Source organism: Thermobia domestica, chromosome 11, assembly GCF_964235325.1.
Source record: "Thermobia domestica chromosome 11, izTheDome1.hap1.1, whole genome shotgun sequence".
Lineage (NCBI taxonomy): Eukaryota > Metazoa > Arthropoda > Insecta > Zygentoma > Lepismatidae > Thermobia > Thermobia domestica.
This window is the reverse complement of record NC_137464.1, coordinates 205,962,607-206,034,695: the sequence shown is the minus strand read 5'-3', so window position 1 is coordinate 206,034,695 and position 72,089 is coordinate 205,962,607. Positions and strand designations below refer to the sequence as shown.

Here is a 72,089-nt window from a genome sequence, read left to right as displayed (position 1 = left end):
TTCTAGATACTACGCATAAAAATTTACCTTCAAACATGTGGTTTTGTTCAGCTCAATGCATTATATTGATGCATACATATAACTAGTTAGGTATATCTCATTTTATGCAATGGTACACTAAAACATATTTTTAAACATTAATAATCATTTTGGTATATATTTTGGAGAGAGAGTAGAAGGGGGTAATTGGGCGGAAAACTTTTTAATAATTTATATAAATATTTTGCATTTCAGTATATTTCTATGGAATTTAATGACACAAATTTTGGGTAGGTAGATGTTGATTAGAAAAAAAAAAAGCTTAGGTGAATTTTGAGAGGGTGTAATAATGACAAAAAACCAAAAACTGATTTGTTGAGAAATGACATATTTGGAACCGAGTTTCAAGTGTGTATGTGTTTTGGTTTGAGTTACAATAAATCGCTCATCTATTAATGTTTTGAGCCAGAATTTTTCCTGCTGCTTAAAAACTTCCTAAGGATGGTGCCGTGAAGAGCAGCAATCTTGAATCCTCACTGTGAGGCAGTATAAATTTTGTTAAAATTTGTTCCTTCCAAATACCTCCACGGGGTTAATTGGGCGCATGGTGCGGGGGTAAATGGGAGGAATGCCTTAAGTGAACATTTTTTTGCTTAGAATTCATTTAAATGCTGTGCTATCTTTGTCTTTTATGGTGTACACTTTTGTTTCATAGTGCATTGTGTTTATTAAGCTATTTTGTTCAACTTAAGTCTCTAGTGGCCGTTGCGTATGCCAATAGTGCTGATGCTGTAAATAGGATCTGTTTATCTATCCAGAGTTCCAACACTTGTTCTATTGCAATAGTTTATAGTTATTTAGTGTTAGTCTTATTACCTTCTCCTATGTTTGTTTGAATATCAGGGCCTGATCTCTTGGCTTTTCTATTTATTTTATTTTATTTTATTTTTTTACATTTTCGGCTAAAGTTTTGACCGCTTATAGTTTTTTCGTATGTGATACATTTTGGATTAAATTCACAGGACAATCTGCTATGCTATAAACAATAACGAGAAGGCTTGAAAAGGCATTCAAATATCATTGAGATTTAGAAATAAGTTACTTCTTATTTCGCGTAAACAAAGGTATATTTTTTTCTAAGCCACATAAAACTGTTAGTTTTTAAGTGGAATACAAGTTATTTACACCAAAGGAAAGCTTTAGTTTTCTTTATTTACATCCAATCACCCCCATGGTATATATTTACTGTTTACGGACCACCGCACTGAACTTTTTCGCTCTGATTTCTTAAACAAAAATATGCTACCGGTATTATTGAAACATTTGTGAAAAATTCTTTCTTTCTTTCCTGACATTTCTTTCTTTCCTTTTCTTTCTTTCTTTTCTTTATCAAAACTTTGTTCGAAGAAAACAGCCTCAAATCAGACTACCGTATGTAGACTTTGTAATTACAAATGATTAGCAAGTAGTAGAGTTATTTATGGAATTTGTTAATGTAATGTCAGTAAAATCGCATGAGTCATATTTGACGATATAGTAAATATTAACAATAAATAGGAACCCTGTTAAACATTTTCCTAACGAGTGATTAGTACAACATTGTAGAGTTATAAATGCCATATAAACAAAATCTTAGTTGTTTTACGATCACCATACTTTCTTTTCTCCTATCGACACTTGTAAGTAAAAATGGAGAAAAATCGAAGAAAAGGATAAGATCACTCTCGTATAGTTATGCGATAGTAAACTGTCGGCATCACTTAAAAAGAAGGTGGGTGTTTATTTTTCTTTAAAAATAATATTATTATTTAGATCTAGTTTAACTTCATTGTTAGTGAATTAAGAGGTGGCGAACTGTGATCTAGAAAGCCACAAATAATGGCGCCTGGGAACCGATGCACTGTCACTACTTACCCAGTTGAATGTGAACCATGTGGCTAGTCATAGTCTTTCATGGCTGTAGCGTCAGGAAGTTTAATTTATTATTTACCAAAGTTCATCAGTATTTCAACACTGTGTAACTACAGAAAACTGGAAACAATTTAACTTTTCTGTTATCTGTCTTATCTGCAAATCGCCTCACCTCTATATGATGAAATACAATACTAAAATTCGTGTCACAAAAGCCCATGAAGCACTCTGGCTGACCATATGTCCCACATTTCAACCGATAGCGTCACATAATGTTTGCTATATGTGTACGTGTGCGTGTGTGTGTGTGTAAGCGTTTTTTTTTTCGTTATGCAATAATTAGTACTTTCTTTGGTATAGTATATTTATGGCTATGCCACTGATCAGTATTGTACTAATTATTGAATTTGGGAAATTCATAATTGTTATGAGTTGACGTTGTTTTGATGTTTTTCCTTCAGATCAATATTATTAAATACGATAGTATAAGTAATTCACTCATTAACATAAAGGAATACTTATAGGTAGAAACAAAATTTGGACACGTGACTCCATCACGAAAACAAACCATAAGAAGGCATTTTTAAAAATATGTATATAAGGGGTTCAAATCTTTTTCAAAGAATGAAGAATCTGACATTAGGAAAAACAAAACCTGGCATTTGAGCTCTCCATTAAAATTAACTGAAGTTGAATTTCCGTTCTTTCAGAAAATTCCGCTCTGAAATAGCGAAAGTAGGGTAAATTCTATTTTACGAACTTCGACTCTTTATTGTGAAACTGCTAAATGTGAGATAGAGGAGAGGGATTAGATATTTAAACTTTTAATCAAAAATAGGAGAATACATGTTTCGAGTGTTCAGGTTACATTGGGAAAAGGGAATAATTTCTATAATATTCAAATTTCCAATTTTTTATTAATAAAGCTTTATGTGAGTATTTGTTAAGTTAGAGGTAAGAAGTCTGGTACATAAGCTTTTAATTGAAATTAATCAAAAACGTATTACAGCACTTCCAAAACTTTGGCAGTTTCTATAGTGGGCCAGTGTCTATAACATTCAAATTTCCACTTTTATGTTCGTTTAAACCTTATTCTTCCCATGTGAAGAATTGGCACTTCTATTTGTTCTATTATATGCATTATTTTGCTTTAATAAACATGTTGAAGTAAAGATCTAACAGTCGAACTTCATTTGGGAAACAGGAAATCATGTGGGAAGTCGAGCCCCAATTTGTCCCCGTGGGTGTATCCCTGCCCTCAACTAAAGGTTTATGGGTAACGAAAAATGTCAAATTTTAAGTCTGGTTCGTAAATAGATGTAGATAAATACCCACATGAGGTCTAGACGGGACGTTATAGGCCCGTTTCGACCTCTTTTCCAAGGCAGTCAAATACCATGAGGTCTATAGAGAACTGGAGGTATTTTTTACATTTATTTTTTAAAAAATAGCATAATTGGACTCAGCATCATGAAATTAGTTTTCAAAAACATAATTAGAAATTTTTCCAAACATGGGTATTTTACACTATTGACATGATCGTTATTTCTTTAATGCCCACTTTCTGGGGTGAACCATATATGTCAATTTTTAATTGAACGCTTTCGGTCCACATGATAAATGGATTGTTTTCCTACGTGTTTGAGAATGTACCTGCAGATATTATATTTCTCTATTCGTAATATCAAGAGTTCTACATATTTTTTGACTTCTTGGGCCTGAAAGCTTTAGTTTGATACCAGACTGCGCAATTACGTATATGGTTGCATTATATGTGCGTAAACTTCCTTAAAAAACTAACGTTTATTTACACTTTATAAATCACTTTTCGTTTCACTATCTTGTACAGCTTATAATTACTCGCATAACATCAGGAGGTAAAAGTTTTTCTCTCGCTTCATGTATACACACACACACACACATATATATATATATATATATATATATATATATATATATATATATACTCGTGCTCATAAATTAAGGATACATGGTGAAACAACGCTCTGGTGGGCGGTTTTCGGTTGGATATCAAATCGGGGTATGACCATGCCGTGCATTTGACCATTCGATGTGGTGCATGCGGTGCGGTCGTCGCACGGTGGCGCTGGCAGCAGTCCAAATACTCAGAGGTGTGTTGGTGCACTTCAGAGTACGGTGCAGCGTGTAAGTTTGCAGATGTTGTCAGACGTGCTAATGGTGACTGTGTGTTGAAAATGGCTCAAAGAACACATATTAATGACGTTATGAGGGGTAGAGTAATAGGGCGACTGGAAGCTGGTCATACACAGCAGGTCGTAGCACTGGCCCTCCGTGTACCACAAAGTGTGATGTCAAGATTATGGCAACGATTCCGGTAGACAGGAAACGTGTCGAGACGCTACAATATGGGACGCCCACAGTGTACAACACAACAAGAAGACCGATATGTCACCATCAGTGCCCGCAGACGGCCACGGAGTACAGCAGATAGCCTTGTTCGGAACCTTGCCACAGCCACTGAAACAGTTGTCTCCCGTCACATAGTCTACAGACGACTGAACAGAAATGGTTTATTCGCCCGGAAACCTGCAAGGTGCATTCCACTGGCCCCTGTTCACAGGAGAGCCCGTAAAGCCTGGTGTCAAGAACACAGAACATGGTCAATGGAACAGTGGTCCCAGGTTATTTTCACGGACGAGTCCAGGTATAGTCTGAGCAGTGATTCTCGCCGTGTTATCATCTGGCGTGAACCACGAACCAGATACCAACCCCATAATGTCGTTGAAAGGGACCTGTATGAAGGTAATGGTTTGATGGTGTGGGGTGGGATTATGATTGGTTCACGTACACCCTGCATGTCTTTGAGAGAGAAACTGTAAGAGGTCAGGTGTATCGGGACGTCATTTTGCATCAGCATGTTCGCCTTTTCAGGAGTGCAGTGGGTCCCACCTTCCTCCTGATGGATGATAACGCACGGCCAGGGTGAGAATTACTGGAGAACGAGAGAGATATTCCCCCTCAAGCCCATTTGAATGATCTCCAAAGAAACTAACTGAAACATCCCTTGTGGGAATGTTTGCTTTCTTCTCGCCTCAAACCGTGTTTGGTGGTTTCAAGTTCGAAAAAATTCCACTGGATTTTTTTTTAATATATAATTTTAATCTGATAGTTGTATTTCAGAACGGAATATGTAAACTTTTGACTTCTAATTTTAACTCAAAACTAACTACAATTTATTATATTTTCTTTTCTTTTTTTTCTTTTTTTTTATCGTTGCCCACTTGAAGTATTGTATAGTCCCTATAGTTGTAACTGTGTTCTTAAATCCTTCAGTTTGTCATCGTAAGTGAATTTGTATGACGATGTTATATTAACTCTTTTAACGAAGTCATTTATGGATTTGAAGATGTCTGACATTGTACATATCTTGTTAGACACATTCAATACTTTACTCGAATGTTCGGAAAGATTACTTGTAGGTATCCCACAAAATATGTCATTAATTTAGTTGTTGTCAAAATTATTAATTTAAAAGTTTTATTTTCACGACTGTTACCAGAGCGGGAGAGGTTAAGAAAACGATGTATCATTTTGAATAATTGCATCTTTAGAAGTCTGTCTCATGTTGAGCGTTATTTTACTTACCCGCAATGTCGATAAACGAATTCAAACATTGTATATAACAACGAACGAGCTCCCTTGTGGTACATAGTTAGCATACGCGTCTTTGGGACGGAAAAGCCCCGGCGAAAGCTCTTGAGGTTCAGAGTCTACGTTAAACGGTAGGTCTCCGTCTCAAACAGGCTCGCTGTTGAATAGGATGCTCAACTTCAGTCGTTGAGCAAAAATAGTGATGTCTCCTAAGTATTATTTTGAAGTTCTTTTTCTTCTTTCTGGCTTGAACGTCCCATACAAGTCTAAAGGAGACAGTAGTGACGAGACCGAACAAACTTGTGAAATGAAGAAATTAGCAGAAAACGGAAGAATACCGAGAAAACTCATACACAAAACTTTCCCTCCACAATTCCCACTTGGGTAGGAGCTAGGATCGAACTTGGAATCTCATACACCGGAAGTGAGCGCTCTACCACCTACCATTAAGGGCCTCGTTACTAACTTTGGTTGAATATACAAAATTTTAGGTTTGTGCTGGAACACTCAGTTACGTATGTGTTAACACCTTTTAACTTGTATCTTCATGCAAATAGGGTTTCTCACGAGACGGGACGATACAGAGTATTCGTGACGTGATAAGAGACGAGACAGCACTCCTCCAAATGGAAATAGTACATTTTCCGAAACAAGACATCCTTTCCACAACACCTTCTACAGACGAGACAGCTTTAACTCTTATCACGCAGTCAACTCTAAAATAAAAACAAGTTACAAGGAACGGTAAAAGAAAGATACATTAATTTAAAAAAAATGCACGACTTTACAAGAATAGATAATATATTCTCCAAGTGTTGGTTTCATCTGTCTCTTCCTACATTTCATTTTGATCTTGAAGCCTATACTACATGAAAATACAAGAAAGTTTTTGCAGTTTGTATTAAATGTGTTTGTGACTTGTAACTTTTTTTCTAACATCGATGTTTTGGAAGAACTGGATCGAATGCTGGTTTCAACCAATAATTGAAATGTTTATTTTGTTTACGACGTAGAAAATGAAGTTGATGGAAAATTACGAATTGCGGTATCGTTTCATTAATGCGCTAAAACTATTAAATGAAGGGAATTCATGTTCAAAGTACAGTATTGTACGATATTATATCAAACATGTTTTATTTCTTATAGCCGCTTTGGAAAATACTACGTTCAATCAAATATTTTTTAAATGGATATAAAGATCATAATGTAGTATAGAGCAATTTGATATCTCATATTGTTCCGGAGATGTGATAAATAATGGAGATAAGCTTGCAACAATGCTAAGAGTTATGTAATTCCGAAAATTTTCTGTAGTTCCTTTTAACCAATTCGTGTTATAATAATAATAATAATAATAATAATAATAATAATAATAATAATAATAATAATAATAATAATAGTCGAAGCCTTATAGCCAAGTACACTTTATCACTAAGATTGTTATGATGTAATTGCTTATAATATGAGATACAATAGCTACAACATAAACTGTTAACAAAATTGCCTGGACATGAATCCGAATAGCTTGGTCTTAAGTTTAAAATAAGAAATTGTGGTAAATAAACTTTGCCGATGACGCCAGATAAATTGAATTTTTTCTAAATAACATAAAGATCATACCAAAGTAAAAAGAATCTAAAATTGAAATAGTTAGTAGAAACTATAAAAATCTTTAAAAACTATGAGTTTTTTAAGCTCGTGTACTAATCTGGCGACCATCATCTTCTTGCTCAATTTGTTATAAATACAATTTTCAAAAACAATCGATATAATGTCATGGAAGCAAAGGAAACCAACAATGTTTTAAAAGGTTCCTACAGATACGCCATTTTATGCAATACAACAATCTTTAACAACGTTCTTTCATATGTAAGTACGGATTGATTTATCAAATTAATGTGAACGGCATTATAATCTTTGTGTCTATTGAAAACTATTATGCACTTGGTTGTTATAGTTAGTACCTTTTTCAAAATAAAGAATTTGATGTATCATTGTTTCCATTTCTTCGTATTGTCATCGCAGTATTCGACACTAAGGTACTTCCAATATGCATTTTCCCTTGCAATTCACTTGCCATATTATTGTAGTAGAGACCTTTGAAATTTGAATGTTTTCGATACTGCAACGCCTTCGGTTTGCAGCATTAAACAATAAAGGCAGTAAGTTTTCGTTTAACATGCAAATTTGAAATATAGAAAAACATTGCTTAGTGTTATTTGAAAAATCTTGTTATTGGGATGGCAACACTGTTAATTTTGTTGCACTAAATAATACATCAAACAATATCTCCCTGTTAATATTTCCATGGTACGAAATTTCAGCGATTTTTGTTTGTGTAAAATGCAAAATAATTTAATATGTTGCATTTTACACAATATCTTTATTTTGATTCTTGAAGTTGTTTTAAAGTATGTTGGCAGCCCTGAAGTCATATTTAGACCTCAAAGGACCTACTTAGACCTCACGAGGACCGAAATAGACCAGTGAAGTTCGGCATAGACCTCATAGGTATTTGAGTGCTTGGAAAAACCGGTCTTAGCAGGACCTTTTTGGCATGAATAAACCTCATGCATCTATCTATCTATCTATCTATCTATCTATCTATCTATCTATCTATCTATCTATCTATCTATCTATCTATCTATCTATCTATCTATATCTATATCTATATATCTATATATCTATCTATATCTATCTATCTATCTATCTATCTATCTATATATATATATATATATATATATATATATATATATATATATATATATATATATATATATATATATATATATAATAACCAGGGACGTGCTCATGGGTGGATTCAAGGGGTTCGGAAACCCGAAATCCCGAGTTTTCTTTAAATTTATTCTAGTTTTGGGGACGATTTTACAAATTCTATTATAGTTTATCCTCATATTAAATATGGATCTCCCAAGAAACTTTGCTCTACGAAATAAATTCCTGCGTACGTGCCTCGTCATAACGAATAAAGATATTTATTACATATTTTATCATTCCAGTCTATTCCTTTCTTCATCTCAATTATAAGTAAGTTAGATGCACCGTATGCTATAATCGAGTGCAAGTTATGAAGAGCGTGGGCTACTGTTAAGTGAGCTTCAAAGAACCACGATCGAAGCTTGAATCACTACAATTGGTGGATGAACAAACTATGATGTAGATCAACTGTCTCAGTGCAGGCCATTCCCCACTACGTTATTCCTCCTTCAAGAGAGCTAGATTACAAAAGCACGTCATTACAAGAAACTAATAATACGTTCACATATACAGTAATTGTAGAGCATACCGGTACTAGCTGGTTGTTACATATCAAAATGTTTTCTTGACTTATCTTTGTGTGATGTGTAAAGTTGAGCACAGTTACGCAAATTTTCAAAGCGGGTTAAATATTCTCTACAGTAAAAGTACTTTATAAGTTCATGTTTATTGATGTATCCTATAGGTGAAAGCCAATGAGTCATTGATTGATCTGTATTTATGTCCCCTTGTCAAGAACAAAATAGTTTAAAGTGAAATCTAGAACAATGTATAGGACCGGTAATCTACCAGGAATCGAACACACATAGTCCATCAAAGATATTATACCAGAGTGAAACCAACTCAGCAGGTATCAGTTGTTGGGATTTGATAGTTAGCGTCAGAGGCGGATCCAGGATGTTCTGACGGGAGGTGCACCAATAACTACCACTACATTTGAACTTTTTAAAATGCCTTTAGGCATCTGTAGTGTGAATGTGGAATTGCCCTGGAAATGCTAAATGTCTGCTTTCGGTGAATCCTTTTCCTTCAAAATTCAGAAAATTGACTTAAACTATTGGTTTTGCAAAACTCCACTTTCTTCTAAGCCCAAACGGAAACATGACAGCAGAAATTTTCGGAAAATGTTATTTCCACTGCTATCTTCTCGTTTTAGGTAGTGTATATTTACAACAAAGGGGGGGGGGTGCACGTGCACCTTTGCACCCCCCTAAATCCGGCCCTGGTTAGCGTGTTAATAGTAAGAGCCCCAATGGAGTTGTGATAGTTAACGATGGATTTAATCCTCAACGACTTTCGTATTCATTTAGTTGAAGTTCTTATTAACAGTATACGAGTATGATATCTTATAGCCTATATACTAACTGGCACATTCAATATGTTCTGTTTGTGTAATCGTAGGATATCTGTATCCAAAATAGGGATTACATAGCATTCATTCTATATTTTCTCATTGCGTATGCGTAGATTTTTAATAGTTTATTGATCACCAATTTTCGGCCATACTAAAACCAACAATAATCATGAATCTCTTTACCAACATTGTGTTCAGAGCACCCTCTGGTTCTGACATTAGTACGTATATATTACGATCGAAACTGCAATATTATGGAGACAATATTGATAGATTAGGATTAGGATTTAGATTTCTGGGTTTTCGGCATCTAAGGCCATTTAGTTCGTCACGTTTTTGAGGGATGACGTCCGTCGGCGAGTACACTATCCGGGGAAAGGGAGGGAAGAAAGGATTGGGGAAGGAAGGAAGCGGCCTGGGACTTATGAATTAGGTACCCAGGAAAATCTCATGCAGGATGGCTGGTCCGAAAAAGCTTCTTACAGTTTCTCGACCGAGTGCCCCCAACGGGAATCGAACCCGGAACCGCTCGCACCTAAGGCGAGAGCGTTAGCGACTACGCTACGCGGGGCCACACAATATTGATAGACGAAGATTAACAAGCTGGGATTCAAGTTAGATACATAAAAAACTATTGTGTTCTATTTTTTCTCTGAACCCTAAATTACATCATTGGGTTGCATTGTTAACCGTGTATGAGAAATCCGTTCCTTTAATACCTAAATTAGATCCTCAATTTTCATACTAACTTGTTTAAAAAGTAACGCATTCACAACTTTTCTTTATTAAAAGGAAGAAAGGAAGACGTTTTACGTGAAAAATAAAAACAAATAACTTCAAACATGCCAGAAAAACGTAAAATTTACCTTGTAAATGTAAAATCTGACAACTCTAGTCGTAGATCAGAAACATTATAACGACTTACCGAGGGTAGTCGTCAACCTGGTTCGGCGAAATATGATATACAAATCTCGAGTGGTAGTAATCTTTAATAATTATATACTATCGTTCTCACCTTTTATATAAGAATGATAACGTCGATAAACAGTGCTAAAAATGGTTTATTAGTTGATATACTTTATAATATATTTTCCTTAACACTGTCAAGCACACAAACTTGCTGACTCGGTATCCATAAACATGTACATAGCAACAACTATCCCATAATAATATCTTACATATCTTAAAAACATTCTTCTTCTGTTATTATTAAATTAACATTCTATGAAGTATAGTGCATATGTATGAGCACTTTCTGCCCAAGGTACAGGTAATTATTACCCTATCCAAAGTATTTTGTTATATAAAATGTCGCCCGACAAATGGACTGAATATAAAAGTCATGAGTGAGCTTGGCTTTTATCTTCAAGAACCACTGGTCCGTTTACAATAGTGTGCTTAACTTACATATGTTCTTTATATTTTGATCACACCTCATATATATCTTCATTACATTTCACATATATATATAGATACATTTATAACAAATCTTATGCTTCATCAATACTTATCTTTTATTACATTAATTATATTTATTTCATTATTATCAAAAACATCGTCGCTTATTAATATAATTAACGAGGGTGAAACACGAATTACTATGATTAATAGTTTTGATCATTATTAAAACAGTGATGTTACAAATAATGTTTGATGTTTTAGGGCGCATTAAATAACAAATAAGTTAGATGTTGCATTTTAATGTATACATCGTAGCACTAAGATGTCATAGTAAAGAAGAATCTTGTTCGGATAATATATAGGATAGCTCATAAAAACAGTCGTCGAATAATTAGTTTTATAGAATAGATCTTCTTTTTAACATAATCTTTGACAGTTAAGTTTTCAACACAAATCAATCTAATATAAATAACCTTTGCTTTTAATCATTTATGAATCAAATTATAATTCCTCATATTGCTTATATAGCGAAGTTATAAGAATTGTTTTCATTATTGATATTAACACGTAAACTTAAAAATAAAAATTCACAAGAATCTATAACTGATATGAATTTAACCTAATTTCATTAACGGTAATCAGGTTACATTCGTACTTGCATACGATTCTAATAAAGTACATTGTACTGCACAATCATGATTATGTCCCGTATTATTGTTCTGTACAGAAATTACTTCAATACCTGGATCTTGATGCGAAGTGCCATCTCTTGTCCTCCCATTACGTCTATCCACGTAGTTCACTGTATTCCTGGAATTTCGCCATACATTTCGTCTATTTTTAAACCTATTTTGATTATATGGTCTAACATATGGATTACTACGATTAATTAGGTTAGGCGGATTCCCTACATAACTTTGCCTATTTTGCTCATTTTGACTGCTAGAATTTACTCGGCTTAGGTTATGTTCCGTATTGTTCACACTTCGAATATTCAAATTCCGAACAGGCACAAAATGATCTGAATTATTCTTATTTTTACCCATTCCTGCTTGTTGATTCATAGCATGGTATTGAGTTTCATAGCATTGGACAAGCATTAATAAATGGTTGAAACTCATACACTGTGTGGAAAATAAGATCTGTTGTAACTTAAATGGAAGCAAATTTCGAATTGATGCTATTATTCTCGATTCCGATTGCAATGGATTAACGACCTTTAATTCGTTGTATGTATTTACAACAAACTCTACAACAGATTTATGCAATCGAGGATTGAAGTGTTGATTTCTAATGGTGGCATCTCTATTTGCCAGCAAAAAGTCATTTTCATAATTCGCGATCAATGCCGCTTTGAATTCATCATATGTACTGATGTGATCACGTACTGCTTTAAACCATAGTGAACAAGGTGGGAGTAATACATGAGGGATTAATTTCATATATTGTGATCTATCTATACACATTATATTACACTCATCCTGGAATTTCTCTAAGAAAGAAGTAGCATTCCCGTTACACTTACCACTGAATTTACTCATGGCTCGTATTTCACTCATCTTAACACTTAATTTTACCTTCCTTTTATCATTCCATGTACCCATTGGGTGACAGTTCCTATTCATGACGTGATGTGTCGTTACACCATCTATGTTTCGTCCATCTGTACTCTTCGGATGACTTTCTTCTAAAATGATATCCTCATCAGATACTGGCGAAGGTGGGTTCATCTCTGGCGAGTGTGGAAACTCCAAGCGACCATCACACAGGTTATTGTGGTATGTGTGGTCCTTAACCTGTAGCATTCTAATTTCTTCCTGTAACGTAGCTAACAATTGCGTATTTGTACGTATGTTGTTAGCATTACTGATGACCTGGATCTTTTGTTGTTGAACAGAAGATTCGGTTACTTCTAAATCCTTTTTTATATTACTGATTTCTTGGCTCAGGTGGTTGTGATTACTCTGGCATTGCTCCGATATTCCTTTTAATTTTTCCTCGAACTGCGAGGTGATATCGCTCATCGTCTGGATAATTAATTGTTTTGTTTCATCCGACTTCTGTTCCATTCGTTTGCTTAATTCCTCGTATTGTTTGTTAGATTCATCAGACTTCTGTTCTATTCGTCTACTTAATTCTTCAGAGTTATGCTTCATCGTCTGCTTTAACTCAGTAGACATCTGCATCAATTGCTGCTGTAATACTAGCAAGATTCGATCTTCTGATGATGTCATTTCTGGTGCTACATTATGTTCACCATTGTCACTATTATGGGATTCCTTTTCCATTGTTTCATTGTCCATTTTTCTTATAATTGTTCTACCACTTCGTAATATGGTCAAATTTGTATTCATTAACTATATGACAAAAAGAAAATTCAACCTTACTCTGCTTCGGGATGTGAATTTGCGGTATGGTCCCGGGTGAGGTAAACCAAAATTTTTATAACGACTTACCGCGGGTAGTCGTCAACCTGGTTCGGCGAAATATGATATACAAATCTCGAGTGGTAGTAATCTTTAATAATTATATACTATCGTTCTCACCTTTTATATAAGAATGATAACGTTGATAAACAGTGCTAAAAATGGTTTATTAGTTGATATACTTTATAATATATTTTCCTTAACACTGTCAAGCACACAAACTTGCTGACTCGGTATCCATAAACATGTACATAGCAACAACTATCCCATAATAATATCTTACATATCTTAAAAACATTCTTCTTCTGTTATTATTAAATTAACATTCTATGAAGTATAGTGCATATGTATGAGCACTTTCTGCCCAAGGTACAGGTAATTATTACCCTATCCAAAGTATTTTGTTATAACATCAAGAGACAGAATACATTAGCAGAACGTAGGTAATCAACCTCAGAAAATTTAACGTATAGGCCTATATATTTTTCCTTTTTCCGACTTTTATATTCTCCCTTAACATTACCACTCATTGTTCTTACTAATTTTTAAACCGGAGGTAGCCGGATGAGATTATAAACATTGTTTTTTAAAACACGTGATTTCATATCATTAGAAAGAAATACAAATGGGGAAGGAACAAATCTCACAGAACCTCATTCAGCAGATACCGGTTAAATCACGGAATCTAAGGTACGTCAAATGAAAAGTATTAGATGAGAGGATTTTGATCCAGTTCAAAAAACCGATTCAGGTTAGGTATTTACTTCGGGTAAAACACTTGTAGTATAAGGCCAAAAAAAAAAAAAAAAAAAAAAAAAGCCATGAAGAATTTTAAACAAGTCACAGAAAATCCTTGAGTCACAAGAGTGTATGTCTAATGAGGATCTTGATTAGAAGATAGAAACGTAACATGTAAAGTCCAGGTAAGTTATTTAGTTTTATGGATAATATAGTCTTGTTCAGCAGTGCAGTGTTTTATTTCAAGAAATCCTTTCACATAGTTTCAGAAGAAACTAATGACTAATTTTTTAATCATTACCAATTTTTAACGACTATCAATTAAAAATTAATTCCTATAAATTTTAATTACTTAAATAAAAAAATTAATGAAAACTTTACTTGATTACTTCAATAGCTAATCAATCGCTAATCAAAAATATACGTAGAATTGTAACGAAGTTCCGTACAGTTTAGTATGCATACAATAAGCAAGTACATGTTTATTATTATTATTACTGTATTATATTATTATTATTATTATTATTATTATTATTATTATTATTATTATTATTATTATTATTATTGTCTTATTTTTTCTGCGGGAAAACGGTTCTAAGATTCTTGGGAGCAAAACTTCCCGCCCAAATATTGAAAGTAAGTTTCCGAGAGAACAGGAAGAAGCAGACTAAAGCGAATAAAATTGCGTAAACGTATACAGTAGTAGATGTAAAATAATGGACTACGTGTTTCGCAGTTTACTTCGCAAAACAATTTTGGGGACACGAGTTCTTGTTGGATGATTGTGGCGCTAATAACAGAAGAGAAGAGGAAGAAACCTTATTACATGTTTATAGAGAGATTAAAGGGGAAAGAAGCAACGATGCAGTTTGTTATATATGTTAAATACATATAACAAATAAAGAGTGTTTATAGTAGAGCAGAATATGAAAGAAAAGTATTTTTCAAAATTAAACCACGTCAATACGTAAAAATAGATACAAGGTTTGTAAATCCAACAATTAATACAAAACTGATTATATTCAGATTATTACTCTCATTTGTTTAATTGGGTAAGAACAGTTGAGAATTTCTTACTATAGCCTACAATTACAGAATAGAATTTATTTTTCAAAACTATGTATGTCCCCAAAAAGTGCAAAATTAGATAAATTGACTATTATGTACAATCTTTGTTTACTTATGAATAGTTAAAAGGTATCGTATATTTATTACAATCTGTGATTCTAGCTTCACGCACTGTCAAAATCCACGTTCCTGTAAGACAACATAATTGAAATATAATAATAATAATAATAATAATAATAATAATAATAATAATAATAATAATAATAATAATAATTTATGTGAGTGTGGTAAGTTATTAAGCCTTTCACGTCCTGAAAGAAGGCCTTTGGTTTGTTGAAAATATTAAGACTCTTTTAGAAAAACTTATTACAACGGTGGAATTGAGTGACTAGTCCGCTTCCGCTAGAACACCGTCGGATTGCAAGGTGAAATTGAAATTGTTGAGTGTATTTTGTAGAGCATATCGTCGCTGAGCCCCGAAGAAGCGCTATGTGTTAAAACCACAACTTTTCAGGAGAAGCAAAAAAACTTCCGAACTCAAAATTTTGCAAATACACGGAAACACTTGAAAAATGTAACCAAATTGGTTCTGCATATATTATGCACTGCACATTGTTGTAGCTTGCTTCAAAAGTATTATATTACTATTTTTGTATTTACGTAACACCTTTTGCGCCTTTATAAGCACATAGAGGATTTGTATACATTAATCAATGCATACACGATGAGAACCAGAAGCCTAAATCTTCAATCTACAATTTTTCATTGTTGTGGCGAAAGAATTGAATATTAACTTATGACATTATAAGGGACGGTCCCTGACAGCTTTCTAGTTTATTTGCACGTCATAACTAATTTTTGACAAAAATGTCACATAGCGGTTCTTCGAGGCGCAGCGACGATATTCAGCTGGGAAATCTTGCAACAGACGTCAAGAGGGAATTAACCTTAATCTTTGTAACAAACTAGCCAAGTTGATATAAGATTATCTATGAACTCTTTCTGTGAACCTTTTCTGCTATACAATGTGTCGAAATATGGCTAAGTTCAACGATGAACAAAGATTTATAGATTTACAAACTTGTCTCTGCTTACCATTTAGAAACATTATTAAGCAAAAGATTATGAGATCTTTACAGAAAACGAGGTTTTTGTTTAAGTAATTATGTGATAATCTAATCCTGTAAAAGAAATACGTACAAAAAACTGTGTAACAAACTATAATTTAAGCAATTAGATCTATACTCGATTTTGAAATGTTAGCTGACACTCAGCAAGAGAAAGAACAAACATTGCTAGTAGTTCGAAGCAATGACGCTAGATGGCTGCTAAAGCTCCTTCACGTTCAAGTATATTCGAATTATTTTCTCTCACATTGGCTGCTAACATGGAAAATGAGTACTATAGCCTTTATTGGATTTGTTAAAATTCTATTTATTTGTGAAACGTGCACGCAGTGGCGAGATTTCAAATTCATTTCCCATCTACCAAGTCTTTATAAAATAATTCAGTACTTTCATTTTTTTTTAACACAAACATTTTAAATGTGTCTATGAGAAACATAATATAAATACAACTAATTAATATTAATGTAACCAGGGGTAAAAGTGAAGGGGAACGCGAGGGGACTCCTTACCCCCATCTCGAGAAAATATGTACGGAGTTCCTAAAAAATTACAATGGGCAAAGATAGGCAGGGGGGATGGCGTGACGTCATGCCACTACCTACCTTTTTAGACCTACTTTTACTCCTGCATGTAACTAAATAATAGTTATATAAGCAAAAATAACAAGCAGATCAACAGTCATATATTTTTGAAATTGTCATAACGAAGATTGTACGCAAGTGGTGGATCCCGGAAGTTCAGACCTCTCCCCCCTCCCGAAATCCCGAATTTTCTGTAAAGTTAGTGTAGAATAATTTATCCTCATAATTAATTTAGACCCAAAAATTTTTACCTCTCGGAATAAATTCTTCGTATGTTCATGGTCATAACGAATAAAGATACTTACTATCTACGATACTTTATCTTTCCAATCTGGTCTTTCCTTTATCCCAATTACAAATAAGTCAGTTGCAGTGTATGCTGTAGTCGGATTTAAGTTTGTATTCGTATATTAGAGTACAATGAGAGACAATCTCAAATACTTTTAATATTATCAGGATTATTAGTCAAAGTAGGTTACCAAATGCGGCCAAAAATCGGAAAGAATGTCTCAGAGAATGTCTAAGTTAAAGACGAGGTCCTTTGACTAGATTTTTTCTAGGATTTTATTTGACGTGGACCTTGGTATATAGGAAACTGTAAGCATAATTATCTGATTTCGGAAACTCAATAGTGTTCTTGGATCTGGAGTTTTTCGGTTCTCAGAAAATGAGTTGGATTTTCTGTCCCCATACAACACCGAAGTAATGTAGGGCGTGGCCTAAGTGAGCTTCGAACAACCACAATCTGAGTTTGAATTAGTACAGTTGGCGGATGCACAGACTATGATGCTAGATCAATTGTCTCAGTATAGGTTGTTCCGCACTACATTATCCCGCCTCCAAGAGAACCACGTTTTACAAGAACACACCATTACAAGGGGTTAATAATATATTTACAGATAACTATATAGTATGTTATTTGGTTGTTAGGCATCAAGATGTTTGTTTCCTTCAGGGCCGCCCACAGGGGGGATGTATGGCGCAAGCTGCGCCATTGAGAAAAATTTTGGGGGGGATTTTACTCTACTTTCGAACTAGCAATTTTACTGTCGGAATAGCATTAAAACACGATTTTGAGAAGCTAATTTTCAATAATTTTCCGGGGTGAACCCCCGTACCCTCTGCTTCGATACTCGATGAATGAAGTACCGCGCAAGTAGCCGTATGAAAAGAAAGGTTGATTCGTTTTAAGAGAGAAGGGCCGCCCACAGGAAGGATGAATGGCGCAAGTTGTGCCATCGAGAAAAAAATGGGGGAATAAAAAAAATTAGGGGAGAATTTTACTCTAATGTCGAATAAGTAATTTTGCTGTCGTCAGAATAACATTGGAACACGATACGATGTTTTTTTTAAAAAAAATCGCGAGAATGAATCCCCCTACCCCCTGCTTAGAAACTCTATGAATGAAGTACCGCGCAAGTTGCTATATGAAAGGATGGGCTGGTCAGTTTATCGCTTTGTGTAGGTAATTTACCCATTTTCTGCTGGGAGCATTTTTTTTATTTCTTATTTATACCATGTACGACACTTAATAAGTAATGCTGTTCGATTGCTACATGATGTATAATAAGTGAATTAATATATTGTATAGTTTTTTGTTTGTGCGATTACATTTTCCAGGGCCAGCGGTAAACTGAAAACCAGCTCAAAAGTGGCATCACTTTGGGGGGGGGGGGGGTGCGCCATCAGCTTTGGGGAAGATGGGCACCCCTGGTTTCCTTGACTTGTCTTTTTGTGGCCTTGAGCAGAGATGCGTTTATTTCCGAAGCAGCTTATATTATTATCTCTAGTAGAAGTACTTTTTAATTTTGTATTCATCGATGTGTTCTTATAGATGACCAGCAGTGACTGATTGGTTTGTATTTATGTCATTTTGTCAAGAGTAAGGTGGAATAGGACAAGACCACAGTTTAAAGTGGCATTTAGAACGATGTATTGGACTGAGAAACTTCTACAATAATGAATATAATAATAATATGCATAATAATAATAATAATAATAATAATAATAATAATAATAATAATAATAATAATAATAATAATAATAATAATAATAATAATAATAATAATAATAATGTCACTAGTTATTAATTCAGATAAAGACCGACATACCAATTGCGTATAAATCATTTAATCTAGAATCTGAACTTTCTATTCATAATGATCCGGGCCAATTTGAAGTTTCTTCAAAAGCAAAACCAATATGTCATCAGTCTCCTTGACTTACAATGGGAAAGAACTAAACCATGACAGTGAGATTGCTTAGGCTTTCGCGCATTACTTTCAATCTGTTTACAACAATGTCTCAGCAAAATTGACGTAGATAGTTTAATATCTAACAAGAAGGAACGCAATAGCATGTTGTACAACTTTCAACTTGGAGAAATAACACTGCGAGAAATTAAAGTGGTTATAAAGACACTTAAATCAAAAGCGTCATGTCTACCTGATGACATTCCACCGTATGTTGTCAAAGGCTGTATTGATATATTCAAGCATCCGCTCCATACTATACTCAATATGTCCATAAGAACAGATACTTTTCCAGACATACCTATGGAAAGAAAGTTTAGTGTGTCCAGTGCTAAAGTCTGGTAATACAAGTGAAATACAAAACTTCAGACCTATAGCTATATTATCTCCTTTTGCCAAAATTCTTCACAAAATTTTATACACACAAATTCTGAATCACGTGAAACCAGCTATATCAATACATCGACATGGTTTCTTACGCAATAGATCTACTGCAACAAACCTAGCAGATGTAACAAATTTTATAGCAACGGAGTTAGACAACGGCGCACGGTTGTCGGAAACTTGGAAAAAGCGGACAAAAATAGTTTATTCCGAAACAATGGAAGTTGACGGACGTCTCTCTATCGTTCTATACGCAATTGTCCTTTCTAAATCGATTGCAACTATTGCGAAAGTGATTCGAACAATCCCTGCTACAATACGCGCAGTTATATGTACAGGGTGGTCCAAAAGTGTGGAAACCCCTCGCATAAATGTCAAATACTGCAAAATATAAGCAAAGGAATAATATAGGAGAGTAATAAAGGTGAGAAGAAATTGGGGAGGACACAGAACAATGAAAATCGCCAACTTGAAATCCACCATTGTGAATCATACATACAGTTTATAAATTGAAACATAACATGTTGACGCCTTATATGAATTGCACATAGCTAGCCAGTACGAAGTTATGACAGGTGTTAATATGCATCCAAGAAGCGGTTACAGGTTCAATGTGCTCTCAATCTAATTATATGTGCAGTTAATACAAAGACAGTGTAAAACAAATGTGTGTTTCGCCTTAGGATACAAAATTTAAGTCCGCGGTTTTGCACTCGCACCATCTTCGAAGAAACACTAACACTTACTGGAATGTAATTTAATTCAGGATTATGTTTTTCCGGTAAGATTAAAAGATTCAGTATAGAATCTTTTTATATACTACTGCACTCACGTGTAATATACAACAGCTCAACATGACTAATAGTTTATCACTGCAATATGTATGAGGCTTACACTACAACTTTGATTCAGTAACGAAGGGCATCCAAACTACGCAAAAGACAATATGCCTTTTCCCTTTGTAAAGCTCAGAAAGCAGATCTCGGTTGCTACAACATTACTCATCATACATTTCTAGTTAGATTGCGCTGACCTACTACTTCCAATGCTCAACCTTTGTACTACTCATGGTCAGCTTAATAAACCTTATTTTGCAGATAAGCAAGGATAAGCTTAGACTGCAGAGCTACTAACGTCAGCGTATATGTAACTTTTGGGTAACACTAACAAAGCTATCATATAAATGATATGACAATGGATAACAAATCAAACTCTTCATTAAACATACAATATTTGAGTGCAATGTACTATTCAACCGCTTTCATCGATCTCAGACCTCAGAAACGATATAAATGGTTAAAACATATCATATTGTTTGGTTCATTTTTTATTGATTTTTCGGTATTTTTATTTGTTCATGTTTACATGCATTTTATGGGCAGCGAAAATATTCCTATGTTCTGAAACTCCGGGATTGGAAGCAGGAGAGATATTTACAATCAATTATCAATACCGATTTCATAGACGACGAAGTTGACAACATCGATTTTTGACCGCTTTTTCCGTTTCCGACCACTGTGCGGCGGCCAGGTAGGCGTTATTTATACCGATTTCAGTAAGGCATTCGATGTCGTGGACCATGATGTTCTAGTAACGAAATTAACAAGCTTAAACTTTAAGAAGTCGGCAGTAGAATATATTGTGTCGTATTTATGTAATCGGAAACAATCTATTTTATACAAAGGACATATCACTGAAAAGTTTGCTACTCTGTCTGGGGTCCAGGCACGTAGCCAAGGGGGGGTCCAGGGGGTCCGGACCCCCCCCTTCGAGACCAGAAATGAAAAAAAAAATAAAGATGAAACAAAATTAAATGAGAAAAAGAAGGATCAGCGTTAAAAGTAAAAACTACAAGAAGCTTTTAGTTACTCTTTCTTATGAAAAGATTTGTATTACTTGCAATACATGGTGACGAGGTGAGTGCGATATCCTGGAAGAGTCAGGGAATTTGACATTTCTAGAAAAGTTACGAAATTTTCAAAATTTCTGCTACTAGTCATTGAGATTTCAAGCTTCCAAAAGCATTGTGTCGTTGTGTAACACCGTGGACATGTTTTAGCATAATTTTCGTCATCGCATTCTTCCAATATCAAATATGTTATTCAAAGACAACTTTCTACTGCTCCTTTAAGCTATCATTTGGAACAGACAGTAGTTGATGGAATAATAAAAACAAAAATTTATGTGGAAAGGAAGTTCTGTTAACATTTGATTCAACAGAGAGAGGAACGCAGATATTGTAAAATATTTTTCATGACATTATTGAGTACCTACTTTTTATAATAGTGAATAAGTATTTTTTTATAATAGAGTATAGTTGAGATCATAATGAAAGGAAAATAGTTATATTTGAAAGAACAGAGGAAGGACGTAAATATTGTAAAATCTTTTACAATACATTTTTAATTATTTTCCTCAAGATTTCTTCATAGTTTTTTATTAAAATACTTACCAACATATCCTCATTTCATTGTCCCAACAAACTAATATATGTTGATAGTAAAGTAGTTTAGATTGATAGAGCTCCTGGTCCTCCAGAATTTCATGTAATCCCCCCCCCCCCGCGTTACGAAATCCTGGTTAAACAAACCAATATATGTTCCAGTAAAATAGTTTAGAATGATCGAGCACCTCGTGTGATGAGCACAGTATTTCATGTCTCGGACCCTTCCCCCCTTCACGAAATCCTGGCTACGTGCCTGTGCGGTTCCTCAAGGATCTCATCTGGGTCCTCTGTTATTTCTCCTACTTATTAATGATATTCCGCTTTTTATTGAAAACTCTGAGATTCTCCTATTCGCTGATAATCTCAAATTATATTCTAGAATTAATTGAACTGAAGACTGCATACAACTACAACAAGATCTACAACGAGTTCAAACATGGTGCGATGGCAACAAATTAGTAATAAATGTATCCAAGTGTAACTCCCTTTCTTTCACAAGGAGAAAAAGAAATCCCATCACCCTTGACTATACACTGAAAGAAACTAAACTGTCTTAACCAGTACTGTCAAACATTTAGGCGTTATATTTGATCCTGAACTAAATTTCAATCAACACATAAATATGATAACAAACAGCTAATATAGAAACTTAGGTTTAATTTATAGAATAGGGCAAGACTACTTCAGCGAGACAACGTTTGAAACACTTTATTTTAAATATGTTAGATCAAAATTAGAATGTTGTTCTGCTATGTGAACCCCCAATAAAAAAAAAAAAAAAAAAAAAAACTCTCAGGAAGTAGAAAGCCTCCAAACGAAATTCTTGAAAACGCTTACATACAAAAAAAAAAAAAAAAAAAAAAACTTGTTATTATCCCAAATGTTTTTCCCTACATTGATCTAGTAAACAACTTTAATTTTCAAACTTTAGAAAAAAGAACATGAAAGTTGGACTTGTTATTCTAATACAAGTTATTAAACAATAAGATTGATTGTATGGAGTTGGTCTGGAAAATATCACTGCGGATTCCCAATTGCAAAACCCGAGTAGAGAATACAGGAACATTTTATTGTGTGAAAGCCAGAAGTAATATATTATATAAATCCCCTATGTGGAGACTGTGTACATTATACAATGACATTGCAAATAAGCTTGATAAAGTGGATGTATTTAGTCTTTCAGGAAACAGGTTCAGATCATATGCAAAACAAGAAATTTTCTGTAGAAATAATTAAGAAGAAATTTGTATATGTAACATTTACTGTATGTACACAACACTGTAATTGGGCATTAAGCCTTTGTGTTGTATATTAAATAAATAAATAGTTCTTTCATATTATGAAAGAAGACCTTTGGTTTGCTGAAAAATTTATGAGATCCTTCTAGAAAACCCCTGGGGTTCAGATAGTCCTTTCCTTCCACTAGAATACCGTTGGACCAAAGGCTCAAACTGAAGTTCTTAAAAGTATTTTGCAGAACACATTCACCTAGGAAATCTTACAACAGACATAAACAAGAAATTCAGTCCTTTCTGTGAACTTTTTCTGCTTGACAACGTTGAAAAAAGATTTATAGATTTACAAACTTGGCTCTACTTATCATTGAGAGATATTGGTAAGCAAAATATTATGGAATCTTTACAGAATATCTAGTTTCTGCTTAAACAAATATGTGATAATTCATTGTCTTTTAACTATTTCATCTCCACTGGCACTCAGCAAGAGAAAGAACAAACACTGCTTGTAGTTCGAATCAATGACGCTAGATGGCTGCTAAAGCTTCTTCATGCCAAACTCCTTCACGCTAAAGTAAAGAATATTTCGAATTATTTTCTCTTACATTGGCTAATACATGGAAAATGAGTACTATAGCCTTTATTGGATTTGTTAAAATTCTACTTATTTGTCAAACGTACATGCAGTGGCGGGATTTCAAATTCGTTTCCCCTCTCCCAGGTCTTTATAAAATAATTAAGGTGGATCATCATCCAGAAGTCAGTACATATTTTAGCTCATTCTCTTTACTGCGCAATCAAACGTTACATATTATTAATATCGTACTATAAGATAAAGTTATGTTTCAGCTATAACACAAGACACTGATTCATTTGGTTGTGTCTTCTGATATTGAAAAAGGTAACAAATAAAAGAAAATACTGTATTTGATTCATTTTAAAATAAGCACACAAGATGACACTTGCTATCAGATCTTGCTAGAAGTGCACAATTTTATGAAATGTTTATTTGAATGTATAAAGTACTTTAAAGTAACGATCTTATTACGAAATAGATATATTGTTTGACCGTTTTTTGTGTTATGTTTCACATTTTATTTGAATATTAATTTACATTTAAGGAAATAGATTTAGAGAAGAAACTTGCGCGGAACGTCATAATGCGTTGTTGCCAAATTTGTACGTTTAATTCCTTAATTATAGCGTTGGAGTTCGAGAAGCGGAATTTAGCAGTGAATTGCGGTAAAAGTCGAAAACTAATTTGTGCAGTAAATATCCAAGCAGAGTTCGATGATTATTTCCTTTATTACACTGGTTGGTATGAAAATTCTCTCAAAAGAGTGAAAGGGTGTACCGGATAGATTTCGAGACGCTGATTACGAATATCTCATCGAGAAAGTCCCAACACGTAAGTTTTTTTTTTGGAGGGGTGATGTTTCAATAATTGTCAGAAAAAATCGTATTTTCGTATTTGATATGTGTTTTCCGTGTTTGGAGTGCATAATTCTCAATTTTTATCTTAATCCAAGAACTGTTACTAGGTTATATTCCAGGAACATTCTTTTCTCTAGCTCACGACCCCCCGGAAAAACGTACTCCGTCCCCTTGGGTTGCAAAGATTTATTGTCGTTCCACATTGCATACACTAAAACCTAGGCGTTATTGACGGAGAAAGGTTTTGTAATCAACTTGCGATCATTCGTCGGCTCACTTTTGTCTAGACGACAGACAGATTGTTGAAACAAGGCGCCAAGACATACACCACGCTGTCACGTGAAACAAATATTTCAGTTTCGAGTAGATCTTCGTGTTAGAAGATGGTGTTACGCTGTGTCTGTGTATACCGTAGGTGAAAAATATTTCTGCGTGAAATATTGACGTTTGTGTTAAACGAACATGCCGAGAACTTGCAATAATTCGACAGATTCATTGTGCTACATATGTGGGGAAGTGATTTTCAAGGGACAAAGTAGGCCATTGTCACCGTTCCTGAAGACCCCACCACCTGTACGTTGGGTTTAAAATCGGCGACCAGGATAGCGTTTGGACGCCGAAACAAAGTTGTAACTCGTGTGCGCGTACTCTCACACGATGGTTGAAAGGTACACATAAATCGATGCCGTTCGCCTTACCTATGGTTTGGCGCGAGCCCCGTGATCATGTTTCAGACTTACTTCTGCCTGACTAATATAAAAGGTTTCTCAAAAATCATGAATCATAAAATACAGTATCCTAACTTGGATTCCGCGAGGAGACATGTGAAACATGATGTTTGTCTGCCTGTATCCGTACCACCAGACTCATACACCCTGTGCAGTGTTTCATCCGATGAAGAACCTGCTGCTTGTGAGGATGTTGGGCAATCTTCGAGTACACAGTCAGATCCCAATTACGCTCCAGTGCCTGACACTAATGAACCACATGTGATAAGTCAGGAAGAGCTGAATGATCTGATCAGAGACTTAAACCTTCCCAAGTCTAAGGCCCTGTTGCTTGCACCATGACTTCAACAATAGAATCTACTAAACCAAGATGTGAATATATCGATGTAGTCTATAGGAAAAGAGAGGTTAGCCTAGTTCCTAATTTTACAAAGGATGGTGATTTGGTGTATTGCAGTAACATTCCATCACTTATGGGACAACTGAAGTTGAACTACAACACTGAAGATTGGAGGCTGTAACGTGCTCTCCTTATAAAAGAGAGGCTCGTCCGTGGGGCACTAGCTATTTCAGTATAGACTAGGACACATTTCCCCAAAAGGGCAAAATTGTATATACGTACCTTTATAAAAATGATAATATTAAGGTCGTCATGGAAAACTCCTCGTCATGGAAAGTTGTTCCACCAATACAGGGCAAGTATAAATTTAAGCAAAAATAGATCTTTCGAAATAATAAGAGGATTAAGAATATTAGGAAATAGGAATCGCATATTTTCGTTCGTGGGAGCGAAAAAAAGTTTCGTTTTGCCGACCAGTTTTATCTGGCATAAGCAAACACTCAACACTACCTGGCAACGCCGTACTATTCAAGTAGCGTTTAGCATAGCACCGAGAACATCTAGTGATCAACCTTAAGTTCTTTCACTTTTCTTTTTAACACAGACGTTTAAAATGTGGCTACGAGAAACGTAGTATAAATACAATTAATGTTCATGTAGCTAAATAATAGATACATGATACGAGCAGAAAATAAGCAGTCCAACTGTGATAATTTTTAAAAATTGTTATAACTAATGACTACGCAAGAGTGGGTCCGAGTCCCAACACCGAAATTCTGATTTTTCTGTAAATTTAGTGTAATATAATTTATATTCATATTGAATTTGGAATCCCAAAAGTGCTTTGCTCTCCGAAAATAAATTCTGCGTAGGTATACTTGTCTGGGTAACAAATACAAATTTTTAGGGTCCTACATATTTTATCCTTCCAGTCTGATCCTTTGCTTCATCCCAATTATAAACATGTCAGATGCACTGTATGCTACAATGGATGTAAGTTTGTATTTTTATATTAGGTTCCAGTGAAGGGCAAGGACGCCGATTTCTTTGTAAATTTGAGGAGGGGCATTCAGATGCAGAAGGTATATATATATATATATATATATATATATATATATATATATATATATATATATATATATATATATATATATATATATATATATATATATATATATATATGAAGATTTTAAGATAAATTGCATTCAAATTATGCAAAATATTGTATATTTATAAATATAACACGGGGCCCACATGAGCTTTGGGGGCCTCGGGCCCCCAGGGTCGGGGCCCTTGGTGAAGGGCAATGTCAAATATTTTTCCTATAATCATGGTGGTTTACTTTCATTTTAATGATTGATTATATTTATAGCTTGCTATAGTTATAACTAATCGAAGTAGGTTACCAAATAGTTCTCCGCCCCCCCAAAAAATACTTGAATGTTTGAGAGATAATACTGGCTAAGGTAAAGTCTGATCATTTTTTTTTTCTAAAATTTTGTTTAATGTGGTCGTTAGCTGGCTTTGCCTGTATGCGTAATTATTCAGTGTAGGAAAATTCAATAGCGTTGTCGAATGTAGAGGACAACAGAAGTATTTTGTAATACCGAAGTCCCGGAGGACGTGGGGGTTACTGTTAAAGTGAACTTCGAACAACCACGATTGGAGCTTCAATCCGTGCATTTGGTAGATTTACATAACGTGATGTTGGATCAACTTTCTCAGTATAAGTCGTTCCTCACTACATTATCTCGCCTAGAAAAGAGCCAGATTACAAGAGACTAGTAATATACACTATAATTGTAGAGCATGCCTGCTGCTTGTTATATATCAAAACGTTTCCCTGACTTTCCTTTGTGTGAAAACCTTGAGCAGAGTTGTGGTTATTTTCAAGGCGGCTTAACGCTAAGGTTCGTTACATAGTCAAGCGGAGCTACGCGCGTGTGCTTACTAGTCATCCGTAGTTACGTGCTACGCGTCACATGATTATATACAGGATTCTTCTCAGTCAGTATTGCGAGTCAACATGAACAAGATCGAAACGACAATAGTGGCATCTTAATATCTCTGTAAGAAGAGAAAATGAAGAACACAGAAAAATAAATGTCTCAAGATTCATCCCTTAGTTTCTCAAAACAGTCTGAAGGGAGCTATTGTGTCTGCGTATGTAGATTTGCGAGAAGACGAGAAGAAGCACTTCAATTATTTTCGTACGTCAATTCAGTCGTTCGATGACTTAACTGAAAAAATTCCATCGAAATTATAAAAATGTAGTTTAAGTAGAACCCATAAGCACGCTCTTAAAATACAGCACATTCCTATAAAAAATGTCATGTTTTTTTAACAAGTGAAAATAACAAATGTTTGTACATTTGGTTAGAACTTCACATCCAATCACTTTTCATCCAGAAATAAATTACTTCTGTATTTGCCTCTCATTGTCCATACCTTCATTTTTACAACAACAACAACAAAATCTTTTACATATTTTGTTCCATGCCTGTTCACGAATGTCATTCTTTTTGTATTCCTCACAAGAGGGATCTCATTAACATGGTATTACTTTAATCTCCGTGATAATTAAAACTGAAATTTGAAATACATTGAAAGAAAGACGAAAAATTAGAATAGTCACGTACTGTTAACAATGGTACATTAGAGGCACCACATGTACAGTTCCAATTATGCAAAGATATTAATTGGAAGTTCCAATTAAACGAAGACATTATAGCTAAATTAAAAATAACACTATAAAAATATGAAAATAGTATTATAGAACAGTATAAAATATTATTTAGCAACTCACTATCAAAAATAAGAAAAGAAATCTGGATCAATTTTCATTTTGCTTTTCTTACGTTTCTTTTGCTACGTTTTGTACGTTTCTTTTTAAATTTTAAAGAGAAGTGGCTACTCCGCACGCGGAGTTCCGCTTGACTATGTAAACACCCATTTGCTCAATGGTCCTATCCGCCTCGCTTAGCGCGGAGAGCGGATAGGGCCACGCGGAGACTCCTTCGCGCGACTATGTATGCACCCATAAGAACCAATGTAACAATCTTGCCACGCGGGACTCCACGCGCGGAACTCCGCTTGACAATGTAACGGGGCTAAGAAGGAAACATGGGTGAAAATTCACCCAGATGAAAAATTTCTTTTGCTGCAGATTGGCAACATTCCGTTGACCTTTTTTCTCCACGCTATGTTTCTCCCTTGGTAGTGGCTTTGTCATCGTTGTGCAAAACATGTTTATACTGCTTTCTGTTTACGCTGTATACGTAATTGTTGGGTGAATTTTCAACCATGTTTCTGTATTGCTCCCTTTTGTTCACGCAACGGTTTGATTGAATTTGTAATGCCACGCTATCGATAGTGATCAATATGACAGGCGATAGGTGACATTTACTAAAGCCCTTGAGTCGCCACTAGAAACATTGTTCTAGAAAATATACTTCAACGCATCCAGTTTCGTTGAACGAGTTGACCTTACCCCAGAGAGCAGACATAAGAATGTACAGACCTTTGTGTAAGGGTAGTTGGTTTAAAGGATTATGACATGAAACATAAATTCTCTATATGCAAACATACTTAACTACTGAAAACAAGCAACAGTTTCAAATTTTATGGTTTATATTTTGTTTCCAAAATAGTAAGGTCCAATAATGATCAACTACAATAACTAAAACATTTCCTGAACTGACAAACGTATTTCAAACTATGTCATAATTTCATTATTTTCCATCATCGTCATTAATCTTCAACTTTAGATGTTGGTCATGATCATAAATAATTGGTTAGACTTCTTTCTTCGATGACTTTTCAGATGTATTGACTTCAGTTAGTTAACTTTCATGAATTATAAATTAAAATAATTGTGTTTGTTATCTTGTAGCTTAATATATATAAAACAATTATATGAGTTATTCAGATTCCTTAATTATTTTATCATTTCACATATTTATACATTCATTTCTTTGTACGTAGCTCCATTATTTATTTATAAATTACTTATTATTTTCTTATCTTATTCTTCATATTACTCACTTTTCATATTACTTATTTTTATTCATCGCTACAGATTACAATTACACAATTAGACTTGCACTTCCTTTCATGAAAATTCATAAAATCCATATTTATAAAAAGATCTCATCGCTTCAGAAGGTTTGGCGTTTATTCTCCAATCAACAATCAACTTAATCGTCATTTCATGACTAAAATTATAAGTAACGTCAGACACAAACATCTATGTTTTCTACGAAATACTGATATCAAAATTTAGACATTTTTATTACTAGTAAACACAATTAAATGTCCCACATTTGAGAATTATTAGTATTAGTTTACGTATACAGAAATATAGATTTGGCTTCAAGATTTAACTTAATGCATTATGAAGAACATTTGGGAGAAAGCTGTGGCAGGATAATCCTGCCGGAATTAGCTAGTTATTCCTGTTTCATTACTACTCTCACTTATGCCAACAAATAAATATTAATCTAATTTGTTATAATTATTTTATAACGTTTAAAACGTATTTTAAATACTTATTCAGATTCGTATCCGTTTTGTGACTTCAGAAACATAATCAAAATCTAGGAAATTGGATTTAGAATTCACTTGCTAAATTACCTTCTTACTTGTAACACAGATCACATAGCCTAACGGCTTGTAATTCACATATATTAACGTAATAATTACAATTTCTTCTTCTTTTAACAAATATACATTGGCACCAAAATTATTTCACATTGCCAATCACTATTCTGTAACCTTCGGTGCAGGTTCAGATTACCTCAACTAAAACAAAATATAATTAAACTAACAAATAACATTGAAACATAAATAATAAACATAACTGTGCAGGTCAATTATACATATAAGCACCATTAAACATCAGTGACCTGAAAAATTGTGATGTAAAAGCGAAAGCTGGAGCATCACATTTCCTTTCACGTGACTTTTTGTAGTGAGCTATTTTTGGAGAACATCTGGATGTTATTTGTAAAAAAATGTACTCCTTAATCAAGACTTGTAGATGCTTTCTCATCAGCTTCAAGGTGAACAGTAAATAAAGTTCTCTGTTGATAAGCATTAGCATTTTTCTACAAACTATTTTTGTTAACTTTATACAACTTTAAAATTTAATACCTCAGAAATATAAGTATTATGCAAAAATCTGTTAAATTCTGTATTTAATTTTTCGCCATTTTTCTTGATTCTGTTAAGTGAAATTATGTTGTTATTACTTCATAAATTCTCAAGCAAATACTTTAAAATATACAGTAATAATGTAACATTTATGAGTTAAGGGTGAAAATGCACCCATGTTTCCTTTGGCGTATATAAAAAAAAGATGTTTTATTTCAAGGGTTAAATATTATCTACGGTAAAAGTAGTTTCTAAGTTCATGTTCATTAATGTATTCTACCTAGGTATATATGACCACCAATGACCAATTGTTTGATTTGTGTTTATCTCCTATTGTCAGGAATAAGGTGAAATAGGACAAGACAACAGTTTAAAATAAGACTGGAACGATGTATGAGACCGATAATCTTCTACCAGTAATCGAGTACACGTCTTCCACCAAAGGCATTATACAGTGAAATCTGTCTATGTTGGCCACCATCCCAGACAGCATATTTGCTTGCCGCAAGCTTGATTGCCGCTTTTATTTGATTTTATTTCGCTTTGGCTTATACACAAAAGCTTATTTCTGCTTAGCGCAAACTGTAGTGCGGGCAACCCACGCTTCACTTGCGAGACGCTTTTCTTTAGATTGAAGTAAAAAGCCAGCGCGCGTTCGATTTTCAGTTGTTCACAAAAACCACATGACGCTGACCTCTTAACTTTCGGCGACAAGGTGGTGTTCGCGTTGTTGGCGTCTTGTGGGCATTCAGCTTGAATAAAGGACAAACTTAATTATTATTATTTTTTTTTTTAATTGTGCCGTCTAGTACTCTAGTCCCACGTAACTATAATGTCGCTATTTCCTCATATTTCGGTAACCATGAGGCATAACGAATTGTAGTATTTATGTGTGTAAAGCATAAATGTGAACATAGATGGCAGCAGGTTTGAGTCTACTTATTTCGCAAAAGAATACAGAACTGTTGTAGATATTTTAATGTAAACTTCAAGTTTAACTTACAGTATAAACTTTATCTGAACGCTGTGTTTAAAGTATAAACATTTTTCTGCGTTTTTATATAAAAAGGTAGAAATTTCAAGTACTCGCGGCTAATATAGCAACATATTAGATATTTGTAAGAAGCAACGGTTCGTTGCTTTTGGTATCAAAAGTTTCCATGTTTCATAAACCAAATAAGCCTGTACATTCTGTTTCTTCATACAGACCAATTCAACTCACCTCTGTATTCAGCAAGCTCTTGGAAAGAATTCTCGTCTGCCGACTTCATAAATACCTTGAAACTACTAGTCTCCTACCTATTCATCAAGCAGGATTTCGGCCTAAATTCTCCATCCATGATCAACTCCTACGTCTCAGCACCTTAATTACAAATCAGTTTAACAAAGACTTTCCTTCCTGCCTTATACTAATGGACTTGGAGAAGGCTTTCGATAAAGTTTGGCACTATGGTCTAATTAAAAAATTGCAGTCATTCAAACTTCCTATCTGCTATTTAAGGTTAATCTACTCTTTCATTACAAATCGGATTGCGTATGTTGCAGTTGGTAATACACTCTCTTGGCCTATATTTCCACTTACTGGAGTTCCACAAGGATCTGCACTCAGCCCATTATTATATATTCTATACGCTTCTGACATTCCTTCAGTACCACGTAATGTTTTCCCTTTCCAATATGCCGACGATACAGCTTTTCTTGCACTTGGCAGCACTGTCCAGAATATTAGCCGTGCTCTACAAACAACTCTCGATAACTTCATCAAGTGGTGCCAGAGATGGCATTTAACTATCAACAATGAGAAAACGCAAGCACTGGTCTTCCTACCGCCTAACAGACGTTCCAGAGTCTACCGAAATCCGACACTCTTGCGAGTAACTGTCGATGGGTATCTTGTACGCCCTACCAACACTGCTACGTACTTGGGTGTCGTCTTCGATTCAAAACTGACTTGGAATGCACACTTGCAAAAACTGCGAGCTAAGGCTACTATTAGATTAAATCTTTTACGTCGTCTTACAGGCACATCTTGGGGCCTCAAACCCGATGTCCTACTCCATACTTATAAGATGTTTCTCAGACCTATTCTCACTTTCGGACATACGGCCTGGTGCAATGCTTCTACTTCGTTCTACGAAAAACTTTGCATATTGGAGCGTCATGCTATTCGACTCGCTCATCGAATTAAACTTCCGTATCCTACGTGGCTCACGTATGAATATATCGACTTTCCGAAGATCACAGATCATATTGCACAACTTCGAAATCGGTACATTACATCTCGAATCGAAACGGGCCATCCACTTTTCCTGGATATTCTTCGAACTGATGCTCTCACTGATGCCGCATTTCGTTACAAGCATACCCCATTGAATATACTCATTTCCTTATATGTCCGCAATTCAAACCTCACAGTAGCAGAACGCGACACTTATGCCATTTATGTCATTCATGCTCATATTCCTCATGTTTTTCCATCTTAACACAGAAATCCTCACAACTAACAAGGGCTTCCCCCTGTGATCATTAGTCCCGAGTCGCCCCGGGACAGAAGATTTAACCTGCATCTGTCTGACTAATTTCTATCTGTTTGTGATGTGACAGCACTTCATCTCATCTTTCATTTTCATTATCGTACATTTTCACACAAGCACTATCTCACATTTTACTGGTATTCTTGCACATTTGCACCTATTTTCTTCTCAATTACATTTCGCTATTCACGTGATAACCTGTACTTATCATTTTCTTACCTTATTTAATTTATTTATCCTTCATTGTATATTCACATGTGGTATTTTCATTGTACTAACTTCTTTTGTGTACCTTATCATAAAAATATAAATGAAAATAAATAAAGTGGTAAAAAAAATTAAAAAAAATGATGCTATAACCCTTTTCAAAACTGATGCCCAAATACCGATGTTACTAACTAACTTCACTTAGCCCATCCCATTCTTTTCATAACTACATTTGTATAGAAAATCACATGCCACAGAGAGGGCGTAACCCTCTGAGAGGCAGGAGAAGTCTATAATTTTCCAGTAACATATTGCATTGATAAAAGTCAATATTCCTATTCTCCTTTCAAAAAAAAAAAAAAAACGTTGCTTTGGGAACTGGCCACCTGGAATCTCTAACCAGGTAAAAAAATAGGGTATTCGTTGCTGGCGAAGAAAAATAACCAAGTCACTTAGTGTGTCCATCCCCAATTGTTGATTTTATTCGCGATCTTCGTACATACGGTTGGAATACTTGCCTCTTTGGGGTTTAGGAAACAACCGTCGAATTGTATTTTCATACCTCCACGGAGGTTGACACTTTGATTTGATCTTAACTGTCGACAACCTTGCTATTCTCTAGGCTTACGATTTATTTTGATAATCTCTAGTGGGAGAGATTAAGGGTTTCACTCGAGTGGAGACTGCGTTACCGTACACATTAGTGTACATATTTTTGGAAGCTTAGCTTCATCATTCATTCATTTCATCTTTTCATTTCGTCACACCTTTTCACTCATTACCTACACCGTGACTTATGGCGTCCCAACCTGTCATTGGACAACATTCTGGCTTACCACCTATAGCACCGGAACCTTCTTGCTCATCTGGGAAACCGCTTAGACGACGTTGCCATTCTCTGGAAAGGATTTCTAGCAGTCAGGGTTCATCAGCTCGTCAACGTTCTCCTGTTGCATCCACAAAACTACCACCCGCTAAACGTCAACATAAGCTAAGCGATGCCAGCTCTGAGGCATCCATGATCATTGACATTCAGGATGACCGTCAGTTTCCAAACCTGCCTCCTCCTAGTCGACCAGCCATCCATTCTTTCCTGCTTCAGAACTTTGATCCAAAATTTTCAAATCCAAAGCTACTTTTAGTACAGATCACAAAATACATGCCTCGGGCGAACATCACTCAAATAGTCAAGACTAGGAACGGCATGATTATTAAGACGCCTGACCCGGAGTTTCTCCGTACGACACGGAACAAGTGCAGCTTTGAGATTTTTGGCTCCAAATCAACCATGACCAAGCTTAGCGACCAACGCCCGAAACAGCCACCACCACCGAGGAAATCACCAACATTGCCTGTAGTTATACGAGGGGTAGATCTGAGCTATAGTGACGAGGAGGTCTTTGAAGAACTTAAACTGGAAGGGCACAATATCATAAAATGTATCCGAATCAAAAACGATCATGGGTTGACCTACATGGTGCGGGTTCTCACAAACTCTCAACAGACTATCGATGAGTTACTCACCCGTGGCGCCTATATCTATAAACAACGCCATCGTGTTGAACCATCACGCACCTCCGCTCCTTTACCCATTCGCTGTGAACGGTGTCAGGTCTACGGTCAGCACTCCACTTCCCAATGTAAAAATCCATTCAAATGTGGTTATTGTTCCGGCCCTCACCCTACAAGAAGCTGTACAAATTTACAATCACCTCCAACCTGCTCCACATGTCAAGATCATTCTCACCCTACATACAGTTACAAATGCCGATCCAAACCAGCTCCTGAACCAACAAAGCCAGAGACTGTGGCACCATTACGCATACCGGACCAAATCCAACCACCCGCCAATCCAGCTTTACAGCAACCTGTAACTGTCCATCAGCTTCTCACATTTCTTACCTTCTCGCTACAAAATATCCATCCATTCCTTCGAGATCACATCGCCCAACAAATTCAAATCGCGGCTAAGGCAATTTTCCACGCCAATATCTATCCAACATATTCCGGCAATGTCGTCTATTATCACTCAAATGTACTCGAAACGGAGGTTTAACAGCTATCCTGTCATCATTCTCTGCATTATGGCGCTCTCCTTTTTGTTCTTAAACATCCGTTCTTTACCACAGCATAAGCCGCTCTTCGAAGCACTTTTACTCGAAGAAAAAATCCATGCCTTTATCCTTAATGAGACACATCTCACACCCAGATTGTCATGCCGCATACCTCGCTTCCAACTGTTACGCCAAGATAGCACTTTCCCTGCTAGGCGAGCCAACGGGGGAGTAGCGATTGGGTTTTCACCTTCTATTCCATTTCGTAGTCACTCTCCGACTCTGCCTAATCTTCCTGAATACCTTATCACATCATTATATTATCAGGAATTGTATGTGACTGTAGCAACTATATACATCCGTCCTGGGCATGATATTCCGTTCAGCTTCTTTCAGTATATCTCCAATACCTTCCGTACCTACATCATTATGGCAGATGTGAATTTACATAGCCGGACACATACTCAACGGGATCGTTTCCTCAACTACATCACCAGTCATACTACTGGAGTGACTCTGCCACTTCCAAAACCGACTCGTCCCGCGAGTCAGACTACTCCAGATATAGTTATTGTTTCGAACAACATGTCACATCGTAGCTGTGTTAACGTTCTTGATCTCATTGGTAGCGATCATGCTCCAATCAAGCTAGACATTCAGACTCGTGTAACTACCACTTCTCAGTCTTCTTCTCCCCGTACTGTCTATCGTTACGATAAAGCAAATTGGACAGCTTACAGATCGTATCTTCAGGATCATCTTCATCATTTACAGCCACCAGCTACAGAATCAGAACTTTCTGAAACTTTGGATTCTCTAGTTAATGCTATCCATAACGCCACAGACAAACATATCCCTAAGTCAACAGTTTCGACTTTTCGACCCTCTTTACCTCCTCAATACTTACCATTGATCAAACGGTCCCGACAGTTTTATAGAGATTTTGCTGCCACTGGCAACCTTGACTCTCTTCATCATTACAGGCAGTTGCAACGAACGGTGCACAACTATCTTAAGGCTTACAAATTGCGATGCTGGGTCAAAGCTTGCAACAATCTCGGCTCACTTTCACATCCCACTCAGTATTGGAAAAGATTCCGACAGCTTACAGGTCGAAATACTCGTACAACATATCCTCTTATCGACAATAATACTCCGCTGCACACTGATACAGACAAGGCCAATGCATTTGCAAGATATCTCCAGGACATCTTTACGCCTCTTGCACCTGAAATTCCACATCGTTCTCATCCAGTCGACAAACTCAATCTGGATTCTCCTCATCTACAGCCTAATGTTAATCACACTCTGCCTGAAAACAATCCTCTTACTACACCGATCTCTATATCTGACATCAATTCAGTTGTAGCTCACAGACGTAACACAGCCCCTGGCATGGATTCTATTACATATAGACACATTAAAGAAAGTCCGTACGTAGTATTATATCTGCTTTGTAACATCTTTACTTTTATCCTTCGCACTGGCTTTGTACCTGCTGACTGGAAAACTTCGAAAACTCTTATGTTTCTCAAACCACATAAACCTGTTGCTTCTGTTAGCTCATACCGTCCTATTCAACTAACATCGACCTTCAGTAAAATACTGGAACGCATCATTGTCAAACGTCTTCATTCATACCTGGCACATCACCACGTCATTCCACTCGAGCAAGCTGGTTTCAGACCTTCTTTCAGCATTAATGACCAATTGCTCCGCCTCTCAAATTCCATCTATACTCACTTTAACACAGGCAACCCGTCCTGCTTGGTCCTGTTTGATCTCGAGAAGGCTTTCGACAAGGTCTGGCATCCCGCTCTCATCTATAAACTCAAACAGCTCCGCCTGCCTATTGCTTACCTTAGATTCATCTTTAATTTTCTTAGCTGTCGATTGGCTTATGTCTGTATCAACACTAGTTTTTCATTTCCTATTTTTCTTCATTCTGGAGTTCCCCAAGGATCGGCTTTGTCGCCCTTACTATATATTCTATTCGTTTCCGACTTCCCAGCAGTCCCAGATAATGTTAAGCTCTTTCAGTATGCCGATGACACTGCACTTTTTGCGACGGGCAAAACAATTCATCAGCTTAATCTGGCTCTCCAGGATGCTATCAATGTCTTTGTTGATTGGTGCTCCCACTGGAGACTGACAATAAACCCAGCAAAAACTCAATGTATTGTATTTCTTGCCCCGAAGCATCGTTCACGTGTACACCGCAACCCAACACTCTTACACCTCTCTGTACAAGATGTACCTTTAAAACCTACTCGCAGTGTCAAATATCTAGGAGTAACCTTCGATCATCAACTAACCTGGACACCACATCTGAAAGATATCTCCAAGAAGGCGTACTCTCGCCTCAATCTTCTGAAAGGTCTTGCTGGAACTACCTGGGGACTCCATACTCATACACTTCTTAACACGTACAAAGTTTTCCTCCGCCCGATTTTGACGTACGGATTTACAGCTTGGATATCTGCTCCGACCTCATACTATGAGAAATTATGCATCTTGGAACGTCATGCCTTGCGTATTGCTTATCGTATCAAATTACCAAGTCCCACTCAAGATCTCTATCATAGACTTACATTTCCGCATATCTTATATCATTTAGAAACATTACGCACTAAATATATTACCCAGCGCCTGCACAACAATCATCCACTTCTTCAGCAAACTTTTGACGATCATGCCCGAAGTACCTCTCCCGTTGCCGCTTTGTTCCCTCCGCTCTCATTACTATTCACTTTGTACCATTACACTCTACCTCCAGACCACCCAGACGCCGTCTATGACGAGCCATACACTACAGCCGCTCATCTACCTCACATATGGCCATCACATGCACAGTGACACCTTGTGTACTAACAGGGCTCCTCTGTCCTCATTGATGCCTAGCGCAGCCCCTAAAGATAACCAGCATTAGTTCAACTAACAAAACCTATGTGTTGTAGTGAGTTTCGCACTTCATTTCATCATTCCACATCATATCACTTACAGTTATGGTTTTCCCTCACTGCAGTTTATGTATTTACCTTTCCTCATGATTATGGTTAAAGGCCATAATGACTGTGAAAGTTTGAATAATAAAGTTTTCTGTACCTACCCATAGCCCAACCATTGCTTTCTGAATAGCAGAATATACTAAACATCTCTTCCCCTACAGAGGGCGTAACCCTCTTCGGGTAGTAGCTAGCGTAGGCTAGCTGGTAAAAAAAATCGTTGCTTTGGAACTGGCCACCTGGAATCTCTAACCAGGTAAAAAAATAGGGTATTCGTTGCTGGCGAAGAAAAATAACCAAGTCACTTAGTGTGTTCATCCCCAATTGTTGATTTTATTCGCGATCTTCGTACATACGGTTGGAATACTTGCCTCTTTGGGGTTTAGGAAACAACCGTCGAATTGTATTTTCATACCTCCACGGAGGTTGACACTTTGATTTGATCTTAACTGTCGACAACCTTGCTATTCTCTAGGCTTACGATTTATTTTGATAATCTCTAGTGGGAGAGATTAAGGGTTTCACTCGAGTGGAGACTGCGTTACCGTACACATTAGTGTACATATTTTTGGAAGCTTAGCCTCATCATTCATTCATTTCATCTTTTCATTTCGTCACACCTTTTCACTCATTACCTACACCGTGACTTATGGCGTCCCAACCTGTCATTGGACAACATTCTGGCTTACCACCTATAGCACCGGAACCTTCTTGCTCATCTGGGAAACCGCTTAGACGACGTTGCCATTCTCTGGAAAGGATTTCTAGCAGTCAGGGTTCATCAGCTCGTCAACGTTCTCCTGTTGCATCCACAAAACTACCACCCGCTAAACGTCAACATAAGCTAAGCGATGCCAGCTCTGAGGCATCCATGATCATTGACATTCAGGATGATCGTCAGTTTCCAAACCTGCCTCCTCCTAGTCGACCAGCCATCCATTCTTTCCTGCTTCAGAACTTTGATCCAAAATTTTCAAATCCAAAGCTACTTTTAGTACAGATCACAAAATACATGCCTCGGGCGAACATCACTCAAATAGTCAAGACTAGGAACGGCATGATTATTAAGACGCCTGACCCGGAGTTTCTCCGTACGACACGGAACAAGTGCAGCTTTGAGATTTTTGGCTCCAAATCAACCATGACCAAGCTTAGCGACCAACGCCCGAAACAGCCACCACCACCGAGGAAATCACCAACATTGTCTGTAGTTATACGAGGGGTAGATCCGAGCTATAGTGACGAGGAGGTCTTTGAAGAACTTAAACTGGAAGGGCACAATATCATAAAATGTATCCGAATCAAAAACGATCATGGGTTGACATACATGGTGCGGGTTCTCACAAACTCTCAACAGACTATCGATGAGTTACTCACCCGTGGCGCCTATATCTATAAACAACGCCATCGTGTTGAACCATCACGCACCTCCGCTCCTTTACCCATTCGCTGTGAACGGTGTCAGGTCTACGGTCAGCACTCCACTTCCCAATGTAAAAATCCATTCAAATGTGGTTATTGTTCCGGCCCTCACCCTACAAGAAGCTGTACAAATTTACAATCACCTCCAACCTGCTCCACATGTCAAGATCATTCTCACCCTACATACAGTTTCAAATGCCGATCCAAACCAGTTCCTGAACCAACAAAGCCAGAGACTGTGGCACCATTACGCATACCGGACCAAATCCAACCACCCGCCAATCCAGCTTTACAGCAACCTGTAACTGTCCATCAGCTTCTCACATTTCTTACCTTCTCGCTACAAAATATCCATCCATTCCTTCGAGATCACATCGCCCAACAAATTCAAATCGCGGCTAAGGCAATTTTCCACGCCAATATCTATCCAACATATTCCGGCAATGTCGTCTATTATCACTCAAATGTACTCGAAACGGAGGTTTAACAGCTATCCTGTCATCATTCTCTGCATTATGGCGCTCTCCTTTTTGTTCTTAAACATCCGTTCTTTACCACAGCATAAGCCGCTCTTCGAAGCACTTTTACTCGAAGAAAAAATCCATGCCTTTATCCTTAATGAGACACATCTCACACCCAGATTGTCATGCCGCATACCTCGCTTCCAACTGTTACGCCAAGATAGCACTTTCCCTGCTAGGCGAGCCAACGGGGGAGTAGCGATTGGGTTTTCACCTTCTATTCCATTTCGTAGTCACTCTCCGACTCTGCCTAATCTTCCTGAATACCTTATCACATCATTATATTATCAGGAATTGTATGTGACTGTAGCAACTATATACATCCGTCCTGGGCATGATATTCCGTTCAGCTTCTTTCAGTATATCTCCAATACCTTCCGTACCTACATCATTATGGCAGATGTGAATTTACATAGCCGGACACATACTCAACGGGATCGTTTCCTCAACTACATCACCAGTCATACTACTGGAGTGACTCTGCCACTTCCAAAACCGACTCGTCCCGCGAGTCAGACTACTCCAGATATAGTTATTGTTTCGAACAACATGTCACATCGTAGCTGTGTTAACGTTCTTGATCTCATTGGTAGCGATCATGCTCCAATCAAGCTAGACATTCAGACTCGTGTAACTACCACTTCTCAGTCTTCTTCTCCCCGTACTGTCTATCGTTACGATAAAGCAAATTGGACAGCTTACAGATCGTATCTTCAGGATCATCTTCATCATTTACAGCCACCAGCTACAGAATCAGAACTTTCTGAAACTTTGGATTCTCTAGTTAATGCTATCCATAACGCCACAGACAAACATATCCCTAAGTCAACAGTTTCGACTTTTCGACCCTCTTTACCTCCTCAATACTTACCATTGATCAAACGGTCCCGACAGTTTTATAGAGATTTTGCTGCCACTGGCAACCTTGACTCTCTTCATCATTACAGGCAGTTGCAACGAACGGTGCACAACTATCTTAAGGCTTACAAATTGCGATGCTGGGTCAAAGCTTGCAACAATCTCGGCTCACTTTCACATCCCACTCAGTATTGGAAAAGATTCCGACAGCTTACAGGTCGAAATACTCGTACAACATATCCTCTTATCGACAATAATACTCCGCTGCACACTGATACAGACAAGGCCAATGCATTTGCAAGATATTTCCAGGACATCTTTACGCCTCTTGCACCTGAAATTCCACATCGTTCTCATCCAGTCGACAAACTCAATCTGGATTCTCCTCATCTACAGCCTAATGTTAATCACACTCTGCCTGAAAACAATCCTCTTACTACACCGATCTCTATATCTGACATCAATTCAGTTGTAGCTCACAGACGTAACACAGCCCCTGGCATGGATTCTATTACATATAGACACATTAAAGAAAGTCCGTACGTAGTATTATATCTGCTTTGTAACATCTTTACTTTTATCCTTCGCACTGGCTTTGTACCTGCTGACTGGAAAACTTCGAAAACTCTTATGTTTCTCAAACCACATAAACCTGTTGCTTCTGTTAGCTCATACCGTCCTATTCAACTAACATCGACCTTCAGTAAAATACTGGAACGCATCATTGTCAAACGTCTTCATTCATACCTGGCACATCACCACGTCATTCCACTCGAGCAAGCTGGTTTCAGACCTTCTTTCAGCATTAATGACCAATTGCTCCGCCTCTCAAATTCCATCTATACTCACTTTAACACAGGCAACCCGTCCTGCTTGGTCCTGTTTGATCTCGAGAAGGCTTTCGACAAGGTCTGGCATTCCGCTCTCATCTATAAACTCAAACAGCTCCGCCTGCCTATTGCTTACCTTAGATTCATCTTTAATTTTCTTAGCTGTCGATTGGCTTATGTCTGTATCAACACTAGTTTTTCATTTCCTATTTTTCTTCATTCTGGAGTTCCCCAAGGATCGGCTTTGTCGCCCTTACTATATATTCTATTCGTTTCCGACTTCCCAGCAGTCCCAGATAATGTTAAGCTCTTTCAGTATGCCGATGACACTGCACTTTTTGCGACGGGCAAAACAATTCATCAGCTTAATCTGGCCCTCCAGGATGCTATCAATGTCTTTGTTGATTGGTGCTCCCACTGGAGACTGATAATAAACCCAGCAAAAACTCAATGTATTGTATTTCTTGCCCCGAAGCATCGTTCACGTGTACACCGCAACCCAACACTCTTACACCTCTCTGTACAAGATGTACCTTTAAAACCTACTCGCAATGTCAAATATCTAGGAGTAACCTTCGATCATCAACTAACCTGGACACCACATCTGAAAGATATCTCCAAGAAGGCGTACTCTCGCCTCAATCTTCTGAAAGGTCTTGCTGGAACTACCTGGGGACTCCATACTCATACACTTCTTAACACGTACAAAGTTTTCCTCCGCCCGATTTTGACGTACGGATTTACAGCTTGGATATCTGCTCCGACCTCATACTATGAGAAATTATGCATCTTGGAACGTCATGCCTTGCGAATTGCTTATCGTATCAAATTACCAAGTCCCACTCAAGATCTCTATCATAGACTTACATTTCCGCATATCTTATATCATTTAGAAACATTACGCACTAAATATATTACCCAGCGCCTGCACAACAATCATCCACTTCTTCAGCAAACTTTTGACGATCATGCCCGAAGTACCTCTCCCGTTGCCGCTTTGTTCCCTCCGCTCTCATTACTATTCACTTTGTACCATTACACTCTACCTCCAGACCACCCAGACGCCGTCTACTACGAGCCATACACTACAGCCGCTCATCTACCTCACATATGGCCATCACATGCACAGTGACACCTTGTGTACTAACAGGGCTCCTCTGTCCTCATTGATGCCTAGCGCAGCCCTTAAAGATAACCAGCATTAGTTCAACTAACAAAACCTATGTGTTGTAGTGAGTTTCGCACTTCATTTCATCATTCCACATCATATCACTTACAGTTATGGTTTTCCCTCACTGCAGTTTATGTATTTACCTTTCCTCATGATTATGGTTAAAGGCCATAATGACTGTGAAAGTTTGAATAATAAAGTTTTCTGTACCTACCCATAGCCCAACCATTGCTTTCTGAATAGCAGAATATACTAAACATCTCTTCCCCTACAGAGGGCGTAACCCTCTTCGGGTAGTAGCTAGCGTAGGCTAGCTGTTAAAAAAAATCGTTGCTTTGGAACTGGCCACCTGGAATCTCTAACCAGGTAAAAAATAGGGTATTCGTAGCTGGCGAAGAAAAATAATCAAGTCACTTAGTGTGTCCATCCCTAGTTGTTATTTTTATTCGCGATCTTCGTACATACGGTTGGAATACTTGCCTCTTAGGGGCTTAGGAAACAACCGTCGAATTGTATTTTCATACCTCCACGGAGGTTGACACTTTGATTTGGTCGTAACTGTTGACAACCTTGCTATTCTCTAGGCTTACGATTTATTTTGATACTCTCCTCTTCGGAGGTAGAGGTATCTGAAGAAAAAAAAATAGTTGACGACTTTGGCACTTATACCGGTGATCGATTACTTTCGTGCTCCCTCTCTGGAGGAAAGAGCACCTTAATAAACTCTAAACTTAGAGCTTTGCTCTAACACCAGAATATACACAGGGGCCGTCACTACCCCTTTTGTGGTAAGCTGGCGCCATCTCCCACCTTAGTAATAAAGATGGCTTCTCAGAAGCCAGCAGCAAAATCAGATAAAAAAGTACAATCACCCCGGATTCCAGGTCTCAGGGGCAAAATAACAAAACCAACGTACAAACCGGAAGATTTTCTAGTGCCTTTAGGCAAAAAGAAACAAGCAGCCGCCCCAGCGAAATTAAAATCCACTGCACTTAAGCAGTCCAGCGCTTCACAACCATCCGCTTCCAGTAAGCCTGAAGACATGGACTTCACGGTAGTAGGAACGCTGAAGCGACGAAGGTCGTCTTTAGCAACCACCAAGACAGAACACCTCACAAATAGTGTCTCCGAATATCCACCTCTTCCACTCAGTAATAAGTTCGAGGTTTTGGCCCCAGCACAATCAGATAATGCAAGTACTAGCACTAAAACTGCAACGACAAGTCAGCCACACAGTTTCAAGCCTCCTCCGATTTTCATCTACGGAATTAACAACACCTATACATTTATTAAGACCTTGTCCCGAGCATTGAAGGAGCCCGTTCTAGCTCAGCCAACTAAGGAGCGCATTCGGATTCAAGCGGCAAACAAAGATGACTACAATTCTATCAAGGCTTACTGCGATCAAACGAAAACTGAGTATGCCACAGGGGTAGCAAAAAACGAAAGGCCTATTAAGGTGGTTGTACGAAAGCTGCCTATTGACACTGACTTAGACGATCTGAAGGATGAATTTATCCGACTGGGCTACAAACCAACAAGCGTTCATCAAATGTCTCGCAAAAGCAAGACAGATAACAAGAAAATACTAATGCCACTGTTTTTGATTGCTCTGGAACGAAGTGCAGCTATTAAAGAGATCTATGCTATCAACAACCTACTTCAATACAAGGTCCAAATCGAACCATATAAGCCTCCCTCGGTGCTACAGTGTTACAGATGCCAACGCTTGGGGCATTCACAGGACACATGCCAAGCGCATCCACGCTGTCTCAAATGTGGGCAATTTCATTTTACCCAGTCCTGCAGTAAATCCGACTCCTCCACACCCGCCACTTGCGCAAATTGTAAGGGAGATCACCCGGCAAATTACCGTGGATGTCCCGTATTCAAATCCTATTCTGAGGCTCTTAAATTGCCGGCACAGCAACCAAGAAAACTTCAAGATAAAGCGGAGAAAACTGTCAACAAACCAGCAGCAGAGACAATTCCCGATCCCACTATTATTAATGTCCAACCTATGGCTACGGACAATGAAGACGCTGAAGCCCCTCCTGCTTCCCACATCCAACCAGCTTCTGCCGAAAAACAGGAGAGCCCCAAAGAAGACGTGGACCTAAAGTCTATTCTTTCATTCCTCAAGGGGTTACATTTCCACAAAATCATAACGCATATTAAACGTGGTATTACCCGTTTCCGTCAAGCAGCAGATTCAGCTTCCAAGGCTGCAGCAGTAATAGAAACAATAGCAGAAATGGTTGACGATGGCTGTTTCTAACTCCAGCGTCCTACATCATACACTTATCCTTGCTACATGGAATGCAGATGGTCTCGAGGGGCAGAAACAAATGCTAATTAGATTTCTTACACACCATAGAGTTGATGTCATGTTTGTAGAAGAAACACACTTTACAGCTCGGATCACTACTTGGCGACTACCCAATTATATTGTATATCGGCAGGATAGAGTGGGCAGACAGAAAGGAGGATTACTACTTATAATCAAAAAGGCTTTCCCAGTCAGGTTGGTTACAATACCACCCTTACTTACTTTGGAGGCACTTGCTGTTGAGCTAATAACTCCAGGCGTTCCATTAATATTGGTTACCGGGTACAGGTCCCCGGCCACACAACTAGAGCCCACAGACTTCGATGTCATCGCAAACTTAGGGCCAAAGGTCATTTTAGCTGGAGATCTTAATGCTAAACATGGAGAATGGAACTCAATTAAACCTAACGACGCTGGAGACGATTTACACCAATACCTCCTCACGTCCAACTTCAACATCAGTGCTCCGCCAGACCCAACTCATTATCCAAAGTTCGGCGGACAACCCGATGTGCTTGACGTCGCTCTTTGTAAAGACGTATCCTTTACTGTCCATCCTTATGTCATCTCAGATTTAGACTCTGACCATGATCCAGTCATTTTTCACGTATCACACCGCAGCATTGCCCATTCTGCCCCTATTTTTAAGCAAATAGAAACCGATTGGGATATCTTTAAACAAAAACTAAACACTATGATAGATCTCCGAGATCGGCCAGCTACCATTGAGGACATCGACCAAGCGGTTTCTCACATCACATTAGCACTTCGAACAGCAGAGGCAGCGAGCTCCACTACCAAAATCTCTCCAACACACACGGGACAATGTGACAGTCTACATCTGCAGATCTATCTCCATTTAAAACGTTGGGCTAGACGCCGATGGCAGCATACACTACATCCAGCATACAAAACATTATGGAATAAACTGCGTGCGAAACTCAAGATGCTCACACAGCGACAAAATCAACAGTACTGGGAAGATACCTTTCGAAATATCACACCAAATGATAGAAAAATATGGACATCCTCTAAATCCTTTCAGCGTGCTACAAATGCTTCCAGAGCTAGAGTTATTCAAGGCCAACAAGGACTGACTCAAGACCCACAGTCACAAGCGGATATTTTCGCTGACTCCCTGGAAGAACAGTTCCAGCCTAACAGATCACGTCTTGATCCCTATCTCAAACAGCACATCCGAACCACACTACATAGCCTAACTACACAAAACCCTATACATGACATCATCTTAGTTACACCTCGAGAAATAGAAAGACATATCAAATGTCTGCCGGCGAAGACAGCATCCGGACCCGACAGAATTCGATCTGATATCCTAAAACATCCAACCAGAAAACTACTGGTCTTCCTAACCTATTTATTTAATGCCATCTTTCACTTATGCTATTTCCCGAAGACCTGGAAGGAAGCTCGTATTATCACCATCCCCAAGCCCGGGAAGAATCCACTTCTCCCGGAAAACTATAGGCCAATAAGTCTTCTGTCACACCTAAGTAAACTCTTTGAACGTGTGTTTCTCCGGAGGCTGAAACAGCATGTAGCTACTAGAGACCTTCTACCGTTTCATCAGTTCGGGTTTCGTGCACAACATAGCACTACTAAACAACTCGTGCGAGTAGTTCATCATTTAACAGTGGCTTTCAAGAGAAAACAACACACCCTTGGGGTCTATCTGGATGTCTTAAAAGCCTTTGATAAATTATGGTTAGCTGGACTTTTATATAAACTATACACGCAAGGTTTTTCAGATCGTCTTCTGCATTTACTGCGTTCCTACCTCATTGGCAGAAAATTCCATGTGTCTGTTGACGGAGTTAAATCCACGTCTAGACCTATTAAAGCAGGTGTTCCACAAGGCGCTGTACTTTCACCGCTTTTATATAATCTGTACACAGCAGATATCCCGACCTTACCCCATTGCTTTGTTGCAACATACGCCGACGATACTGCCTTTTTCACGACCAGTAGCTCACTTGCACAGTGTTACATATACATGCAACGCCAACTCATAGGTTTTCAAGAATGGGCAAGACGTTGGAGAATGAAAATAAATGCAGACAAAGCTGTGCTGTCATCCATAGTCGGAGACGCATCCGCGTCCATCGAAATCTAACCTATGAGAACACACGCATTCCTCATGCTACGCACGCAAAATATTTGGGTGTAACTTTAGATCGTGGTCTAACGTTTGCCGCACACATCAGAGACATAAAACAGAGAGCATTACGAAAAATCTCAGCGTTGTACCCCATCTTGCGCTGTAGCTCCCTTCCTCATGAGGTCCGAGCTCACATCTTCAAAATGATAATCCTGTCTACCATCTCTTATGCATGCCCTGCCTGGCAACATGCTTCACATAGTCACGTACAAACTCTCGAAAGTGTGCAAACTCGAGCTGGTCGTATAATCACTGGTCACGACAAATATACACGAAACAGCCAGATCCTGGAAGACTTAGAGCTACCCACTGTCAGAGACGTACTACGACATCTCCACAATAAGTTCTGGCGTACTTTAACCAGACATATAAATAAAGCTATAGCTAATATCGGCACCGAATGCGCACTGCGGAACGTCCATCGAACACCACGCATTTAAAATCTCTCCAGGACTGGTAAAGAATTCATAATCAGCTACTCTGCGACAGTTGCAGATGTAGTCTCCCATACATACCAAAACAATAGTAACATCCAACAAACCACCAGCACATCTTGATATATTCTTTCTAACATATTACTCATGGAGTCAGGGGCTCTGGCCCGATACTCTATACATAACCACAAAATTACCGTAACCGTGACCGTGACCGTTGCTTTGGAACTGGCCACCTGGAATCTCTAACCAGGTAAAAAAATAGGGTATTCGTAGCTGGCGAAGAAAAATAACCAAGTCACTTAGTGTGTCCATCCCTAATTGTTATTTTTATTCGCGATCTTCGTACATACGGTTGGAATACTTGCCTCTTTGGGGTTTAGGAAACAACCGTCGAATTGTATTTTCATACCTCCACGGAGGTTGACACTTTGATTTGGTCGTAACTGTTGACAACCTTGCTACTCTCTAGGCTTACGATTTATTTTGATACTCTCCTCTTCGGAGGCAGAGGTACCTGAAGGAAAAAAAAATAGTTGACGACTTTGGCACTTATACCGGTGAACGATTACTTTCGTGCTCCCTCTCTGGAGGAAAGAGCACCTTAATAAACTCTAAACTTAGAGCTTTGCTCTAACACCAGAATATACACAGGGGCCGTCACTACCCCTTTTGTGGTAAGCTGGCGCCGTCTCCCACCTTAGTAATAAAGATGGCTTCTCAGAAGCCAGCAGCAAAATCAGATAAAAAAGTACAATCACCCCGGATTCCAGGTCTCAGGGGCAAAATAACAAAACCAACGTACAAACCGGAAGATTTTCTAGTGCCTTTAGGCAAAAAGAAACAAGCAGCCGCCCCAGCGAAATTAAAATCCACTGCACTTAAGCAGTCCAGCGCTTCACAACCATCCACTTCGAGTAAGCCTGAAGACATGGACTTCACGGTAGTAGGAACGCTGAAGCGACGAAGGTCGTCTTTAGCAAACACCAAGACAGAACACCTCACTAATAGTGTCTCAGAATATCCACCTCATCCACTCAGTAATAAGTTCGAGGTTTTGTCTCCAGCACAATCAGATAATGCAAGTACTAGCACTAAAACTGCAACGACAAGTCAGCCACACAGTTTCAAGCCTCCTCCGATTTTCATCTACGGAATTAACAACACCTATACATATATTAAGACCTTGTCCCGAGCATTGAAGGAGCCCCCTCTAGCTCAGCCAACTAAGGAGCGCATTCGGATTCAAGCGGCAAACAAAGATGACTACAATTCTATCAAGGCTTACTGCGATCAAACGAAAACTGAGTATGCCACAGGGGTAGCAAAAAACGAAAGGCCTATTAAGGTGGTTGTGCGAAAGCTGCCTATTGACACTGACTTAGACGATCTGAAGGATGAATTTATCCGACTGGGCTACAAACCAACAAGCGTTCATCAAATGTCTCGCAAAAGCAAGACAGATAATAAGAAAATACTAATGCCACTGTTTTTGATTGCTCTGGAATGAAGTGCAGCTTTTAAAGAGATCTATGCTATCAACAACCTACTTCATTACAAGGTCCAAATCGAACCATATAAGCCTCCCTCGGTGCTACAGTGTTACAGATGCCAACGCTTGGGGCATTCATAGGACACCTGCCAAGCGCATCCACGCTGTCTCAAATGTGGGCAATTTCATTTTACCAAGTCCTGCAGTAAATCCGACTCCTGCACACCCGCCACTTGCGCAAATTGTAAGGGAGATCACCCGGCAAATTACCGTGGATGTCCCGTATTCAAATCCTATTCTGAGGCTCTTAAATTGCCGGCACAGCAAACAAGAAAACTTCAAGATAAAGCGGAGAAAACTGTCAACAAACCAGCAGCAGAGACAATTCCCGATCCCACTATTATTAATGTCCAACCTATGGCTACGGACAATGAAGACGCTGAAGCCCCTCCTGCTTCCCACATCCAACCAGCATCTGCCGAAAAACAGGAGAGCCCCAAAGAAGACGTGGACCTAAAGTCTATTCTTTCATTCCTCAAGGGGTTACATTTCCACAAAATCATAACGCATATTAAGCGTGGTATTACCCGTTTCCGTCAAGCAGCAGATTCAGCTTCCAAGGCTGCAGCAGTAATAGAAACAATAGCAGAAATGGTTGACGATGGCTGTTTCTAACTCCAGCGTCCTACATCATACACTTATCCTCGCTACATGGAATGCAGATGGTCTCGAGGGGCAGAAACAAATGCTAATTAGATTTTTTACACACCATAGAGTTGATGTCATGTTTGTAGAAGAAACACACTTTACTGCTCGGATCACTTCTTGGCGACTACCCAATTACATTGTCTATCGGCAGGATAGAGTGGGCAGACAGAAAGGAGGATTACTACTTATAATCAAAAAGGCTTTCCCAGTCAGGTTGGTTACAATACCACCCCTACTTACTTTGGAGGCACTTGCTGTTGAGCTAATAGCTCCAGGCGTTCCATTAATATTGGTTACCGGGTACAGATCCCCGGCCACACAACTAGAGCCCACAGACTTCGATGTCATCGCAAACTTAGGGCCAAAGGTCATTTTAGCTGGAGATCTTAATGCTAAGCATGGAGAATGGAACTCGATTACTCCAAACAGTGCTGGAGACGATTTACACCAATACCTCCTCACGTCCAACTTCAACATCAGTGCTCCGCCAGACCCAACTCATCATCCAAAGTTCGGCGGACAACCCGATGTGCTTGACGTCGCTCTTTGTAAAGACGTGTCCTTTACTGTCCATCCTTATGTCATCTCAGATTTAGACTCTGACCATGATCCAGTCATTTTTCACGTCTCACACCGCAGCATTGCTCATTGTGCCCCTATTTTTAAGCAAATAGAAACCGATTGGGATATCTTTAAACAAAAACTAAACACTATGATCGATCTCCGAGATCGGCCAGCTACTATTGAGGACATCGACCAAGCGGTTTCTCACATCACATTAGCACTTCGAACAGCAGAGGCAGCGAGCTCCACTACTAAAATCTCTCCAACGCACACAGGACAATGTGACAGTATACATCTGCAGATCTAGATTCATTTAAAACGTTGGACTAGACGCCGATGGCAGCACACACTACATCCAGCATACAAAACATTATGGAATAAACTGCGTGCGAAGCTCAAGATGCTCACACAGCGACAAAATCAACAGTACTGGGAAGATACTTTTCGCAATATCACAGCCAATGATCGAAAAATTTGGACATTCTCTAAATCCTTTCAGCGTGCTACAAATGCTTCCAGAGCTAGAGTCCTTCAAGGCCCACAAGGACTGACTCAAGACCCACAGTCGCAAGCGGATATTTTTGCTGACTCCCTGGAAGAACAGTTCCAGCCTAACAGATCACGTCTTGATCCCTATTTCAAACAGCATATCCGAACCACACTACATAGCCTAACTACACAAAACCCTATACATGACATCAGCTTAGTTACACCTCGAGAAATAGAAAGACATATCAAATGTTTGCCGGCAAAGACAGCATCTGGGCCCGACAGAATTCGATCTGATATCCTAAAACATCCAACCAGAAAACTACTGGTCTTCCTAACCTATTTATTCAATGCCATCTTTCACTTATGCTATTTCCCGAAGACCTGGAAGGAAGCTCGTATTATTACCATCCCCAAGCCCGGGAAGAATCCACTTCTCCCGGAAAACTATAGGCCAATAAGTCTTCTGTCACACCTAAGTAAACTCTTTGAACGTGTGTTTCTCCGGAGGCTGAAACAGCATGTAGCTACTAGAGACCTTCTACCATTTCATCAGTTCGGGTTTCGTGCCCAACATAGCACTACTACTCAACTCGTGCGAGTAGTGGATCATTTAACAGTGGCTTTCAACAGAAAACAACACACCCTTGGAGTCTACCTGGATGTCTCAAAAGCCTTTGATAAAGTATGGTTAGCTGGACTTTTATATAAACTATACACGCAAGGTTTTTCAGATCGTCTTCTGCATTTACTGCGTTCCTACCTCATTGGCAGAAAATTCCATGTGTCTGTTGATGGTGTTAAATCCACGTCTAGACCTATTAAAGCAGGTGTTCCACAAATCGCTGTACTTTCACCGCTTTTATATAATCTGTACACAGCAGATATCCCGACCTTACCCCATTGCTTTGTTGCAACATACGCCGACGATACTGCCTTTTTCACGACCAGTAGCTCACTTGCACAGTGTTACATATACATGCAACGCCAACTCATAAGTTTTCAAGAATGGGCAAGACGTTGGAGAATCAAAATTAATGCCAACAAAAGCTGTGCTGTCATCCACAGTCGAAGACGCATCCGCGTCCATCGAAATCTAAACTATGAGAACACACGCATTCCTCATGCTACGCAAGCCAAATATTTGGGTGTAACTTTAGATCGTGGTCTAACGTTCGCCACACACATTAGAGACATAAAACAGAGAGCATTACGAAAAATCTCAGCGTTGTACCCCATCTTGCGCTGTAGCTCCCTTTCTCACGAGGTCCGAGTTCACATCTTCAAAATGATAATCCTGTCTACCATCTCTTATGCATGCCCTGCCTGGCAACATGCTTCCCATAGTCACGTACAAACTCTCGAAAGTGTGCAAACTCGAGCTGGTCGTATAATCACTGGACACGACAGATATACACGAAACAGACAGGTCCTGGAAGACTTAGAGCTACCCACTGTCAGAGACGTTCTACGGCATCTCCACAATAAGTTCTGGCGTACTTTACCCAGACATATAAATCCAGCTATAGCTAATATCGGCACCGAATGCGCACTGCGGAACGTCCACCGAACACCACGCATTTAAAATCTCTCCAGACCTGGTAAAGAAGTCATAATCAGCTACTCTGCGACAGTTGCAGATGTAGTCTCCCATACATACCAAAACAATAGTATCATCCAACAAACCACCAGCACATCTTGATATATTCTTTATAACATATTACTCATGGAGTCAGGGGCTCCGGCACGATACTCTATACATAACCACAAAATTACCGTGACCGTGACCGTGACCGTTGCTTTGAGAATGGCCACCTGGGATCTCTAACCAGATAAAAAAATAGGGTATCCGTAGCTGGCGGAGAAAAATAATCAAGTCCTTTAGTGTGTCCATCCCCATTTGTTGATTTTATTCGCGATCTTCGTATAAACGGTTGGATTACTTGCCTCTTTGGGGTTTAGGAAACAACCGTCGAATTGTATTTTCATACCTCCACGGAGGTTGACACCCTGATTTGATCTTAACTATTGACAAACTTGCTATTCTCTAGGCTTACGATTTATTTTTATACTCTCCTCTTCGGAGGTAGAGATACCTAAAACCTCGTTGACGACTTTGGCACCTCTACCGGCTAACGATTAGTAGTGCGTCCTCTTCGGAGGAAAAGCACCTTGGCAAATTAAAACTTAGAGCTCTGCTCTAAGATCATAAAACTTATTGGGAACGCCACTACCCTTCTTGCAAGCTGGCGCCATCCCCCACTCTCACAATCAAGATGGCTTCTCAGAAGACATCCACCAAATCTGAGAAAAAATCGCAATCGACTAAGATTCCTGCTACCAGGGGCATAATAATCCGGGCTACATACAAACCAGAAGACTTTCTTCTGCCCTTGGGCAAGAAGAAGCAAACAGGCATTCCAGGGGAGCTCAAATCGAAACCAAATACACTCAAGCAATCAAGTGCCTCACAACCTTCTACTTCAAATAAGCCTGAAGATATGGACTTTACAGTAGTTGGAACACTAAAGCGACGTAGGTCTTCATTGGAAAACCTCAACAAGGCAGACTATCCGCCTCTCCCAGTCAGCAACAGGTTTGATGTTTTGTCTTCCAACCAAGTAGATAATGCTCATGCCAGCAATAATACTGCTCTGCCAAAGGAGCCGCCCACTCATAAGCCTCCTCCGATTTTCATATACGGCATTACAAATACATATACTTTTATAAAGACCTTGTCACGAGCATTGAAGGAGCCCCCTCTAGCTCAGCCTAATAAGGAGCGCATTCGGATTCAAACAGCAAACAGAGATGATTATAATTCTATCAAAGCTTATTGCGAACAAACAAAAACTGAGTATGCTACAGGCGTGGCAAAAAATGAAAGGCCTCTTAAGGTCGTTATCCGAAAACTGCCTATAGACACCGACTTAGACGATCTGAAGGAAGAACTATTGCGTCTCGGTTACAAACCAATAAACGTCCACCAAATGTCTCGCAAAAGCAAGACAGAAGACAAGAAAATTATGATGCCACTTTTTTTGGTTGCATTGGAACGAACTGCAGCTGTTAAGGAGATATATGCTATTACCAACCTTCTTCATTACAAGGTCCACATCGAACCATACAAGCCTCCCTCAGTGCTGCAATGTTACAGATGCCAACGCTTGGGGCATTCACAGGACACCTGCCAAGCCCACCCGCGCTGTCTCAAATGTGGGCAATTTCATTTCACCCAATCCTGCAGCAAAGCAGACTCCTCCACACCCGCCACTTGCGCCAACTGTCAGGGAGATCACCCCGCAAATTACCGTGGCTGTCCAGTCTTTAAATCTTATTCTGAGGCTCTTAAATTGCCGGCCCAGCAGCCGAGGAAACTTTCAGAAAAGATTAAGAAAACTTCCAACAAACCATCAGAAGAAACGACTTCCATGCCCACTGCTGTTAATATCCAACCTATGGCTACGGACAATGAAGACGCTGAAGCTTCCACTTCTCTCCACACCCAATCAGCTTCTGTCGAACAACAGGAGGGCCCGAAAGAAGACCTAGACTTAAAGTCCGTTCTTTCATTTCTCAAGGGTTTAGAATTACGCAAAATAATAACACATATTAAGCGTGGTATTACCCGTTTCCGCCAAGCAGCAGACTCAGCTTCCAAGGCTGCAGCAGTAATAGAAACAATAGCGGAAATGGTTGATGATGGCTGTTTCTAAATCCAGCGTATTGCATCACACACTTGTCCTTGCTACATGGAATTCAGATGGTCTCGAGGGGCAGAAACAAATGCTTATTAGATTTCTCAAACACCATAGAGTTGACGTCATGTTTATTCAAGAAACACACTTCACTGCTCGTATCACTACTTGGTGACTACCCAATTACATTGTGTATAGACAGGATAGAGTGGGCAGACGGAAGGGAGGATTACTACTCATAATCAAAAAGGCATTCCCCGTCAGGTCAATTACAATACCACCCTTACTAACTTTAGAGGCACTTGGTGTTGAGCTAATAACTCCAGGCGTTCCATTAATATTGGTCACCGGGTACAGGTCCCCGGCTACACAACTAGAGCCCACAGACTTCGATGTCATTGCTAACTTAGGGCCCAAAGTCATCTTAGCTGGAGATCTTAATGCTAAACATGGAGAATGGAACTCCATTACTCCAAACACTGCTGGAGATACTTTACACGAATATTTACTCACGTCCAACTTCATCATCAGTGCTCCACCAGACCCAACTCATCATCCAAAATTCGGCGGACAACCCGATGTGCTTGACGTAGCCCTTTGCAAAGACGTATCCTTTACAGTCCATCCATATGTCATTTCAGATTTAGATTCTGATCACGATCCAGTCATTTTTCACGTCTCCCACAGCAGCATCGCCCATTCTGCCCCCATCTTCAAGCAAATAGACACAGACTGGGACGTATTTAAACAAAAACTAAACACCATGATCGATCTACGAAATAGGCCTGCCACCATTGCGGACATCGATCAAGCGGTCTCTCACATCACGCTAGCACTTCGTACGGCAGAGGCAGCGAGCTCCACTACAATAATCTCTCCATCGCAAACCAGTCATAGCGACAGTTTTCATTTACAACTTTATCTTCATCTCAAACGTTGGGCTAGACGTCGATGGCAGCACACACTACATCCCGCATATAAGACTTTATGGAACAAACTTTGTAAGAAGCTCAAGATGCTCACTACAAGACAGAATCAACAATACTGGGAAGACACTTTTCGAAATGTCACACTAAATGACCGTAAAATTTGGACGTACTCCAAATCATTCCAACGTGCCACAAATGCTTCCAAAGCCAGAGTCATACAAGGACCTCAAGGACTGACTCAAGATCCTCAGTCGCAAGCGGACATTTTCGCTGACTCTCTGGAAGAACAGTTCCAGCCCGATAGAGCACGCCTCGATCCCTATCTGAAACAGCACATCCGAACCACATTATATAGCATAAGTACACAAAACCCTACACATGGCATCACCTTAGTAACACCCCGGGAAATAGAACGACATATAAAACGTCTGCCGGCAAAGACAGCATCTGGGCCTGATGGGATTCGATCTGAGATTCTTAAACATCCAACTAGAAAACTACTGGTCTTCCTAACCTATTTATTCAATGCCATCTTTCAATTATGCTACTTTCCCAAGACCTGGAAGGAAGCTCGTGTCATCACAATCCCCAAGCCTGGCAAGAATCCACTGCTCCCGGAAAACTACAGGCCGATAAGTCTTCTATCGCACTTGAGCAAACTCTTCGAACGGGTATTTCTCTGGAGGCTGAAACATCACGTAGATAATAGAGACCTTCTACCTTCTCATCAGTTTGGGTTTCGTGCACAACATAGCACTACAACGCAACTCGTACGAGTAGTGGATCATTTAACAACAGCTTTCAACAGGAAACAATACACCCTTGGAGTATACCTGGATGTGTCAAAAGCCTTTGATAAAGTATGGTTAGCAGGACTATTATATAAACTATACACCCAAGGTTTTCCAGATCGTCTTATACATTTACTACGTTCATACCTGAATGACAGAAAATTTCATGTATCTGTTGACGGTGTCAAATCCACGTCCCGATCTATCAAAGCAGGTGTTCCACAGGGCGCTGTACTTTCACCGCTTTTATATAATCTGTACACGGCAGACCTCCCGACCTTGCCACATCGCTTTTCCGCAACGTATGCTGACGATACTGCCTTTTTTACAACCAGCAGCTCACTTGCACAGTGTTACATATACATGCTACGTCAACTCAACGGCTTTCAGGAATGGCCAAGGCGTTGGAGAATTAAAATCAATGCAGACAAAAGCTGTGCTGTCATCCACAGTCGACGACGCATCCGCGTCCCTCGAAATTTAACGTATGAGAACGCACACATTCCTCACGCCACACACGCTTAATATCTGGGTGTGACATTAGATCATGGGTTAACGTTCGCCTCACACATCAAAGACATAAATCAACGAGCATTACGCACAATATCAGCATTGTACCCCATCTTTCGTTGCAGTTCAATTTCTCATGAGGTCCGCGTGCACATATTGAAGATGATAGTTCTATCAACTCTTTCTTATGCATGCCCTGCCTGGCAACATGCTGCTAACAGTCATCTTCAAACACTTGAAAGTGTGCAAACAAGAGCCGGTCGAATCATCACTGGTCACGATAGATATACACGCAACAGCCAAGTTCTGGAAGATTTAGAGCTGCCTCCTGTTAAGGAAGTTCTACGGCATCTCCACTATAAGTTCTGGCATACTTTGCCAATACACATAAATCCAGCTATAGCTACCATAGGAACCAAATGCGCCCTACGGAACGTTCATCGCACGCCACGCCTTTAATATCTTTGCTTAGATCGTAATGACTTCAACATCAGCTACTCTGCGACAGTTGCAGATGTAGTCTCACAGACATAACAAAACAATAGTATTACCCAACAAGCCACCTGCACATCTGTATATATTCTTTCTGCCATCTTACTCATGGAGTCAGGGGCTTCGGCCCGATACTCTACACAAAAATTCAACATTACCGTGACCGTGACCGTGACCGTGTTGCTTTGAACTGGCCACCTGGAATCTCTAACCAGGTAAAAAATAGGGTATCCGTAGCTGGCGGAGAAAAATAAGCAAGTCATTTAGTGTGTCCATCCCCACTGATTGAATCGCGAACTTCAAAACACGGTTGGATTACTTACCCCTCTGAGGATTAAGGAAACAACCGTCGAATTGGTTTTAAGCCTCCACGGAGGCTAATACACCTAATTGATTTTTTACTGTTGACGAACTTGCTATTCTCTTGGTTAAGGATTTGTTTTCGATATTCTCCTCTTCGGAGGCTGATATCACCAAAACTAGTTGACGACTTTGGCATATCTACCGGATAACGATTTATATTAGTGCTTCCTCTTCGGAGGAGTAGGCACCTTACTTAAACCCACCCCTTAGAGCATTGCTCTAAGACACCACAGTATACAGGGGCGATCAGTACCCTCTTTTGTGGTAAGCTGGCGCCATCTCCCAGTTTAGTTATTAAGATGGCTTCTCAGAAGCCAGCAGCAAAATCAGATAAAAAAGTACAATCACCCCGGATTCCAGGTCTCAGGGGCAAAATAGCAAAACCAACGTACAAACCAGAAGATTTTCTAGTGCCTTTAGGCAAAAAGAAGCAAGCAGCCGCCCCAGCGAAATTGAAATCCACTGCACTTAAGCAGTCCAGTGCTTCACAACCATCCACTTCGAGTAAGCCTGAAGACATGGACTTCACGGTAGTAGGAACGCTGAAGCGACGAAGATCGTCTTTAGCAAGCATCAAGACAGAACACCTCACTAATAGTGTCTCCGAATATCCACCTCTTCCACTCAGTAATAAGTTCGAGTTTTTGTCCCCAGCACAATCAGATAATGCTAGTACTAGCACTAAAACTGCAACGACAAGTCAGCCACACAGTTTCAAGCCTCCTCCGATTTTCATCTACGGAATTACCAACACCTATACATTTATTAAGACCTTGTCACGAGCATTGAAGGAGCCCCCTCTAGCTCAGCCAACTAAGGAGCGCATTCGGATTCAAGCGGCAAACAAAGATGACTACAATTCTATCAAGGCTTACTGCGATCAAACGAAAACTAAGTATGCCACAGGGGTAGCAAAAAACGAAAGGCCTATTAAGGTGGTTGTGCGAAAGCTGCCTATTGACACTCACTTAGACGATCTAAAGGATGAATTTATCCGATTGGGCTACAAACCAACAAGCGTTCATCAAATGTCTCGCAAAAGCAAGACAGATAACAAGAAAATACTAATGCCACTGTTTTTGATTGCTCTGGAACGAAGTGCAGCTATTAAAGAGATCTATGCTATCAACAACCTACTTCATTACAAGGTCCAAATCGAACCATATAAGCCTCCCTCGGTGCTACAGTGTTACAGATGCCAACAAGCTTGGGGCATTCACAGGACACCTGCCAAGCGCATCCGCGCTGTCTCAAATGTGGGCAATTTCATTTTACCCAGTCCTGCAGTAAATCCGACTCCTGCACACCCGCCACTTGCGCAAATTGTAAGGGAGATCACCCGGCAAATTACCGTGGATGTCCAGTATTCAAATCCTATTCTGAGGCTCTTAAATTGCCGGCACAGCAGCCAAGAAAACTTCAAGATAAAGCGGAGAAAACTGTCAACAAACCAGCAGCAGAGACAATTCCCGATCCCACTATTATTAATGTCACCTATGGCTACGGACAATGAAGACGCTGAAGCCCCTCCTGCTTCCCACATCCAACCAGCTTCTGCCGAAAAACAGGAGAGCCCCAAAGAAGACCTGGACCTAAAGTCTATTCTTTCATTCCTTAAGGGGTTACATTTCCACAAAATCATAACGCATATTAAGCGTGGTATTACCCGTTTCCGTCAAGCAGCAGATTCAGCTTCCAAGGCTGCAGCAGTAATAGAAACAATAGCAGAAATGGTTGACGATGGCTGTTTCTAACTCCAGCGTCCTACTTCATACACTTATCCTCGCCACATGGAATGCAGATGGTCTCGAGGGGCAGAAACAAATGCTAATTAGATTTCTTACACACCATAGAGTTGATGTCATGTTTGTAGAAGAAACACACTTTACTGCTCGGATCACTTCTTGGCGACTACCCAATTACATTGTCTATCGGCAGGATAGAGTGGGCAGACAGAAAGGAGGATTACTACTTATAATCAAAAAGGCTTTCCCAGTCAGGTTGGTTACAATACCACCCCTACTTACTTTGGAGGCACTTGCTGTTGAGCTAATAGCTCCAGGCGTTCCATTAATATTGGTTACCGGGTACAGGTCCCCGGCCACACAACTAGAGCCCACAGACTTCGATGTCATCGCAAACTTAGGGCCAAAGGTCATTTTAGCTGGAGATCTTAACGCTAAGCATGGAGAATGGAACTCGATTACTCCAAACAGTGCTGGAGACGATTTACACCAATACCTCCTCACGTCCAACTTCAACATCAGTGCTCCGCCAGACCCAACTCATCATCCAAAATTCGGCGGACAACCCGATGTGCTTGACGTCGCGGTTTGTAAAGACGTGTCCTTTACTGTCATCCTTATGTCATCTCAGATTTAGACTCTGACCATGATCCAGTCATTTTTCACGTCTCACACCGCAGCATTGCTCATTGTGCCCGTATTTTTAAGCAAATAGAAACCGATTGGGATATCTTTAAACAAAAACTAAACACTATGATCGATCTCCGAGATCGGCCAGCTACTATTGAGGACATCGACCAAGCGGTTTCTCACATCACATTAGCACTTCGAACAGCAGAGGCAGCGAGCTCCACTACTAAAATCTCTCCAACGCACACAGGACAATGTGACAGTATACATCTGCAGATCTAGATTCATTTAAAACGTTGGGCTAGACGCCGATGGCAGCACACACTACATCCAGCATACAAAACATTATGGAATAAACTGCGTGCGAAACTCAAGATGCTCACACAGCGACAAAATCAACAGTACTGGGAAGATACTTTTCGAAATATCACAGCCAATGATCGAAAAATTTGGACATTCTCTAAATCCTTTCAGCGTGCTACAAATGCTTCCAGAGCTAGAGTCCTTCAAGGCCCACAAGGATTGACTCAGGACCCACAGTCGCAAGCGGATATTTTTGCTGACTCCCTGGAAGAACAGTTCCAGCCTAACAGATCACGTCTTGATCCCTATTTCAAACAGCATATCCGAACCACACTACATAGCCTAACTACACAAAACCCTACACATGACATCAGCTTAGTTACACCTCGAGAAATAGAAAGACATATCAAATGTCTGTCGGCAAAGACAGCATCTGGGCCCGACGGAATTCGATCTGATATCCTAAAACATCCAACCAGAAAACTACTGGTCTTCCTAACTTATTTATTCAATGCCATCTTTCACTTATGCTATTTCCCGAAGACCTGGAAGGAAGCTCGTATTATTACCATCCCCAAGCCTGGGAAGAATCCACTTCTCCCGGAAAACTATAGGCCAATAAGTCTTCTGTCACACCTAAGTAAACTCTTTGAACGTGTGTTTCTCCGGAGGCTGAAACAGCATGTAGCTACTAGAGACCTTCTACCATTTCATCAGTTCGGGTTTCGTGCCCAGCATAGCACTACTACACAACCCGTGCGAGTAGTGGATCATTTAACAGTGGCTTTCAACAGAAAACAACACACCCTTGGAGTCTACCTGGATGTCTCAAAAGCCTTTGATAAAGTATGGTTAGCTTGACTTTTATATAAACTATACACGCAAGGTTTTTCAGATCGTCTTCTGCATTTACTGCGTTCCTACCTCATTGGCAGAAAATTCCATGTGTCTATTGATGGTGTTAAATCCACGTCTAGACCTATTAAAGCAGGTGTTCCACAAGGCGCTGTACTTTCACCGCTTTTATATAATCTGTACACAGCAGATATCCCGACCTTACCCCATTGCTTTGTTGCAACATACGCCGACGATACTGCCTTTTTCACGACCAGTAGCTCACTTGCACAGTGTTACATATACATGCAACGCCAACTCATAAGTTTTCAAGAATGGGCAAGACGTTGGAGAATCAAAATTAATGCCAACAAAAGCTGTGCTGTCATCCACAGTCGAAGACGCATCCGCGTCCATCGAAATCTAAACTATGAGAACACACGCATTCCTCATGCTACGCACGCCAAATATTTGGGTGTAACTTTAAATCGTGGTCTAACGTTCGCCACACACATTAGAGACATAAAACAGAGAGCATTACGAAAAATCTCAGCGTTGTACCCCATCTTGCGCTGTAGCTCCCTTTCTCACGGGGTCCGAGTTCACATCTTCAAAATGATAATCCTGTCTACCATCTCTTATGCATGCCCTGCCTGGCAACATGCTTCCCATAGTCACGTACAAACTCTCGAAAGTGTGCAAACTCGAGCTGGTCGTATAATCACTGGACACGACAGATATACACGAAACAGCCAGATCCTGGAAGACTTAGAGCTACCCACTGTCAGAGACGTTCTACGGCATCTCCACAATAAGTTCTGGCGTACTTTACCCAGACATATAAATCCAGCTATAGCTAATATCGGCACCGAATGCGCACTGCGGAACGTCCATCGAACACCACGCATTTAAAATCTCTCCAGGACTGGTAAAGAAGTCATAATCAGCTACTCTGCGACAGTTGCAGATGTAGTCTCCCATACGTACCAAAACAATAGTAACATCCAACAAACCACCAGCACATCTTGATATATTCTTTATAACATATTCCTCATGGAGTCAGGGACTCCGGCCCTATACTCTATACATAACCACAAAATTACCGTGACCGTGACCGTTGCTTCTCGATGTCTACATCACTTCGCTGGTTTCCAGCTTTCCCATTGGAGGCATTGTTTTCTCATTTTTAAGGCCAGGCTGTGATTATTGCGTATTTGTGGACGCAAGTACGGCAAGTCTCAGCAACGGGGGAGAGATTAAGGGTTTCACTCGAGTGGAGACTGCGTTACCATATTAGTGTACATATTTTTGGAAGCTTAGCTTCATCATTCATTCATTTCATCTTTTCATTTCGTCACACTGTTTCACTCATTATCTACACCGTGACTTATGGCGTCTCAACCTGTCATTGGACAACATTCTGGCTTACCACCTATAGCACCGGAACCTTGTTGCTCATCCGGGAAACCGCTTAGACGACGTTGCCATTCTCTGGAAAGGATTTCTAGCAGTCAGGGTTCATCAGCTCGTCAACGTTCTCCAGTTGCATCCACAAAACTACCACCCGCTAAACGTCAACACAAGCTAAGCGATGCCAGCTCTGAGGCATCCATGATCATTGACATTCAGGATGACCGTCAGTTTCCAAACCTGCCTCCTCCTAGTCGACCAACCATCCATTCTTTCCTGCTTCAGAACTTTGATCCAAAATTTTCAAATCCAAAGCTACTTTTAGTACAGATCACAAAATACATGCCTCGGGCAAACATCACTCAAATAGTCAAGACTAGGAATGGCATGATTATTAAGACGCCTGACCCGGAATTTCTCCGTACGACACGGAACAAGTGCAGCTTTGAGATTTTTGGCTCCAAATCAACCATGACAAAGCTTAGCGACCAACGCCCGAAACAGCCACCACCTCCGAGGAAATCACCAACATTGTCTGTCGTTATACGAGGGGTAGATCCGAGCTATAGTGACGAGGAGGTCTTTGAAGAACTTAAACTGGAAGGGCACAATATCATAAAATGTATCCGAATCAAAAACGATCATGGGTTGACATACATGGTGCGGGTTCTCACAAACTCTCAACAGACTATCGATGAGTTACTCACCCGTGGCGCCTATATCTATAAACAACGCCATCGTGTTGAACCGTCACGCACCTCCGCTCCTTTACCCATTCGCTGTGAACGGTGTCAGGTCTATGGTCAGCACTCTACTTCCCAATGTAAAAATCCATTCAAATGTGGTTATTGTTCCGGCCCTCACCCTACAAGAAACTGTACAAATTTACAATCACCTCCAACCTGCTCCACATGTCAAGATCATTCTCACCCTACATACAGTTACAAATGCCGATCCAAACCAGCTCCTGAACCAACAAAGCCAGAGACTGTGGCACCATTACGCATACCGGACCAAATCCAACCACCCGCCAATCCAGCTTTACAGCAACCTGTAACTGTCCATCAGCTTCTCACATTTCTTACCTTCTCGCTACAAAATATCCGTCCATTCCTTCGAGATCACATCGCCCAACAAATTCAAATCGCGGCTAAGGCAATTTTCCACGCCAATATCTATCCAACATATTCCGGCAATGTCGTCTATTATCACTCAAATGTACTCGAAACGGAGGTTTAACAGCTATCCTGTCACCATTCTCTGCATTATGGAGCTCTCATTTTTGTTCTTAAACATCCGTTCTTTACCACAGCATAAGCCGCTCTTCGAAGCATTTTTACTCGAAGAAAAAATCCATGCCTTTATCCTTAATGAGACACATCTCACACCCAGATTGTCATGCCGCATACCTCGCTTCCAACTGTTACGCCAAGATAGCACTTTCCCTGCTAGGCGAGCCAACGGGGGAGTAGCGATTGGGTTTTCACCTTCTATCCCATTTCGTAGTCACTCTCAGACACTGCCTAATCTTCCTGAATACCTTATCACATCATTATATTATCATGAATTGTATGTGACTGTAGCAACTATATACATCCGTCCTGGGCATGATATTCCGTTCAGCTTCTTTCAGTATATCTCCAATACCTTCCGTACCTACATCATTATGGCAGATGTGAATTTACATAGCCGGACACATACGCAACGGGACCGTTTTCTCAACTACATCACCAGTCATACTACTGGAGTGACTCTACCACTTCCAAAACCGACTCGTCCCGCGAGTCAAACTACTCCAGATATAGTTATTGTTTCGAACAACGTATCACATCGTAGCTGTGTTAACGTTCTTGATCTCATTGGTAGCGATCATGCTCCAATCAAACTAGACATTCAGACTCGTGTAACTACCACTTCTCAGTCTTCTCCTCCCCGTACTGTCTATCGTTACGATAAAGCAAATTGGACAGCTTACAGATCGTATCTTCAGGATCATCTTCATCATTTACATCCGCCAGCTACAGAATCAGAACTTTCTGAAACTTTGGATTCTCTAGTTAGTGCTATCCATAACGCCACAGACAAATATATCCCTAAGTCAACAGTTTCGACGTTTCGACCCTCTTTACCTCCTCAATACTTACCACTGATCAAACGGTCCCGGCAGTTTTATAGAGATTTTGCTGCCACTGGCAACCTTGACTCTCTTCATCATTACAGGCAGTTGCAAAGAACGGTGCACAACTATCTTAAGGCTTACAAATTACGATGCTGGGTCAAAGCTTGTAACAATCTCGGCTCACTTTCACATCCCACTCAGTATTGGAAAAGATTCCGACAGCTTACAGGTCAAAATACTCGTACAACATATCCTCTTATCGACAACAATACTCCGCTGCACACTGATACAGACAAGGCCAATACATTTGCAAGATATCTCCAGGACATCTTTACGCCTCTCGCACCTGAAATTCCACATAGTTCTCATCCAGTCGACAAACTCAATCTGGATTCTCCTCATCTGCTGCCTAATGTTAATCACCCTCTGCCTGAAAACAATCCTCTTACTACACCGATCTCTATATCTGACATCAATTCAGTTGTAGCTCACAGACGTAATACAGCCCCTGGCATGGATTCTATTACATATAGACACATTAAAGAAAGTCCGTACGTAGTATTATATCTGCTTTGTCACATCTTTACCTTTATTCTTCGCACTGGCTTTGTACCTGCTGACTGGAAAACTTCGAAGACTCTTATGTTTCTCAAACCACATAAACCTGTTGCTTCTGTTAGCTCATACCGTCCTATTCAACTAACATCGACCTTCAGTAAAATACTGGAACACATCATTGTCAAACGTCTTCATTCATACTTGGCACATCACGACGTCATCCCACTCGAGCAAGCTGGTTTCAGACCTTCTTTCAGCATTAATGACCAATTGCTCCGCCTCTCAAATTCCATTTATACTCACTTTAACACAGGCAACCCGTCCTGCTTGGTTCTGTTTGATCTCGAGAAGGCTTTCGACAAGGTCTGGCATCCCGCTCTCATCTATAAACTCAAACAGCTCCGCCTGCCTATTGCTTACCTTCGATTCATCTTTAATTTTCTTAGCTGTCGATTGGCTTATGTCTGTATCACACTAGTTTTTCATTTCCTATTTTTCTTCATTCTGGAGTTCCCCAAGGATCGGCTTTGTCGCCCTTACTATATATTCTATTCGTTTCCGACTTCCCAGCAGTCCCAGATACTGTTAAGCTCTTTCAGTATGCCGATGACACTGCACTTTTTGCGACGGGCAAAACAATTCATCAGCTTAATCTGGCTCTCCAGGATGCTATCAATGCCTTTGTTGATTGGTGCTCCCACTGGAGACTGATAATAAACCCAGCGAAAACTCAATGTATTGTATTTCTTGCTCCGAAGCATCGTTCACGTGTACACCGCAACCCAACACTCTTACACCTCTCTGTACAAGATGTACCTTTAAAACCTACTCGCAGTGTCAAATATCTAGGAGTAACCTTCGATCATCAACTAACCTGGACACCACATCTGAAAGATATCTCCAAGAAGGCGTACTCTCGCCTCAATCTTCTGAAAGGTCTTGTTGGAACTACCTGGGGACTCCATACTCATACACTTCTTAACACGTACAAAGTTTTCCTCCGCCCGATTTTGACATACGGATTTACAGCTTGGGTATCTGCTCCGACCTCATACTATGAGAAATTATGCATCTTGGAACGCCATGCCTTGCGAATTGCTTATCGTATCAAATTACCAAGTCCCACTCAAGATCTCTATCATAGACTTACATTTCCGCATATCTTATATCATTTAGAAACATTACGCACTAAATATATCACCCAGCGCCTGCACAACAATCATCCACTTCTTCAGCAAACTTTTGATGATCATGCCCGAAGTACCTCTCCCGTTACCGCTCCGTTCCCTCCGCTCTCATTACTATTCACTTTGTACCATTACACTCTACCTCCAGACCACCCTGACGCCGTCTACTACGAGCCATACACTACAGCCGCTCATCTACCTCACATATGGCCATCATATGCACAGTGACACCTTGTGTACTAACAGGGCTCCTCTGTCCTCATTGATGCCTAGCGCTGCCCCTAGGCGAGAAGATAACCAGCATTTGTTCAACTAACAAAACCTATGTGTTGTAGTGAGTTTCGCACTTCATTTCATCATTCCACATCATATCACTTACAGTTATGGTTTTCCCTCACTGCAGTTTATGTATTTACCTTTCCTCATGATTATGGTTAAAGGCCATAATGACTGTGAAAGTTTGTATAATAAAGTTTTATGTAACTACCCATAGCCCAACCATTGCTTTCTGAATAGCAGAATATACTAAACATCTCTTCCCCTACAGAGGGCGTAACCCTCTTCGGGTAGTAGCTAGCGTAGGCTAGCTGGTAAAAAAAAACAATCGTTGCTTCTCACAACTAAAACGTAACAATTATGCTTATTTTGATGTTTCGCAGAAGCGGATCGGAGACTTGGGTGTTTTCACGGTTTGCGTTTGCTTCAATAATTGGGAAGTTGAGGTGACAATATATTGTAGCATAGATTTAGTCACAGGTTTAAATTATGCTGATTTCATACTGTTTTATCTGAATTCGCTTATTGCAAGCTTCCATATAACTTGTTTGGCGTGTGTTTCGCTTGCAATAAGCTTATTAAAGCTTGCCATTGATGAGAATACGCTTATAATTGGCTTGCGTTTGAGATAATTTGACTTGCGTTTAACTTGTGAAGACAAGCTTGCCCCAAACCTTGCCTAGATGTAACTAACTAGTTTGCCACAAGCTTGCAGCAAGCTAATTGGCTTGCATAGTATAGCTTGCGGCAAGCTAATTGACCTTGCGACAGCAAGTTTGTGGCAACTTGCAGCAAGTTTAAATTGCTGTATGGGATCGGTTCCATTGGAAAGTGACCAACTTACATAGGTGGCCAACTTACAGGAACAGTGTGATTGTTGTATTTTTAGAATAGGATTTCTACTAATACTTCACTGTAAAATTTTAATAAGCAATGGCACAACGGCTACTTTTAAATAATGTATATAGAGTAGGTATATGGCTTTTTTTCAAATTGAAAAGCATGGGGTGGCAAACAATGAACATTTGGCTCCAAACCTCAAAAATGTCTTTGATTTTGTTTAATTGTAAAAAGAGCTCCCGCACCTACATTGATGATGTTTTAGCGTTAAAAGAAAATTCGTCTAATTACACAGTCTGCATTTGGCACTGAATATTGTATATAGTACGTTAGCAAAAGGGTTTTAAATTTGTGATTTATTGTTAATGAACTTGCTGTTGAAATATTTGTCACTTTTGCTAGTATTGTGAAGCTCTTTCATCACTTTCACAGCTCGTTCGGCCACCATATTCGAACGAGGAACATCTAGCACAGAACGTTCTTATACCCAGTAAGCGGAAAAACACTTTAAAGCTTTAGGTCACTTTAGGTCGGAGATAGCAGCATGCAGATCATGCCCTCTGTACAGTGCTGATTTGAAAACCATACCTTTGCTCATGTAGTTACGATGAAGTCGAAAATATGTTATAGCTGATCTCTCCATTTTGGAAGGAGAAAAAAAGGCAACCAGTTCCTAAATTGAATGTGAATTCCACCTAGCATTGTTGAGTGAAAGTAGCTTCTGCCAGTTCAACCGAGGCCACTTGTTCTCCTTCCTGCAGAAATTATATCCTTCACAAAGTCCAAATAGAAACCGGAAATCGTTTCTCCATTCTGGATTTTCACGGGGCGGTGGCAGAATAGTTTTCCCCAGTCATAACATCTTTAATGAATTGGTAGTTGAAACTGGGTGACCATGATTTTATTGGGAACACTGAATTTATCTAGTGTCGCAAAACCAGGTGAAGAATATGGTTCTGACATGCTATAAACTGTGGCTCATCGAGACCCATTTGTTAAAAATGTCTTTGGAGTCTAACAACAACACCACTTTGCTCCCTATGTTCACTGCTGCGGTGTCAGAAATGATCATTTTAATACTCATCCATGTATTACACTCATCCAACAAGGCTTGCAGTAAAATATAGGTCCTCGGCAAATCCGCTTTCACAAATCAAAACTCCAAGGCTAAGAATTCTTGCACAATTCTGCAGACAGACTACTTGATAATCTTTACTTCCTATTCTCTCCCCATCAAAATGCAAACAGAATTCTTCTTCACTGAAAATTTCTTTCAGCCGGTTCTTCATTTTTTCAGCTTCCTTGATCACTCGACGCCAAATCCCCGATTGTGAAGGTGTGGGTACATTTACCTCTTCCTCAGCAAAGTTCTGAAGAACTTTCGCTGCTTTTCTTGTTGACAGAGACAATTTTAACATGAGCTTGGCTGCTGTTTTGGCTCCTTGATACTTGCGTTTCAGAGGGGAAGCGCTTCTGAAAATTCAGAGTCACTGCTGATCTTAACTTCTTCAGTATCACTCACACTCATATGTTGCACTTGGCTTGTGCAAGGACCAATTAGCTACTTCGCATTTTTGAAGGATGGATCGATGATATAGAGGCAACTTTCTCTGTAGTGTACCCGACTTGGCCTCCAGATTCAAGTTGTTTTCTATACAATTCTTTGTCTTCACTGCAATATCAGTTTCCTTTTTATTTTTGTAATATCAAAAATACTACTGAGAAATTTTTCAAATACCTCATTCCTCCTTTTTCTATATTTTACAAACAACTGTATCAGATCGTCAGCTTTTGCTGAAATTTGCTGCTTAGAAAGCAAAGGAAAGTTCAGTATCTCCCAAAGGCTACACAGTTCTTGAGAGATCTTCTTTACTCTGTCCGATTGCCCTTTCAGTTCATCATACAACCCTAAATATCTACCAACTCTGTTTCTATTTGTAGGCATTTTACACCTTTCACTCATGTCTGTTTTTATTTCTGGTATGCTGAGACGGCGTTTTCTACATGTCGTTAAATTCTGTGCCCATGTTCTTTCAACTGATTCAACTGATGATTTTGATCTTTTGGTTTTGAATGACATTTTTCAATTTGAAAATAGAAGAGATCACAATTAGAAAGACAATTGAAGCACTGGGTTGCAAATACATATGAAAGCAAAGAATACTAAAGTTGTAGCACCGGCAAATCAACCTACTAGGCTTGCAATACAATAAAAATGATTTGCAGAAATGTTTAATGTGCTATATATAACTTGTATCTATATTGCTTACTTATAACTTACAACAAAACACAGTGTGCTATTTGTATAGGAATCTTTGCGTTTCTGCGTACCTGATAGGTTGATGTGCAGATCAAGATCTGTACATTTTGATTGTAAATATACTACAAATAAATTGCATTACAATTTATATTATACAAATGTCCATTAAACCATTCTTAGATGCTAGACTTCTTTTCATTATCATGTTTTGCGAATTCTTATCGTATATTATTTTTTCATTTACCTCGCATATGGCAATAGATTAGGTGCGGGACGTTTTTCCAACCCCGAACGAAAATAACACCAGAGAACTAAAGTATAGGCAAAAGTTCATTAAATACAACATCAGGAAAATTAAAATCTTGTAAAAAGTTAAAAAGTCATATCCCTAATATAGAGTAATCATAACAATATATAGTACTAGAAAAAATACTATGTTTAATAGTATTAGTCTGTACAGTAAGTTTAGTATGTGTACTAAACGGCGTGACAAACATCTTGGCATTTGAAGACGGCGCTCCAAGTTCCCTTTAAATACTGCTAGCAAATGAGAGGCCAGCGGTATTGCCACGTTTATTTTGTATACACCCACGTCTATTCTCTGCCCTCTGATCGCGCTGTAGTTCGTCTGCTTAGCCATAGCTACACCCCTTAGCACTCGGCAACGTCGCGTCAGAGCTTGCGTTTTATTCGTTTAGCCGAAATGTCAAGATGTTTGTCACAGCTTTAGTCTGGTACACTGAATTATTCGTATTGAAAACACATTAACACAAACAACCGTAAAATAGAAAGTGTACACAGTTTATTGAAATTGATACTGTAGCACACTGAGTTATTAAGATTCAAAATAAGAAAAACAAAATTATAAATTGAACAATTTATTTGCAGTTTATATGACTTTTTTTTTTTCGACAGTGACAAATATTTTCTGTAGATACCTTTCGAAAAAAAAATTAGCAAATCATTTATTATACAAATTTATTCATGGCGGTTCATTTTAAACGTATTTCTTTTATTCTTATTGTCATATATGCACATTCTAATTTTGTAGTTAACTACCTCTTGTTAATGAGATACAAGTGTTTTCCTCGGAGCAAAAGATGTTTTGAGAAGGATGGTAAGGAAATTCATATCTCAAAATCTCCGCCACCTTTCGACAAGCTGTCAGGTGCCAGTAGTTGGTAATTAAGATGGTTAGTTTTAACTTTGAGAATTTTCCATTACTACTAGTGCTCCCCACCGATGAAACGAGCCGATATAGCTAATAGTTTTACCAAAACAGACAGGGTAAACAAGTACGTACATTTCCTGAATTCCTGTACGTGCTTTTTCTTATTCACACCTTCCTTCACCCCCCTTCCTTTGTCAGAGTAGTGTTCTG

General features: G+C 39.1%; 2 protein-coding genes across 2 annotated transcripts; both read left to right on the top strand.

The window, feature by feature from the left end:
* The first annotated feature begins 35,791 nt into the window (after positions 1 to 35,791).
* LOC145665434 (uncharacterized) lies at positions 35,792 to 39,269 on the top strand. The gene is made up of 2 exons (XM_081732740.1): positions 35,792 to 37,194; positions 39,242 to 39,269. The coding sequence occupies exons 1-2, from the start codon at positions 35,792 to 35,794 to the stop codon at positions 39,267 to 39,269; spliced, it is 1,431 nt and encodes a 476-aa protein (XP_081588866.1).
* A 1,434-nt stretch (positions 39,270 to 40,703) lies between these two features.
* On the top strand, positions 40,704 to 43,602 carry LOC145665433 (uncharacterized). The gene is made up of 2 exons (XM_081732739.1): positions 40,704 to 42,106; positions 43,548 to 43,602. Exons 1-2 carry the CDS (start codon positions 40,704 to 40,706, stop codon positions 43,600 to 43,602), a joined length of 1,458 nt encoding a protein of 485 aa, XP_081588865.1.
* The last annotated feature ends 28,487 nt before the right edge of the window (positions 43,603 to 72,089 follow it).

Bases quoted from the DNA above. Each gene is read 5' to 3' on its own strand.
- LOC145665434 (XM_081732740.1), top strand. From the start codon at position 35,792: ATGGCGCTCTCCTTTTTGTTCTTAAACATCCGTTCTTTACCACAGCAT. The intron at 37,195-39,241 runs GTACGTAGTATT...GCTATTCTCTAG, and splicing joins AGACACATTAAAGAAAGTCC to GCTTACGATTTATTTTGATA.
- LOC145665433 (XM_081732739.1), top strand. From the start codon at position 40,704: ATGGCGCTCTCCTTTTTGTTCTTAAACATCCGTTCTTTACCACAGCAT. The intron at 42,107-43,547 runs GTACGTAGTATT...GTGTACTAACAG, and splicing joins AGACACATTAAAGAAAGTCC to GGCTCCTCTGTCCTCATTGA.